The following is a 71,662-nucleotide window of genomic DNA, read 5'->3' as shown; positions in this document are numbered from 1 at the left end:
TCTACCTCCTATAGCTAACATGTCCAATAGTGAGGGATGATAGGAGCTATAGACCAAAACATCCAGAGGAACACAAGTTGGCAGTCCCAGCATTAAAGGCTACCCCACCTCCACCCCCCACCCCATAATTCAACCACTGACACTGGCCGCAGTCTACTTTGGGGGTGGGAGTGTTTATCTGAATATATCAGGACTAAGGTCACCACCATATTTTGCAGATACATTCTTGGCTTCTACTAAAGATCAACTCTACCAGCTTTGGCCTGGCATGTGGACTTCTACTATGAAGTGGTTCTGTAAGAAACCCCATGTGCTATCCACTTAGTGAATGCGAAAATGCCTTCACTTTATCTCACTGCAGAACAAAATCATAAGCTATCATGAGGCAAAGCAGGTAATGTGAAAATTTCTTAACCATTTTAATTCATGTCCCATTTTCAGAATCTTGTTGTAATGGGCACTTCTCTGGTTTATTATTGTTATGTGCTATCAAGCCATCTCCAACTTATGGCAACCCCATGAATGAGTACTCTCCAAGGTGTCCTGTCCTTGACAGCCCTGTTCAGCTCCTGTTAGATCATGGAAGATACTCTAAGAAAGTTGATTTCTCATTGAACAATTGAATCCATTATGCCCACATGTCTTTATACATATGGATGAACAGAAATAATAGAGCAACTTTCAGCATCAAGTACTTAAGAAACTTTATCAATCCTTGGTTTGCTTTTCAGAGGCTATAGTGAAGCCATTAAGGTGCATTGCTAACATGAAAAGGTCATTATAAAAGATTATGAATTGCTTAATTAGCACATTAAGATTAGCTGTTAAAAGCACACAACCAGTGATGGGAAAGCAGCGTTTGTTAAGCAAAATTGAAAACCACAGGGCTGAGGTGAACATAGTTGATGGGTACCATGGAAGGCATTTACAAAAAGAATATGCCTTCCAGGATTTGAAGTTTCAATGGACTGTCTTGATTTGTGGGGAACACAGAGCTCTCCTTAGGCAAGGAGATATTTCCCAAGTGTCTGCCCTCATTATACAAATGGCAAAGGAAATAGATCGGTATTTTTATTAAAAGGCAAAGACAAAAGCAGACGACCAGAGGCAAGAGGAGCAGCTGCACAAGCTGCATTGTCCTTGGGAGTAGGAGGGAGATGTTTGTCAAAACACTGCCCACAGGTTCTTTTAAAACTGGTGTTTATGACTTACTTTTCAATGCGGGCTGTCTAGCACACAACCACAGGCAGAGCTAGCACAGGGAGACCTCAAACCATCACCAGATGGGCTGCCTGCACTCCATGTCTGCACAAGTGCAAATGAGGATGCATGCAAGATGTTCCGAATGTCCCTTTTTAGCAGGGCTTGTCCCTGTTCTGTGTACCTGTTCATGAAAAAAGATATTCCTATTTGGAGAGACGTGAGGAATGTCTTATAACATTTTGTTGATTTGGCTTCATTGCTACTGCATAAAAGAGAAGGAACTCTGGTAGAACTATTCTGTCTAGGTTACTATTCTGGTTACTATTCTGTCTAGGGAATGAGAGGGTTTGAGCTCTGAGACAAGCCTCAAAGTAGCTGGTTTTTATTTAATTTTTATTTGAAATCTCCTTTTTGGGGGAGGGATTGCCTTGCTAATATGAAAAAAATCCAAAATTACATTAGGAAAATATCTTTCTTTATTCCTTCAATTCAAAAGTCACACAATGGGATGGAAGCTCAATACTAAAGTAAAGGCATGGGGAGGGGCCAGGACACCGAAGCTGTGTGTGCATTTGGTCACATTTCCAAGATGCAGTGCGAGAGGAGGTTGCTGGTGTGTGTGCACTTTCTGGTCAGCTTGAGGGGCATGCACGAGAACTTGCCCATTTTGGCTGGACTGCAGCCCAAAATCTGAGAATGAGATGTTCGTGCACAGGGGAGTTGTCCTGTCCCAGCAGGGCTGACAGCTCACTCTGACAACGAGATGATTGTTGAAACAGACCTAGTTCCAGCTGCAGTCCCAGGCCCTGGGTATCTGAGTGTGCCCGATAGGGAAGAGTTTAGTTCAAGGTCAGCTGAGGGGCCCAGTCCACCCATCCATGGCAATGAGGAAGAGCAACAACATCCCGAGGGAGGGAGCAGATTTAGAGATGGGGAGTCTATCAAAGGAGGAACTCCAGCCACCTGAGGAGGGGGACCCAATAGTCCGTTGTCACAGTTGTAGGGTGGGAGGAGTGAAAGCATGCCCGGTTCCACAGCGCTCCTCCCCCAGGGATGGGTGCAGAAGGATTCATAAGCAAAACTTTGGTGGAAGAAGGCCAGAAAGGGTTCAACCTTCCGCAATGTATATGCTCAGAGACTTACATGTAAAATAAAAACATTTGGCAAGAAGCACTGGTGAGACTGTTACTGCTGGGAGGGAGAGCTCAGCTCAAAACAGGTGCAGATATTCAAATTATGCTCTGTTAGGTGGTTTGTGGTTGTATAGAAGGTAGTTGGGTGACAAAACAAATAATGGAGTGACCCAGTCTTTTAAAATATAAAGTCCAACTGTTGCCCAGATCTGTCTCCATCTAAGGAGAACATGCATGTTCCTTTGGAAGTTATTTTATGCTTACCTGAAGCTGGGACTTAATTCTCTGAGAGTACATCCTCTCTAACTACTAGGTAAATCTATCCAATTTAGTGTCCATGTTTTTTCTTATAAGGGACGGCAGGTGGTGCAGCAGTTTAAACTGCTGTGCTGCTGGGCTGGTTGATTGAAAGGTTGCCGGTTCGAATCTGCACAACGGAGTGAGTTCCCGTTGCTCTGTCCCAGCTCCTGCCAACCTTGCAGTTCGAAAGCATGCAAATGCAAGTAGATAAAAAGGTACCACTTCGGTGGGCAGGTAACAGCATTCTGTGCACTTCAGTGTTTAGTCATGCGGCCACATGACCACGGAGACTGTCTGCGGACAAACACTGGCTCCCTCGACTAGGAAATGGAGATGAGCACCGCACCCTAGAGTCAGGCATGACTGGATGTAACGTCAAGGGGAAATCTTTACCTTTACCTTTTTTCTTATAAACTTAGAATATAATCTAAAATTATCTCCAACTTTGTCAATATAAAAACTGTCCACTTTCTGTTCCCCAACTACCAAAGAACTTGTGTGTTTCTACAGGCTGTGAGGGCTGCAAGTCTTGATGGCTATCTGTAAATACAGTATATACTCATTTTATACAGGTCTAATATTATGCCTTCACCCTACCCCCTCCTCTGTATATATATCTCCTAGGAATGTTTGCTGAGGTTCCTGAGAATCATTTTTAGGGATTTTTCCTAGTCCTCCCAGAACTTGGGATGGAAAAATTACTGTGAAACTGGTGGGTAGATATATCCCTTGTGTGATGTGAATCTAGAGGACACTGTTCCTGTCCAGCCAATTTGCATGAAGCTGACAAGTCCAAAGCCCAGCCCAAGGCAAAACCATCCATCCAACAATGCTCAGTACAACCCACAGCCAGAGTTTCCTCTACTATGGGATGGCTGCCCCAGGCAGAGGATGTTGAAGAACAGCCACAAAAGAGCTGAACAAGGTGAATAATCTAGCCTGTGTCCTCTATGAGGGTCTCTTGATTGCTCAACTGTCAGTCTGGCTTTCACTGAGAGCCCTGAAGGACCTGATTCCATCCCAGCATCACCAGGAAAAGCCTCTACCTGAAATTCTAGAGAACCACTGCCTGTCAGTGTTGACAATCCTGGGCTGGATCTATCACTGGTCTGACTCAGTATGGTGGCTTCCTAAGGTAGAGGGCGCCATCTTATCAGGCAGTCCCTGTTTGGCTTGGACCTTCATGAGACCAAAATAAAACAGAAGCAGAAAGGAAAAAATTCCTAGAATGCTGCTTACCAAAATAAACCTATTTGACTCAAGCAAGGGAGCCAAGACACACATGCCACAGGGATATAAATTAATAATGTAAAACCAGGATTTTAAATCTGATACAGCCATAAACACTGCTGCAGCACCAGTATGGGTCTTGTGCATAAGAGCCACCATAGGCTGTCTGTTTTGTTCTGTACCCAAGTAAGGGACTGAAAGCAGTTTAGGTGAGTTTGTCATGATAAGCCTGAAAATGATCCATGGTGGGCAGGGTGGTTCCCACATCGCTCCTGATAGGTGATCAGATGCCCTGGCATTCTTTTCCCTTACTCCTCATGCTCCCTCTGGGTATGGATCCCACGGGCCTTTGCAGCAAGACCTCAGCAGCCAATTCTACTGATGAGCAAAACTTACCGTATTTTTTCATCTATAAGACGCCTCCATGTATAGGACACCCCATACTTTTCTTACCGATCCCCAAGCGAGCAAGCCACCTCTCTGCGCCCGTGCCAGTTTCCCCACCCCCCCTGAGCGTGTCCATGGTTCTCCTCTTGGCCCCCCATGTATAAGACGCCTCTACATTTTAGGGAAATATTTTAAAGGAAAAGTATCGTCTTATACACGGAAAAACACGGTAATATTTTTTCTACCTTTGGGGAGATTTGCACATATTGAATGCCTGTCCCTTCACCTTTGGAGAGATAAGAAAAAAGTCATATAGGTACACATCTTCAAATGTAAAGATGCTTCACTGGAAGCCAAGATTATGCACATGATCATATTCCCAATGACAATGTATGGGTGTGAAAGCTGGACAGTGAAGGAAGATGTCAGGGAGAAATTGACGTGTTTTTTAAGCATGGTGCTGGAGGGGAGCTTTGTGAATACCCTGGACCTACAGAAAGACAAGCAGGTGGTGCATAGATCAAATCAAGCCAAAGCTTTCCCTAGAAGTAAAAATGGCAAAAATGAGGTTGTCATACTTTGGATGCATCATGAGAAGGCAAGACTCATCGAAGAAGAAAGTTACACCAGGGAAAGGCAGAAGAAAAGAACGATCAAATAAGAGATGGAATGACTGGATAAAGGAAGCCACAGCCTTGAATTTAGATCCACTAAGCAGGGATGTCATAGACAGGACATTTTAAAAACAAAGAAACAGAGCGAGTCATAAGGGACCTCCTGAGCCATCTAGTCTGACCCCCGGCTCCAGCCAGCTCCACTCAGGACATGCCTACCATGTGCATGTCCAGCCTATCCTTAACCAACCTCACTTATGAGGCTTCAACCGCTACCCATGGAAGCTCATTACATACCCTCGGGATGAAGGGTTTTCATTCATAGGGTCTCCATACGTCAGAGAGAACTTGATGGCACCTAACAAAAACAATGCACAAATCTCCCCAGACGTGAAAAAAAAATGAAAAATATACACAATATCATGAAGAGAAGTGTGCATAGGGAAGTTAAATGTGAGTTGATCAAACAATGAAAAAATGTTAAATTTGCACAGACTCCCCTGAAGATGGAGAAAAAATGGCATGTTGCTGCTTAGGGAAGTGACCAATTTGAGTACACTGACTACTGTCATTTCATAGAAAAGGGATGTGTTAGCAAGTTCCTGAGCACTGCCTGAATTTTTTGCTCCTCTTACCAGGCAGTTCTGTAGCCATTTCTGACACATATCCCAAGACAATATTGCCAGGTCTCCATGTCTTGACAAGACACCATGAATAACCCAACAAGTCACAAGTTGTCAGGGTGGTTTGTGTATGGTTAACAAAAGACATGGAGGAAACTATGCTGTTTCGATGTCACAACCAGTCACCCCTAAACAAGCCTACCATGGGCTGTTGTGTCATGTGATCCAGTTCACTGTAATGGCTTTCAAATATGAGGCGTGCTTTATCATAGGACCAGTTCATGCACACATGCTCATCTTTACTAAACTTTAGTAAAGATGAGCATGTATGCATAAACTGAACAATTGCTAAACACTTAATTTGTATCTTAATGTGAAAACTACCTCAGTGTAGAAATGTTGTTTCTAGTGTGATATGAAACCTTAGCCTGTGTTGGTTAGACTGTGATGATTCTTTGACAAATTCAAGCCATAACTCTACCTTCAGGTGACGATTGAGGTGACTTTACCAAATTAGGCAACTAGTGACTGGCTCAGTTTTGTCACTGTCTGTCTTTATCTTGTTCTTTAGACTAATGGATTCTGTCAGATACAAAACAGCTTGGATGGGAAATTAACATAATGCTGTTTCTCTCCTCCCCTCCTCCACTACTGCATGTACTTTCTGCTGTTTCTTACAGATGCTGGCCAAATTTGGCTCTCACGTAGAATGAAGTGGGACCGCCTTTCCAGTGGCTGTATTCCAGAAATGCTACATTGAAAGGAAGTTATTTTTAAAAGGCTAGCCAGATTCTTCAAATATTGTGCTGGATGGGGGGAGGGGGGCTGTCAGGAGGTAGGTTCTACTTTGAGGGATGACACTGGAATCAAAAGAGGGTGTTTTGCTTCTTTACTGGACATCTGTGTTTCGGTCTTCTAGTTCACATTTTTCCCACATGTGCTCAAAAGGGAGCCAATGGATCACACCCAACCAATACCTTGATTAAATATTTTGCACTTCCTTTTCTCTGCAAAAGCTTGCACATTATGTGTCCTTTAGAACATGGATAACTCCAGTGCCACATTAATCAAACCAAATGATGCAGAAGACAGTGAGCCTCCTGCGTCCCAGCATGGCCTGAAGAAAGATCCTTTTGATTCCAAGGATGTCAATTAGTCAAAACCTGAGCCTTGTCCTAAGAAAAATCTATCCTCCGAGCCTTCCTGGATGATTTTTTTCTGGAAAGCAAGTGCACAATTATAGTTCTGAAATCAACTATGCCACTAACCCTGATCTCAAAGCAACAGTTTGAAAACTGTGTGAACATTAAAAGGAGAAGAGAAGAAGAATGGAGCTTAATTCATCACTGCAGCTGATGCACATTGATATTGCTTTTTAAAAGGATGAAATTATATTTCCTTTAGGAATGAAAGCAAGTAGACCAGAAGAGATTGCTTGCAACCCAATTTAGTGTGTTTATCAGCCTACAGGCTAAATTCGATGCTCCACAAGTGAATATCTACTAGTTCAGTGAAGTTCAAATCCAACCAGTTCCCACTCAAGCACTCTATTTTAAAGAAAACTGACTTTCCTGATCTCTAAAATTAAATTTAAAGGGAAAATACATCATAGATTTTTTTGTGGAACAGCCAATTAACCTATCGTGGTAAATTACCACAATGGGTTGCCACTGGGAAAAAATAGAAATTTGGCAGCAAACCATAACTAGCTCATATTTAGCTTCTTCTATTTTATTTGTTTACCACTGCATAATGGTAAAATGACTGTTTCTCTTGCTACGACAACTGTTAGTGTGGCAGGGATTGTACCAGAAGGAGGAAGGGACTCATGGTCTGCCTAGTCTTGCATTATAAGCTTTGAAAAGCAGATTTGAAGATTACCATGGTGGTTTGGGATTTGGGCATACTAGATGGCTCTGTTCAAATCCTTTCCCTGAGAGGGGACTACCATATCAACTGGCTGGCTGTGACAATTAAAAGGATGTTGCTATTAGAAGGACTGAGCTCTTCACTGGTGGAGGCAGGTCTTTAGAGCAGGAGGACGGAATGTACCAGAAGCAAAATACAGGCTTATATAACTGAGTAATTCATCAACAGATAAATTGAGGAGGAAAGCAAAACATGCACCTAGGCAAAAAAATTGGAGCTCAGCCAATTAAAAAGCAAGCAAAATCATGACTTGATGTGTTGAAAATACTTTGAGGGATGTGCTGACACAGCAGTGGGTTTGGGATGGGCTGAGATGGCTAGCGAAGAAAAGGTTTAGTTGTAAGAGGAGTAAAAACATATATGAGCTGGAGGCCAAGTGTTAATCTAAATATATTTATAGCCAGCTGGGTCATGCATGAACAGTGATTCGTCTTGGGAAGGGCTAATCGAAGGCCTAATATCCAAGCCCTAGTGCAGGGGGAGACCACCCAGTGCCCTCCAGATTTTTTGGAGTGCATCTTCTATAAACCTTGACATACAAGCTGGGATTAATGGGAATTGGTACCAAGAACATTGGGTGGGGGGAAGGCAATGTCCTCGCTTAGTAAGGCCAGCACTAGAGTCGAGGAAAGCTGCTCTGCTTCCAGTCCCTCTGTTGGGAGAAGCAGGATTACTCTCTCATGCACTTTTGTAAATGTGTGTGATACTGTATTATATTTGGAGATATTTATTTTATTATTTATTTGTAAATTGTTTTGGTCCCCTCTTGAATGTACACCTTACTGTGGTGTGCGGCTTAAGAGCTTTAGAGAAACCAGGCGTAATGGCATCAGGAGGCCAGACTCATTAGGCTGGTCTCCTAGCAGGATGCTCAAAGCAGAGACACCTAACCAAGATGAGGCCACCCTCTTCAGGATTAACAGGCACTTCAGCAGAAGAGAATGGCTGCCTCTAATGGTGATGGTGCTAGGAAAAGTTGAAGGCAGAAGAAAAGGAAGCCAAATATGAGATGAAATGAGTCCATAAGGGGAGCCACAGACTTGAACTTAGAAGAGCTGAATGGGGCTTCCATGGAAGAGACATTTTGCAGGACTTTAATTCACGGGTCCACCTTAAGTCAGAGATAACCTGACAGCACACAACAGCAATGATGATGGGGATGGAGAAACTCCTGAAGGCAGCCACCTGGCAGAGTAGTAGTAGGAGGTAACACTGGTGAAGGACCTTTCACAGACTACAGAAGTGACACTCAAGCTAACTTGGGTTAGTACTGTCCAGAAACAGAAAGGGTAAACAACTTTAGAATCTTCTTACCTTGAAAACCAGTTGATGAAACAATCCAAATGAAACAAGAGTTAGTGCCTGAAGATGAGGCTTCAGGTCAAAAGGCATTCAACTAACTTGTGGGGAAGTGCAAACAAAATAGCACTGTTGCTAATGATGCAACTAGATCACAGCTGAAAGGATGTCTAGAGGCTGACACACAAGATAGATGAACGGAAAGTCCAATGCTGCACAATTCATAAAAGTGGAACATAAAACATGGGATGTATGAATCAAGGCAAACTGGAAACTGTAAATCAAATAATGGACTAGTTAAACATTGCAGTTTGTGGTACAAAAGACCTAAAGTGAACTGCAGTGAGTCACTTCCAATCAGATAAACACAACATGCTTGACTCTGTTTTACTCTGGCAACTGGTGTGGTGTAGTGGTGAGAATACTGGACTGAGGACCTGGGAGATTTGAGTTCTACTCCTGCCTCAGCCATGAAGCTACCTGGGTGACTTTGGGCCAGTCACTCACTGTCAGCCTAATCTACTTCACATGGCTGTGAAGAATGGCACAACTTTAAAGTCAACAGTGAAGAAACTGAAAGGCGTTGCTTACTTCAGCTCAGTCATCACTTCAAAAGGAGACTGCAGCCAAGGCATTAGAAGATGAATGAGACTTAGAAGGGCAGCAGTGAAGGAACTAGAAAAGACCAAGTGTAAAGATGTTTCACTGGAGACCTGGGTGTTTTTATCCCCAGTTATTCTGTATGGATGCGAAAGTTGGAATGTGAAGAAAGGTGGCAGAAAGAAGATTGATGTGTTTGAAACGTGATACTGGGAGAGAGCTTTGCAAATACCCTGGACTGAAAGCAAGAGCAAGAAGTGAGTCCTAAGTCAAATCAAGTCCTGAAGCAAAAATAGGAAAACTGAAACTGTCATACTGTGAGCATATCATGAGAAGGCAAGACTTAGTGGGGAAGACAATAATGGTAGGGGAAAAGTTAAAGGCAGAAGAGCCAGACCAGCTATGAGGGGGATGGGCTCCATAAAGGAAGTCACCAGCTTAGTTTATATGAGCTAAGTGGGTCTGTGAAGGATAAGGCATTGTGGAGGGCATTCATTCATGGGGTCACCATAAGTCAGAGCCGACATGATGGCATGTATCAACAACAAATTGTTCTGGCACCACTTTCAATTGTGTCATGAGGTACTCATCTAAGGATGCAGTCCTGCCCTAGCTGGGGCATTCAGGAAATACAAGACCTTTTCTGTCTCATTTAAGGTGTCTAGGATTGCACCTTAAACTCCCCAAACAGGATTCTGTGAATATTGCACAAAAATTATATAAAATGGAGCATTTATTAAGCTTACCCTCTTCCAAGTTCAAGGCCTGACTTCCTTTATGGATTCAATCCATCTCATATTTGGACTTCTCTTTCATCATCTGCCTTTGACTTTCCCTGAGAACATTGTCTTTTCCAGTGAATCTTGTCTTTCCAAGACATGACAGAAAAGACAGTTTTGTTGCTTTTTGCTTCTAAGGAAAGCTCTGGCTTGATTTGAATTAGGACCCCCTTGTTTGTATTTCTCTCACTCCAGAGTATTCACAAAGCTCTCCACCAACACCATGTTCCAAACAGATCAATTTTCTTCCTGTCATCTTGCTTCATGGTCCAGCTTTCACATTCATACATTGTGATCAGGAATACAATAGTTTGGATGATCTTGATCTTGGTCTCCAGTAAAAGATTCTCAATTATCTTTTCTAGTTCCTTCATTGCTGCCCTTCCAGGTCTCAGTCTTCTTTGAATGTCTTGACTGCAGTCTCCCTTTGAATTGATGACTCAGCTGAGATATGTGAGATCTTTCACAATTTCAATTTATTCATTATTAACAGTAAAGTTTTGTAATTCTGTGGCCATGATTTTTGTTTCCTTAATTTTCAGCTGCAGACCTGCTTTTGTGCTTTCTTCTTTCACTGTTATCAGGGGTTGTTTTATTTATTTATTTAGGATATTTCTAGCCATCCAGTCACTTTCGTCTCTGGACAGTCATCTTCATATCTTAAATTAGTAATGTTTCTTCTGCCAATTTGCATTCCTACTGATTCTTATCCAGCTTTCATTATGATATGTTCTGCATACAGATTGAACAGATAGGGAGACAAAATACATCCTTGTCTGACATCTTTGTCCAGGGTCAACCATTCTGTTTCTACATAGTCTATCCTAATTGTACCTTCTTGTCCATGATAGAACTTACACATCAGGGCAATCAAATGCTGAGGCACAGCCATTTCTTTCAGGACCATCCATATCATCTTGTGATCCACACAGTCAAAGGCTTTGCTCTGAAACATAGTCTCTGAAATGTAGACTGATATTTTTCTGAAATCGTTTGATGTGCTCCAATATCATATATTTGGATATGATCTCTAGTGCCTCTTCCTTTTTGGAAGCCAACTTAGAAATCTGGCATTTTTTGCTCAATGTAGGGTAGTATTCTTTGTTGCTTGCATGGGAGTGCAAAATTAATGCAATGGTTCTATGGTTGCTGCACTCTTTTGCCTCCACTTTCTTGGAAATTAAATGTTTTCAGTCTGTAGGCCATTATTTTGTTTTCCATATTTGTTGTCATATATTTATTAGGATTTGGAATAATTAATTTTTGCAGCCTGGAATAATTCTACTGGTATCCTATTTACTCCAGCTGCTTTATTCTTTGTAAGTGCTTTCAGAGCAGTTTTCACTTCATTTTCTCACATTGCAGGTTCTTCATAAGATTCCTCTTTAAATAAGTCTGTCATCCTTTCTGTACAGTTCTTCTGCATATTCTTTCCACCTTCTTATTTTTTTCCTGCTCAGATAGTATGTTCCCTTGTTTGTCTTTTAGCATTCCTAATCTAAGTTTGAATATCCCTTTGATATCTTGGATCTTCTATAGTTTGATTTCTATAGTTCTATATTCAGTCTACATGATACTTGCTGAAAAGTTGCATGCAGGATTCTGACCTTATTTCAGTCACCTTTTGCTTCCCACTTGTCTTTTGCAACTGTGAGATTTTTCTTCATTCATCCATCAAAGCTTTTTCTTTATTTTTGCTAGAGGAAATGTCTTTTGACATTGTTCTCTAATACTGTCTCTGGTTTCAGAACACAATTCTTCTGGTTCACAGTCAATTAAGTTGAACAATGCAAATCTGTTCTTTATCTGAACTTTAAATTCTTCAGGGATATTACTTAAGTTATATGATTCTGCTGATCTTTTTTAGCTTGATTCTGATTTTTGAAATTAAGAGATGATGGACACTACTGCAATCTGCTCTTGGACTAGTTTTGGCAGCAAGTATAGAGCTTCTCCAACTTCTCCTTCCAATTACATTATCAATTTGATTTCTGTATTGACCATCTGGTGAAGTCCCTGCATACAATCATCTGAGCAGTTGCTTGAAGTATGTGTTTACCATGTTTACAATAAACAAGTTGTTGGTTTCACAAAATTCTACAAGTCATTTTCCTGCTTCATTTCTTACCCCTAGGCCACATTTTCCTACAGCATTTGCTTCGTTTCCTCTTTATGCATTCCAGTCACCCAGTCTAAGACATGTATTTTTAAATGACAATATTTCACCCCTTAAATGGTCACCTGGTACCCAAATTAATTACAGTCCCTCGTGTGGTCTCTTCTGAAATACACACACTCACAGAGAGAGATTCAAGACTTTTTAAACAAATTGAAAATGCCTGCAATTCTTCAGGAAATTAGATTCCATAGTAGGGGGAAAAGAACAAGAGGTTATAAAATCTCTGAGTCCTGGGTAAAAATGACTTTCTGACAGGATGTTGGGAACTCTTTTAGCTTCTCCAGCTTTAGACTGCTAAAACATGTCTAAGGAAATAGGGAACATGGTCCATACAGGGTGGATTCTCCCTTACTTTCCTTCTCTTCCTCCTCAATCACAGCAGGCGCAATTGGGCAGCATGTGCAAACCTGCAGTTTCATTCACAACAGGCCTCAATTTTAAATATATATATGTGTACGTGTGTGTGTGTGTGTTTGTATGAGTATGTATGAGTTGTTGTGATGTGTGATCCAGGCCATAGAGGCAAATACCAATGAAATGCCAAAAATACAGAATGAAAATCTAATTAAAGCTTAAACTTTATACAACATAAAAAGTGTGACTATTCCTAATGCCAGGAAATGGTGATCATATACAGCCCACATATAACATTTGCATTTCATTGCCATCTGACTTTTCAGTTTACAACTGGGGGAGGGGGTTATACCTATTGAAATTAGTACTTCATGCATCTGAGGGTGGAATCTAGGCCACAAAACTGAATGCTGTAACAAATATATTAGTTTTTCTTATCTCTATAATTTTTTGTTATACTTGGAAAAGCCTCGCTGAGTACAGTGAGATTTACTCCTGAACACATATGCATAAGACTGAAATGTTAGTCCTTCTTTGGTTCAATGTGGCACGAAGCTAAATGTTGGCACTGGGATTACATAGGAAAGCCAACATTTCTGTTTTCCCTTCCTCTCATCAGGAATGCATGATCCTGCACTAGAAGGTAAGCAGACTTATACATTCATTTTATTGACAAGAGTGTACTTCCAGACTTTGCATAAATACCTTTTATATGCAAAAATGTACAGTGCAAACTAGGCACATTTAAATCAGCTGATTTCAAACAGTATATCAAAATTTGATCAAAACTTGTCCAAACTAATTCCAGCTGTTCTGGATTTCAGCTCTCAGATTTTCAGGCTACTGGCTATACCGGCAGAGAATTCTGGGAACTGAAGTCCAAACCATCTGGATTTACCTTCTGCCCACCTGTACTCCAAACCAACAACAGCCAACTGCATTCAATGGCACATCATTCAATTTATGAATTTATGGCACATCATTCAATTCTCCCTGCAGTAGGCTAAACTTCTTTTTATGGGGGAGCCAAGACATTAGTCTCCATAGTAAAGTTGGTGCCATCTATATAATCTTGAGCATTGACTACAAATACAGTGGTACCTTGGTTCATGAATTTAATTTATTCCACGATTCTGGTCATGACCCGAATTGGTTGCGAACCAAGTCAAATTCCCCCATAAGCTTCAATGTAAATAAGGTTAATCCATTCAGTAAATTTTCTTTTAATTACAAAAATCTGAAACAAAGTAGCAAAGAACAAATAACATAGTACAGTACAGTAGAGAATACTAACCTAGGAGGCGGGGAGGTTATTGTTTGGTGGGAGAGTCCCCCTCCATAAGGACATTGGGAAGATCTCCTTCAGGGGTTTCCTCTCTTGTCTCTTAGCTGCAGGGTCAATTTTGGCGAAAAATCTGCACGTTCTTTTTACCACCATGCTTGCTCTGCACTTTCTTTGGAACCATTATTCAATATTATTATTGAATAATACTTTACAGTACTGTATGTGCTAAAAAGCACACAAAAAAGCTTCACAGCAAGTGACCACAGGTTTTTCTGCGACAAGTAGGGAAGATGGGGGCGATCGCGATCGTGTTTGTGCAGGAAAGATGGCCAGGATCATGATCATGCTAATGCGGGAACATGGCCACGATTGTGGTTGTCACCAATGCGGAGTTCGCAAACAGAGGCAAAATTTTTCCAATTTTTTTCTTCATGAACCAATTTGGTCGTGAACTGAGATACCACTGTAATTATATTTTATCTTCTCATCTGAAGGACCTTCAGAGTGCCGTATTATTTTAAAATACTTTGAAACAAACAAAACAATATAATGCAAAGGCAGCAGCATAGTCAGCACATACAGCTTCAGGGTTAAAAAGACCTAAATGATGACACTACAAGACCTGGTTAAGTAAAAATATCTTCAGCTGGAACCATAAGATAGCATGGTCAGTGCCAGGCAACCCTCACTAGGGAAGATGCTGACAACCAGGGCACCATAACAAAAAGGCCCTTTCCTTGGGACTCATCCAAGTAATTTTGGAAGGCTGGAGAACTCGGAGAATGGGCTTCAAGGATGACACTGGTGTCTGCCAGGAGGCAAATAAAATAGACATGGGGAACATCTGCTAGCCTTTGCAAAGCATGCATTGTTGACAGTTGCTGAGAGCTGTTGTTCCAGGATAGGGTCACTAGGTAGCAATACAGTGTAACAGGAGTTCAACCCCATGAACAGTCCTAGATATTGCCCCCCACAACACACTTCTAAACCCCTGATGCTGTTATCTGAAAATAGAATGCAGGGTTACGAGGTTCTGACTTGTGAAAACCTATTAAAGAAGCGACTGAACAGCAGCTCCTGAGCCATTTGGGAACAGAGCTCCATTACAAAATTTAGAGGTGAAATTTGTGAGAAATCTTTTCTCACAAACCACAAATGCAGTGGCTGGAAAAGCACGTGGCCCTTCATTAGAGCTGCAATATATTTTGTTCCACCAATCAGAGCTTTTCACATTGGATGAGCAACATTTAAAGAGACCTAGAAGTCTTCCTCAGATTGGGGATCTGGGCTACTTTGAAGCAAGAGAAACATTTGTACTGGCTGAAAGTGAAGAGAGTGCTTGCTGTCTTTAAAAAATGGTGAAATAGCTGCCTGTTATCATTCTGTGGGAAGAGATAAACCAGCTGGGCTTTTTGTGTTGAATCTGGACTAAATATTCTTGCCTTGACCATGGAAGTGTCACCTGTTCTGTGATTGTGTTACCATTCCGTTACTCCAAATGCCTTCTGGAGTGAGGCGATGGTGGTTTAGAATTTTATTTAAAGTCTTTTTAAATGCATCATCAGAACAGAGCACAATAAATCTTCCACTGGAAACTCTTTACTAAATGTTCTCCTAGGAAGCTTAAATATTTGTTCTGTTCTGGACTGTGATGGAAAATTCTCTTCTAACCAAAGAGGCATGCTACTTGATCTTCACTAATGTTTAAGACTAAGATGCAAAGACTGGGGTATCCATTGACAGAGCTGGAATTTTCTTACCAAAAGTTCAAGGGCTGCTAGCTGGGCTTTCCTGAGTTTCACCAATTATCTAGATTTAATGTATGTTAAGGTGATGACTGCTACGTCAATTGGGGATTTGGAATTGGCAAAAAATCTGATTTTCCCATTTTAAAGCCAGATTTAACAGTGATGCCAGGGCAAAAGTGGAGTAGTTATTTTTCTGGAACATAGATCTAAGCAAGAAAGGGGCTGATTTATTTTCTTTTGGCTTCCTTCAACAAGCGTATATTGTGCCAGAAGGCCGTGGAGTTGAAGTTAGTCTTTCCAGGCTAACATGGAGTACCTCCCTGGTTAAGAAGAGAAGGTTAAATCTTAAGGCTTCATGCAATGAGATTTGCAAGCCAGTATTTGCTCTCATATATTTTTAATCACACATTCTAAAGAGCAAGGGAAAAAAGCAGTGCACAGCACTGAAAAACATCCAGTATCTCTATGGAAACACAGGACACACAGTTCTTCCCAAATGGGAGCTTTGCATCTTCTTGGATCATTTAGAAAGGTCTACTGAGATTCTCCTAGATCTTTAAAGATAACTTCTATAGCAGTGCTTAATTATTTCTTCCTTACGTTATACAGTTTATATTCGCACAAGTTTGGGCGCCAGCGCCTCTCCTGTCATAAACTCCTCTTCCAACTTAACTCCATTTCAAGAGCAGCTGGGCGTGTGGAATGGAGAACAGGCTAGGCAATTTTGGTGCACACACAGAAACAGTTCCGGCTGTTTGGGTCCTGGCTGATGTTTCTCAGCAACTACCTTACACGTGCATGCATGTTTTCACAGGGCGTTCTCTTCTCTGGAAGCATCCTAAAAATGAAGCTCTTGTTAGGGAATACATTTCAGTAAGAAATGTCTCATTTCTTTAATGATAATGGAATAAATAAGCAGCCAACACAACATAAGGCAAACCAAACTTTAAGAGGAGGACTGGTCCCATGGCTGTTATTGTCTTCCATACACCTTCACAGTTGTCTCAATGGCATTTTCAAACCTCACAGTTCACACAAAGCTTTGGCTGATAGTTCTCATGCCAGTCTCTCCAAATACAGCCTGGGATTGCTATTATAACTTTTTTGGAAAGACTTCATGCTTAATAAAATAAAATAAAATAAAATAAGTCATATTATGAAAAAGGAAGCCATGCAGATTCTCCAGTGCTTACATTATATGGAGCTCCTTAAAAAGGGGGGAAAAAGTAACACTCCTGTAAAAGTATCACTTAATTGCACATAAAGGGAGGAACTCCTAATGAATCTGCAATAGGTCAATTAACTCCTAAGCTGTAATTCAAGCGCATGCCTCTGGCTATGCCACTCACAAGATTATATTCAGCATATATGTGGACAGTCAAATGACCACATAACTGAGAGATGTTTTAAATTTTGTTCTGGTCAATGGTTGAAGTCTGTAATACAATATCTACTTTTCTGGGAGTAGGCCCCATTGAATTCATTGGAGATTACTTCTGAGTAGACACATAGAGGTTTGTGATGTGAGAGGCCAAGATAAGTGATCAAAAAGGCAGACACTTAGCTATATGGCTTTATACATTACCCATTAACAGGCAGGTAGCTTATTTATTTAACTGCAAGGACAAAGGGGTATAGCAAAACAATAAAATAACAACAAGCCTATACTATTATGTCCCATAGCTCCACCATGGTTTGCACTGAATAAGGATAAATGCTGGAAACAATATTCACCAAGGACTAATATTTTACATTATACGAAGTTTCCAGACCAACTTTGGTAGCTGTCAAAGTAACTCCTGCAGCGGTCAGCCACCCCAGACTCCCCACCTCCCCACGGCCCACTGGGCTGTAACTTCTGTCCAGAGACTCCCTGTTCCATTTCCAGAACAGACACTGGATTTAGCACATGCTGACCCAAGTGTTGGAGGGAAAGAATTTTTATTTAAAAGGTTAACAAAATAGGGGTGGAAGGCATAAAATCAATAGGACACATAAGACACAATCTTATGTGTAGCAGGAAAGAGGGGAATTGGAGAAGCTGCACAGGCACCATTGACAAACAGCCAAAGCCTCCCAAGACTCCAGGCCCTGTTGGCCCATCAGACACAAAACAACAAAACTTCCCAGGCCTAGCTCTAAACACAGAAACATAAAAACAGAGCGAGTCAGAAGGGGTCTCTGGGGCCATCTAGTCTGACCCCGGCTCCAGTCGGCTCCACTCACGACATACCCACCATGTGCATGTCCAGCCTATCTGAACACCTTCACTGATGGGGCCTCAACCACCTTCTGTGGAAGCCCATTCCACACCCTCGGGGTCCTAACTGTCAGGAAGTGCTTCCTGGCATCCAAATGGAACCTTGGTCCCCTGAGCTTTGCTCCCTTGGAATGCGTCCTGCCTTCCTCTGCAGGGGAGAACAGGTCTCATGTCCGTGTGACATCCCCTCACATACCTGTATGTCGCCAACATATCCCCTCTGAGTCTCCTCTTCTCCAGGCTGAAGAGACCCAGTTCCCTCAGTCTCACCTCATACGGCATCCCCTGCAAACTGGCCGCCAACCTTGCGACCCTATGCTGGTAACAGAATATGATATCAAATGTAGTCTTCCAATTTATTTATTTATAAAACATATAATGACAGCGCCAGGTGGACCTCTTTGGGGAGTACATTCCGTAGACGGGGCGCCACCGCAGAAAAGGCCCTTCTCCGGTATTCTGTCTCCTAATGTCTTTCACAGAGGGTTCCCGGAGGAGGGCCTCTGTTGCCTATCTCAGGGGGCGGGAGGGCAAATAGGGAAAAAGGTGTTACTTTAGGCATCCTGGTCCCAAGCCATATATATAAGGTGGCACAGTGTTCTTCAGCAGAGCCTCCAGCAGCAACAGGGAGCCTTTTCTTGAAGAGGAACCCTAAGCCTTCCTTGCTCCCCTTTTTTATCCCGCCTTTACTCATAGATGACTCCTGGGGTGACATTGCATGACACATTCCATGTGAGGACCATTTGCCCTTATTGCCCCTAATCTTCTCCTTTCTTGGGGAGAGTAAATGCCCCTGTCCTTGGTTATAATTTACAGTGTCTCTCCTTTGCATTCTCAAGCCCTGTCTGGCCCTCTCTTGGCCTTGGCGCCTGGGTCTCCTTGAACCAACACCTGGCAACTGTAGCCAGTTCCCTGGGGTGTCAGTTAACCCTTCCCCTAAAGGTTGAGGCTTAGGCCATTTTACATTCCACCTCCCAGCAGTTTAATGAATAGACTGATTTGACAGTATTGACAATTAACAGAATTATCTAAAATTCGTTATCGGAAAAGAGGTGATAGGGAATAAGCTTTATAATGTGGTTAGTCTTCAATTCTAACTTTTACTTGTGATCTGCATCACAAATACAAAAGATACATAATTCCAGGTTTTTGAGTATGTTCCCTTAAGGATCCTGTAGTTAAAAAACTCTGAGAATATCAGCTTAATAACATACAAAATTCTAAGAAAATTCTGAGGGTTATGGTCTTCCATGAACAGCTTGTACCACAGGGAGGAGATGGGAATCTGTTTACTTGTGTTGCAATATCCAAGCAATGAGATTAAGAATTTGGCAAGAAAAGAAGCCTCTCTTTAAAGAATCATCCCCTAAAAATCAATTACATTTATTTTACATTGTGAAGAGACACAAAGATGACACAATTTGGAGTAAGATTATTCTGATGCCCTGGCGTTCTTCACAGTTCTCCATTCTCTTTTCTAACTGTGGTGAAACTGTCTACTGGCACTTATTCTGCATAATGTAAATAAGTGGTTTGCTAACATACCCTAATGGCAAGGGGAGCTTCCTCAAACTCTGTTCTTAAAAGTCCTCAAGAACAATATGCTGCCAGTTGATTGGCAGCATTTTAAAAAAAAGTTAACTATTTTCAATACATGCATCTACAAAAACCACAGGTGCCAAGCAGAGAAGAGACATCCCTCCTTCTCACACACAGAAAATAATCCTTCCAAGATGGTACCTGGTGTGATTCATGCCTTCTTTACCTAAAAAGCAAGCTACATTCAGAATTATTTCTTCAGAACTATTCTCATTCATATGCAATTATACGCAGAGCTATCAATTAAATTGTAAGATTTAACTAAGATTACTGAAATCAGGTGATGACATTCTCAAGGACTCCTGTAAATTCAGATTTCTTTCCAAATCAGATTCACATAATACTGCACTGAGGATTTTAGCCTGCATATTTGAACAAACAGAATTACTATATTCCTCCCATGGTGCTATGAATCACAGAATTGCCTACAAGACTTGCAAAATGCACAGAGCTTTACCTGATGAAGAGAGTTCCAGAGAACTTGAAAGCTTGATCACCATTTTGTGGCATTTTAGCTGGTTCTAATAAAGGTGGATTTTTGATTTTTCTTAAGGACTAACATGGCTGTGTTCGCTTTTCATGAAGTCTTTGTGAACTTTCAGTTTAATTCCTTTCAGATGTTTACATGCCATGTTTTATAATTTTGGGAGGATAGCTTATACTGAAAGGAGGTTTAAATAAATTTATTAATATAATTACATATACAGTATAAGTAAGACTAGAGTGTTGTCTTACATACATACTTACCTGTGTTCAATGGACCTTTGTACTCCATTGAGTTTAATGGAGCTTTGAGTATGCATAGGGTTGAACTGCAAGAGTACACAGATGTACCATCAAACTAATCTATTTATCTCAGAAGTAGTATCCCAGGTGCTGTACAAGACATGTAAGTGACTTGTTTTCTATCCTGAAGACTTATGTACTAAGGCCACAAAGGCACTCTTATTAGTAATTATTTGAAATCCATGGGACTTAATTCCAATGTTAAGGGTTAAGAATCAAGGTGTAGGATAGTTCTCTAAATCACCAAACAGTTTCCCTTCTACCATGTGTAGCATGAGATTGTTATCTAAAAAGAAAGTGTAGCTTTTGGGACAAGTGATACAAAAACTAGTTTTTATTACTTAAACATCAGGAACACATTTTTCCAAGATTTTTTGATATGCATTGTAGAAGAATAAAATATTGAAGCACCTCTAGCTTTGACTTGTTAAGCAAACTAGAAAAGCTTGTCCATAATATAAAAATCCATGAAGCATTGCTCGATCACTTCCTGGTCTATTTATTTGCTCAGTATGCATATGCAGAGGAATCAAGATTCAGTTTCAACCCGCCTGGGTCATTCATTCTTGGAACAGCAAGGCCCCCTTCTGGACTGTAATCATAATATGTTCAAGGATTAGTCCAACAGAGCACTGAAATGTCTGTTGTAAATCTTGTCTTTGCATTTCCTTCTTCCAGTCTCTGCTATCTAAAATAACTACCTTAAAGACTTGTGGTATCTTAAAGACTACAAAATATATTATGGCATAAATTTATTGGATTGCTGCCCTCTTCATCAGATTACAAATTACAAATATATGCACACATATTTTAATATATGGGGAAGGAATGTAAACAGCAAAGCTAGTGGGGACTGAAATTCAGGCATTCTCCTGCTAGTTACCTTTCTTATTATAGGTTTCAAATTTTATAGTTTGATATCTACCAAATTATAGTAAGTCATTAATATTGGCCTTCTCTAATTGAGCACATGCAAGAAAGGGCATCAAAAAAGTAAAATCAGAACACAGCCTCAAAATATTTCAGTTACAAATGTGTTCAAGCAAAACTGACACCTGCTTGTGCAAAAAAGCTTCAATTATTTTATTGCTAAAAATGTGCACAGAAATAATCCCATTCATTAAAAAAATGAAAAGGACAGACCCAGATTTTCTAGGCAGTTTATATCACAAGTAAATAAATCACCATCATCATTGTGGCTATGTCCTGAATATACTGTATTTTTCACTCTATAAGACGCGCCTTACCAAAAGACGCACCTAGTTTTTAGAGGAGGAAAACAAGAAAAAAAATATTCTGAATCAAATGGACACATAATCACAGGCACATTCCCCATCACTTCCCCATGGGCTGCACATCTGACAGACTTACTGCACACACATATTCGCTCTATAAGACACACATACATTTCCCCTTACTTTTGAGGGGGGGAAAGTGCGTCTTACAGAGCAAAAAATACGGTAGTTGGAATTGTAGTATCAACTCTACCCAAAAAGGGCAACCATGATAAAATAGGTGCACTACGCTCATAAATCAAGGTTTCCCAGTTCAGTCATCATGCAAATCATAGGCTTCCTTAAGCACAATGCCTGCATTGAGATAGTGCAAGCAACAGGATTTCTGCTAGCTTGTCATCAACGAAATGGGAAAGTTTAAAATACGCATTATGGTGTGACCCAACATGTATAAGTTTATGCACATTATCTATCCACCTTGTCCTCAAGGGAAAGAGCCACAGCTCAAATAAGAGCACAGGTTTCTTACAGAAGGTCCTTATTTCAATCTCTGGGTAGCATGGTTTCCCAGTTGCAATGTATGGCTGTGAAAGCTGGACCATAAGGAAGGCTGAGCGCCAAAGGATTGAGGCCTTTGAATTGTGGTGCTGGAGGAGACTCCTGCGAGTCCCTTGGACCGCAAGGTGATCAAACCGGTCAGTCCTAGAGGAGATCAACCCTGACTGCTCTTTAGAAGGCCAGATCCTGAAGATGAAACTCAAATACTTTGGCCACCTAATGAGAAGGAAGGACTCCCTGGAGAAGAGCCTACTGCTGGGAACAATAGATGGCAAAAGAAGAAGGGGACGGCAAAGGCTGAGGTGGCTGGATGGGGTCACTGAAGCAGTTGGTGTGAGCTTGAGTGGACTCTGGGGGATGGTGGAGGACAGGGAGGCCTGGAGGAATGTTGTCCATGGGGTCGCGATGGGTCGGACACAACTTTGTGACTAATAACAACAACAAAGCAGGTGATGGGAAAGGTCTGTGCTGGAAAACCAGTGCCAAAGCGGACATTCAGCCCTGAATTGTCTGACTCAGTATAGACCAGGCTCATAAGGGCTGGTTCTCATGAAAACATCCAGTATACTCTCAGCTCACACCAACTCCAAGCTGTCAATACCATGTGGTTTTCCCTGTTCTGATGGTGGCAGCAGTTCTGTCCTAGTTGATGCAGCACCCAGACCTCAGAGCAGACTATTCTAAGTGTCAGCAACACCACAAAGAAAAGGACGGTCTAAGTAGTTTGCATTTACAGAATCCTGTGTGCACCACTGACCTAAGCTGCACCATTGTCAAGAAATCAGCATAAGCCAAACTGGCCAAAGCCTCTCATAATAATTGGTCCTCTTTCTAATCAAGATCAAAATTGATATGGCTACAACAGTTCAATCTGAACTATTACTGAAAGGGTACTTTCTCTTTCTATTTTCCTGCCCATCTCCACATATAAAATCCAGACATTTTTTAAAAGGCCATATTTGATTATGATATTAGTGTAATTTCTAAAAACACACAAATGATATATCACAACAACCTACAGAAGAAGAGGCACACTGTTCTTCGCCTCTAAGTACTAAATATCATAGACAAGGGAATGTAAGCACTGCCCACGTGTTTCAGTGTTCAGTATTCTTCTAACTTCAAGTTATTCTCCATCACAAAGAATCATTTACTGCATTCCTTTTTTCGAACTTTTGACTTCGGTGCTGCCATAAATAAAAAAAAAAAAACAATAATAGTTAATGACGTAAAAAAATGAAAAGAATTAGAAAGGTGGTGGTGGTGATGGTACTTACCATTTGGATTTTCTTGTTTGTAGAAGGTTTTCAACATTTCCACAGCTTCTTCAGATCGATAACCTGCTATGCACTGCAGAGATTAGAATATTTTGTTCAAAAAGGCACCACAAACAAAGACAAAGTGTCACCAGGATTCACCAGCTCCTGCCTCAAAATCAAAACTTGGAGTCTTTAATAGCTATGGGCCCCAATTGGATACTGAAAAAGTCCTGTAGCTCCTGGCATTTCCTGGTGACCACAGCTGGCTGGGGAATGCTGGGAGTTGTAGGATCTTCTTCTGACCAAACATGCATAGAATTGCACCCTACCAGGCATAAAAAAAGCTCAACAGATGCAGCTTCTGACATCACTGTGATTAAGTTTCAGACAGGTAAAAAATAAAAGTTAACTCCTTTTGTACCATGCTGTGTTTCAAAGCAGAGGAGTGCCTTTCTTTAACACTGGGCATGTAGTGGGAAGGAGGAAGATGGTATTTTCCCCGGTGGCAACTTTTTTGTCTAAGTTATAGACAATTGCTAGGGCATATTTCCAAATGACTGTGAGGCTTTCTACATAAGACATTTTTGTGCACTTGTGATTTCCTGTTCATAGTAGTTTGCAAGTGCTTTATGCGCTTCTAGAACAAGAAATGTCTGATACTATCTGTGAGCAGCAGCATGAAATTCTCTAATATTTGTGCAGTTCTGCTATACAACAGCACCATCTAGTAGCTGTGCAATAAAACATACAGAAAGGCAGAGAAAGAATTAAGAAAAGGCATTTGTAAAGGAGCCATTCTCAATCCCACAAGGAATCCAGAAGCCTGGACAGAGAAAAGCTCAACATTTGCACTGATTGGCATACATTCTTACAGAGCACAGCTCCTGCCACCAGATCATTTCCACTATAGGTAAATGGTCTCCCCTGACCCGCCCCCCCCCAAAAAAAGCTAGACAAGATGATATGGGCAGATGGGGTAGGGGTCAGCTTCCAGAGAAAACTGAACAACCAGCATTGGAAATAGGCTTGCTGGACTGGAAGCAAGTCATGTATGTATGCATTTCCTTCTCTTCTCTCTCTTTCATGCCTTGAGCCAGTATGTCTGAGATTTGTTAAACCAGAGCTGTCTGTGATAACCAAACAGGAAACAAAGATTTTTAAGAAATCCCTACAAATTAGGATACCAAACCATGAAACCAGGAAGCCTCGATTAAAGTCATTACAGCCATTCAATTAAAGTATGTGGGAGATGGGAAGAGGAAATGTGCATGCATACAACTTGCACCTGGCCAACCATGGCTAGTTGAGACTTGAACTGTTATGCCTGAATTTAGCATAAGAGTTTCTGTCAAGGAACTCATCTGCATGGATATGTCTTTTCCTACCCCACACACTGCAAAGGTTTCCCTGGCCCATCAGAAGTACTGAGCTATGATTCATCTTATTATACCCGTGCAAATAATTTGATCATAATATGTATTCCTTCAAATGCATGGATGAGCAACAGCACACAGATAAGGAGGATGCATGCAGTGAATTCACAATTCTAAAACACATACACCCACAAAAGGGATGCTTTCTCCAGTGCAATCAACTGCAATTGCTTGAGAACAGAAATCAAAATTCTTACATGCAAGATTTCTTCTCACACAGTTGCTATGATGTACAGCTGTGTCATTACTAGGATAAATAACAGGGTACATTTTCTTTTCTACAGAATATTCCATCTGGTTCTATTCCTACGATTGCTTCCAGATATTTTGTGTTTTATTTTCTTCATGCATACAACATATTATTATAGAATAAGTTTAGACATTTTTGAAAGGACACAGAATCATAGAACAGTAGGATTGGAATGGATCTAAAAGGCCATCAAGTCCAACTGCCCACTTAGTCAAGACTGCAAGTTAAAGCATCCCTGACGGATGGCTGTCCAACTGCTTCTTGAACGCCTGCAGCGGGAGAGAGCCCACAACCTTCCTAGGTCATTGTTTCCATTGCCATACTGCTCTAACAGTCAAGAAATGTTTCCTGATATATAGCTGGAATCTGGCTTCCTGCAACTTAAGCCTCTAACGTGTATCCTGCACTCTGGGATGACTGAGAAGAGATTCTGGCCTTCCTCTGTGTGAAAGCCTTTCAGGTATTTGAAAAGTGCTATTGTATCTCCTTTCAATCTTCTTTTCTTAATGCTAAACATGTCTAGCTTTTTCAATTTCTCCTAATAGGGCTTTATTTCCAGTCCCTTAATCATCTCTGTTGCCCTCCTTTTCCTGTCTGTACACAAATTTCCTTGGGATATTCCATCCATGCACTAATCATATCCACACCTACTTTACCTCATCAGTGCTACAAGGGTGGGTGTGCCCAGTCCATTCATCAAGCCCATTTGATTACTACCCATGCTACTATTCCCCTTATGCGTACATTTGCACCTTGCGATCTTGCAAAGAGCTGAGGAATGCAGAATAATAGAAGATGCTATATTAAGGAGGAAAACTCTAGTAAACAATTTCTCTCTAAATCCTGGATGTTCTAAATTATCTGCACTCTATATAAATGTGGATTCAATCACAAACTATCACTGGAGAAATTCTTAGACAACACAGTTAAGGATGAATTTTGGTGACAGTTTCAGAATTAAAGTACTAGCAACAACTCAGTTTTAGGCAAATCTGTCTCCTGATGCAGTCATACCATTACATAGCTTTAAGTTTTTAAAGGCAAAAGTATTTTACCTGAAATGGCTCCCCCGTGTCTGTTAAAGTAGCAGAAGAGATATTCAGAACTGAGCCACAGCCTCCAAATCGTTCATTTTGGCAGCCATATACAACCAGTGGAATTTATATAGAAAAATTAAGGTATTAACAAGATTAAGAAAAGACAAGGTAAAATTGGATAATTTTGGTTTAGGCAGTTGTCTACCTGTGTGGATGTGTGCATGCACCCTCAGTTTCATGCTTCTCTCTTTTTTTCAAAAAGAATTCCTCCTGTTCTTACACACATTAAGAAATAGTCAGACAAACCTTCTCTTACCCAGAACTACCCTTCCAAAATCCATAAACCAAAGTGAGAGGTGGCATAAGAGATTTAAGTACTAGAGGAAGAAAATACAAATGAAAGAGGTAAACATACTATAATACGATAAATCACTTAGGAATTTCTGCCCTTTAATGATAACAGCAAAATCTGCTGGCTAAGGCAAGCCATGTCACCCTGCCTAAGGGTAAGGTTGGCCAGACACAGCACTGATACCTTGGCTAGCCTCACCCAGACCAAGGCTTGCAGACCGAGGCTTATGCGAATGGGACTGCATACAAAAATTCCAAATAAACAAACAAACTAAAACCTCCTACATGCTTTTGAATCTCAGCTGCTGGAGAGCAGCAGCCAGAGAGAGCTATTCACTTCAGATTGTACCTATGGGCTTCCTACTGGTATCCAGTTGGGCCCTGTGGAAATAGGATTTTAGACTAAGTGGGCTTTTGGTCTGATCCAATGTATGCATATTTCTTATGTTTAGTGCTTCTGCTCGGTCCAGTCCCCACACAGCCCTTGTCAACAAGAGGCTGTCCTCTATGACCTTGTCTGAAAGCAAGAGAAGTGACGAAAGCAACATTCCACTGCATCGTTTGGAAAAGGATACTCATCACGCGCAGAGCAGCCGCACACATTATGCAGGGCTCTACTGTGACGTACAATGCTGTGTGTGAAAACACTTCCTCACAAGCCTTCTTGTGCTGATGACACCAGGTTATGACCTGATCAATCGCTACCATTTCTGCATGACGAGTTGCCTGCAAGAACACAGCAAAGTAACACCAGCATTTACAGCAAATCACAGCACGTTGATCTGAATGCAAAACATAATCAAACAGGAAATAAGTTCTGTGTGTAGTGGGAACTCAAGACGAAAAGGTCCCTGCACTGAGTGGTAGCTGGACTAGATTTCATTTCATTTATTACATTTCTATAGCATCTAGTAACCAAAGTTCTCTGGGTGGTTTATGAAGAATAAATCTTTTAAAATATATTACAAAAACACCTATGCAAACATATAAACATAGGACACACAGAGACATACCTATAACTAAAAACCATTTTAAACAGAAGCCCAGAAGACTCCCTCTCGTTCTGTGATTCTGTTACATGGATCCTAAAGTCTGAGTTCTATCAATCTACTAGTTCATAAATGAATTACAGGCAATTCCCGGTTTACGAACGAGATCCATTCCTGAGAAAACATATATTCATTTTTAAGTCAAATTTGTATGTAAATTGGATCACATATGGTTTGCCCTCCACATTCATAGGGTTCATGGGCACAGGACCTCCATGAAAGTGGAAAAACCATGAATATCTCTACCTCCCCCGACAACTCACCCGCTCCTCCTCTTTGCAGCAAGAAAATGCCAGAGAGATTTCCCTCTCCAGGTGGGTGGGACAGGAAGGCATGTTTTGGAGGCCTCCTTCTCTCCCCTTTTGCTTTCTCTCTTCCTATGGTAATGAGGATTTTCCTCAATAATTTTTGAAAATTAATAGGCTTCATGGCAGTTTGTAAGTATGGGTTTGCTTGTAACTCAGAGACTGCCTGTATGCTAAAATAGCTTACTTGAACACTGGCTTCCCATACAAGGGGTTTAAGTAGGTGATGACCAATCAGATCAAGAGACCATTGGAGAAACAGATTTGCTGGATTTAAGCCCAGCTTTGGTATTGAACCTGGTTTGGTTACATGGTGGTTTTAGTTTTGCCAGGTAAGAGATGGAAGAATCTGACCTGCTCGAGTCTCCTTGATCTCTCAGTAGCTTTCATAGTACAGTTTAGCAGTGGTTCAACTCATTCTTGGGTGGCTGTTTCCAGAATGCCAAGCTGGAAGATTTATGCTTTGTGATTCTAGCTTATTCCCCCATGCTGTTTAACAGCACATAAAATTGCTGAACAAGGACACCAGAGATTTAGAGGGTGGTCTCATCAATATGCCAATGATGTGCAGCTCACTCTGTTTCATTCAATCCAAGTGAAGCAGTGGAAGTACTTAAGGTGCCTAAGAGGTGGAGTGCAGGGAGGACACCACAGCAAAACCACACCACCCTTTTTCTGGGGACCTAATGGGAAACCATGGTTGATTATTCTGAAAATTGCTGAGAAATCTAGAAGAGCCCACTGGGCCATGCTTCCTTTATTGCCCAGCAATTTCTACCAGAGCAATCAAGATAATTTCTGTTTCAAAACTAGAATGAAATGGCTTCAGAATCTTGCAAAGAACAGAGGACAATCTCTTAACACTAGAATATTATGCCTGTTTTCAGATCTTATTCAAACTCTTCAAGTTGGGTCATAACTGTCATTCTAGCTGCAAGCTTTTCTAGGAAAGCTTCTGAGCCTTGGGAGTTTGGTGAAATACTGTCCAGTATGTGTTATTACACCTGCATAGATCCAGGTTTTGTGATGAGAACATAGTTTAATGACTCAACTATTTGCCCTGCAATGTCCTTGTTCTGTAATAGGCTCATGAATACAATTAGATTTTCATTGTCCTGACAACAGCTTTGGAAACATAAATGCCTGTACTGCAAATCTATACACAAGAATGAACTCCATGCAGATCTCCATCAGAAGGAGATCACAAAACAAAAAGTTGTGGAGTGGCACCAATCCTTCCTGCCCAAATGCAGATCATGACTAGGTTCATAAATGGGGGAAACATGGATGGAATGCACTTTTATGTATACTGGGGTGATGCCAGATCTTGGCTTGGGAAGGTGCCTGGGTACTTATAGTAGCTTGTTATTATCTATTTGTTTATTCATTATTTCATTTATATACTACCCATTAGGCAAAGCATGATGCTTTGGAGGACTAGCTAAAATTTACATAATGTTATCATGTATTATATTAGTTTACAGCTGATTGAATTAACCATCAATTACATATTTTTCATCTACCCAATCATTAATTTGCCTTTGTCTTCAATTTATATCTAACAAGCACAGAATAGTAAGTATGTAGAAATCAACAGGCTTCCATTTTCTTAAACCAAGCAATCTTAAATATCTGGTATGAATATAAAGGTGTCTTATCAGAACACTTTCCCTGTTTTATATTTAAATTGGCTAGTACCTGTTTTGAAGTTGTTTTTAGTCAAATCCACCACCGACCACCTGCCCAAGTAGTATTGCATTGGATAAATGCAATGTTTTGTACATAGGGCTGCCTGGGAAGACTGCCTGGGAAGACTGCCTGGAAGCTGCATCAACTACAGAGTGCAACACTGAGACTGCTGACTAAGACTGGGCATAGAGATTGTCTCTTGCCAGTCTTGAAACAGCTGCACAGATTCTGTCCCTTTCTGCGCACAGCTCTTCTAATGTCCTTGCTTTCATCTCCAAAGCCTTAAGCTGTTTGGGCCTGGGTATACCCTCAGGGCTGCCTTCTTCCACATCAATCTGTCCAAATAGGAAGAGAGCCCCTTTGCTGAACTCTTGGAGGTGAGGTCAGACATGGTGATTGCCCCTGCTCTGCAAGCTTTCCTTGGGGTTTTCCAGGGACTAAGACTGTTTTCTTTAGGCACGACATGAAGGCTGTTTATTTGCCTGTGCCTTTTAGTTCTTTGTTTTCGAGCCTCTTTTCTTGCTTGAGTTCTTTTTTTCCCGGGCTGCTTCTAGTCCTGTTGGTTGTTACAATTTGTAAGGATTTGTTCAAATAAGTTTTAATACAAACTCCTCTGAGGACCTGCTCACCTTGAGATAGGAGGGAAAATATCTATATCCTACAAGAAAGGAACAGAATAAAATAGAAAGTATAAGCTGTTATCAGGGAGAAAATACTGCCATTCCCTTCAGCTTAGGAACTTTTCCAAAGTTTCTAATTGGATATGACTGGAGATGTGCTCCATGAACTTGCCTAAAGCTCTTGAAACAGAGACAGCCCCCTATGCTCTCCTTCGAGCTCTTATGCCTAGCAGGTCTCATCTCTTTCCTCATGTTTATTCATAGGATCAGAAAATAGCAAATTGGAGCTTATCTGACAAGGGGGGGAAAGCATTTTGCCCTTAGCTCAGTGTTTCTTTTCCCAAATGGCCATTTCTTCTCTGACCTCTCCGTCCTTCCCTGAAAGGGAGTCTGTGCAATGCCTGCAACTGTTCTGCTGAGATGTTTAGTAATGGAAAAGCTGATTAAATTAGCATTTGTTAACAAAGGTTAAAGAGGAACAAGTGAATTTTTCCCCTTTTCTGTCAGATGTTGATAAGGAAGAAAGTTTTAATAAAGCATCAACAAAATAACAGGCTTTTCTGTTTTCCTGATCAAGTATTATTATTTTTGAATGAAATGTCTGTGGCTATTATAGTAATACTTCATAAGGCTTTGCTTACCTTTTGGAAACCCTACAGTGAAATGAAAGCACATGTCATAGTTTTCAAAATTCATAATAAAGATAATGTAGCATAATCACAAACCATCACAGAGATTTAAAAGAAGATTTACAACAGTATCAGTGCTACAAATATTTATAATTATTTATAATTATAAATAATTACCCTGTCCTGGAACTGTCACTGTTCTTGTGTATTTAAATGCCACAATGGAGTGAGAAATGCAGTTTTGCTAGTATGGCGATGTTTGCATGAATACTACCACACTGCAAACAAGTAGTAAGATCATGGTGGGCGTGTCATGAGCGGAGCCGGCTGGAGCCGGAGGTCAGGCTAGATGGCCAGGGAGCCCCTTCTGACTCGTTTTGTTTCTATGTTTCTATGCTTCTATGTTGGGTTTATTGTTATTTATTATACTGCAGTTTGTTTGTTTGTTTGTTTGTTTATTTAATATACCACAGCCTATTGACCAATTTAGGGAACTCTGGGCAGTGTACATTCCATTAAAAATCAACAATACAATAAAAAGACTCCATAAAATATAACAATATTACAATAAGTAAAGCAGTTTAAAATATCAGTTAAAATTCATAAAATATAGGCAATGTAAAACATAAATAATAACAATTAGTTATTAAAATATCTAGAAAACGAAACAGTCTTCGCCGGGCACCAAAACACTGGTAATGAGGGTGCCAGGCAAGCTTCTTTGGAGAGCCCATTTCAGAGGTGGGGTGCAACCACTGAAAAGGGCCTTCTATTTGTTATCCCCTCATTTATTTGGTGGATGGTCCTTTAAGAAGGGCCTCCAACTCAGATCTTATACCCTGCCTTTCTACCTCTTACAAGGAACCCAAGGTGGCTTACCAGGTTCTCTACTCTCCATTTTTATCCTCACAACAACCATGTGAGATAAATAAGGCTGAGAGTCAGCAACTGGCCCAAAGTCATCTAGCGAACTTCGGAGCCAAGTGGAAACTAGAAACTGTTCAACTGTACTACTGTACCAGCTCTCTCATTATCCCTCTTATTAGGAGGAATTCGAGGAGGCAGCAAGTTACAAGCTCACTACTTGCCCATGGTGTAACAAAGCATTTTCATGGGCTTTTACTATGATGGAAAGAATTTCATTCCATAGCAGCTTTACTGCTTTAGCTCCTTGTCTTAATCCAACCCAAGTCTGGAGTACTTCAATTTATTTACTTTTAAAATTTATTCCTCCCTATAACTTACAGCTTTTATTATACAACATGATAATAAATCAATTAAAATCAGTGGAAACAAAAGCAGATGTCAGAAGATATAAAAATATAAATAAAATAGCTTTAAAAATCTAGCATAGCAACACATATATAGAGGTTTGGAAGAGCTGAGAGAATAAGGTTTTTGCCTGGTGCCAAAAAAAAGTAACCAAAAAAGGCACTTTTGTTTTTTGCACCACCCACTGCTTGCATGAGGTTCCCAAGTGCTTCTTTAATGCCGAATTTGTCTTTCAGGCTCCAAGATGTTTTCAGCCTGTGTACTAACAGTACATTCATCCTGTCCTGACTGAGCTTCCATCTTTTGGCCCTCATTCAAGTATTGCTGTGGCCAGAGGCTAGGTAACAATGCTAGCAGACTTCTGTTCAACCCCATGGTAGTTACTCGGTTGTTGCCATAGGGTTTCATTCTGACCTGATGCTCAAACAATGTCTCTGGCAATCATCAGAGGATCTAGAGTGTGATATTATCAGTATGCTATCAACATTCAGTTATCTCATAACTTTATCTCATAAGTTTCATGGAAGATGTGGAATAACATAGATCAGTAACTAATTGGTGGGTGCTCTCTTGGATACTTGGTCATTTCTAGACCAGACCACTACCATAGGCTGTATGGAAGCCTGCCTTTGGGGAGCTCTGGGCAAAAACAAAGGTTCAGAGCCTCATGTTCCTAAATAGGGCTGGGACAGATTCCTGTTCGAAATACTGGACAACTGGGCAGCACTGAGCCAGATGGACCAATGGTCTGACCTTTGATACAAGTCAGTTTCCCATGACCTCAAGGTGGCACCTCGGCTACAGTGGGCCCAAAAAAACAAGACCCTAAAATAACACTGGCTTCCTATTTGTTTCTGGCCCCAATTCAAAACACTGATTTTACTCTTTGATGTTGGGACAGCTTATTGAAAATAATACTTCTTCCCATATATATTTTCCACAAATGCACTGAGATCAACTAATGAGATCTCTTTAGGAGTTTCCCTGCCATTTGCCATATGGATAACAAGTTTATTTCTGTATTTCAAACATTGGTTATGGGCCAAGTTATGGAACTCCCCATAGAAGGAAATTCACCTTGCATCCTCCCTCTTACTCTTCATGGGGCAAATGACGTTGGCTTTATTCCAGAAACCTTTTAATTAAGGATGCTTCTAGATGAGTCTTTTGTCATACCATCACTCTACCCATTCATGGAATGTTATGGAAACCCCGGACATCATCTTTCAGTCATACCCTCCCCTGTTGTCCAACCATACCTTATATCTGTCTTTTCTGAGGAAAAACCATTACGAAAGAAAAGATGGAGTAGCTGTGCGATGCCATATTATCACTAGGAGCCTCCATGCAAAGGCTCTCTTTAATTTAAAGAGACTGTTAATTTGGAAACTTGCTATTTCAATCCTTTCTAAATCTATTTCATTTAAGATACTGCCATACTGTTACTTTTGGCTGAACATGGTATTCAGTTGCACACTACTCAAGAGATTTTAATTATGCTTGTGATGCTATGTCACTGTAATACAGACACACTCCAGTGACCAAACAAGACTGGTTGCCAGAGCACGGACTAACAAAACACCTCCAAGGGCAAGCAGGTGGACTGGCAGGGTGAAGCTTACAATGCCAGGGCAATGTGACAGCTGAAAGGACCACATACATTATCCAAGCAGAAACAGGGAAGGGGAAAACAAAACAGGCAAGGATGCTGCACAGAAGGAAGGAAACACTGGCAGTTCTTGTTCACCTGCTGCCAGACAATTCAGACAGAAATGCTCAGAAAGGTATCTGTTGTGCTATGCTGGAAGAATGCCCCCTGGTGAACATAAAACAGATTGAGACAGGTACATTGTGGCTGAAGAACTGCAGCTCAGCATGTGATTCCACTCAGGACCACTTTTCACATTTTGCATGCAAGAATGGATGCCCGAGTAGAAAACAAAACAAACAAAACCCATGCATGCACTTTGTATCTGTTCTGAATAGAGCACTCATTTCAATTGCTGCTCTTTTTGGCAAATACTATAAAATTATAAAAATAAAATTAGGGTAAATAAAATACATCTCCTTTCAATCAGAAAATACTGGAGGCTGTTAACAAACTTATATGCAAAGAAATTAAAATACTCAATAAAAACAGTATACCATCTTTCTGCTTTTCAACATAAACCAAAATATTTATATGAGCAAATATTCAATGTCTACTGCATTAAGAATACTACTGGATAATGTGGTTTTGATGCCAATGCTGGGTTCAGTGCTGGAGAGCCAGTGTGGCGTGGTGGTTAGAGTACTGGACCAGGACCCTGGGAGATCCTGCTTCTAGTCCTCACTTGGCCATGAAGCTTCCTGGGTGACTGTGCACCAGTCACTTACTCTCAGTCTAACCTGCCTCACAAGAATGTTGTGAACTGTGTTGCCTTGGCTTCCTCATATGAGGAAAAAGGTGGGCTATAAATGCTACACAATAACAATAATTCACTGTTGCTTTTTTGTTGGATTTCTAGAAATATTTCAGCTAAAATGTGATTGAATTGATTGATATATTTAATTCTTTTGCTTTGGGTATATTCACATGGAAAATCCAGTAAACAAGAACAACAACACAGGAGGTAATCAAAACAGCAAAGAATTGAAAACCAAAGTTTCCTTTCTGTGTCATGCCAAGAAACGTCCCCATGGGACTTCCTTATCGCTTCCTGAAATCCTCTTTTTCCAAATCCACTCCAGAGTATATCCAACTCTCCAGTTGTGGAAGCAGCCAGGAGGAAAAAATCTGTCCATCCAGCAGCATCTGTTCCTCTGCCAGGTAAACTTAACAAGATCCACGCCAAAGCTCACAAGCATTCAAAGATCAGAGCTTAAGACATGCTCAATGTCTTGCAAAATGCCCAGGATCTTGCAAAATAGAAGCATGCAGTCGTGTTCAAGAACTGAGAAATAACTCCAGAGAACCGATTACTTTGCAATGATGAACACAAAATGTATAAACATTTCAAAAGAGGGCACTTAAGCACACGTGTGCCATTCAAAACTTAGAGTACATGCATGGTTTGGGATAGCAAAACTAAAGACAATTTCTAGTACCAACTTAAGGGATATTTTAAAAACATATTGATCTAGTGCAATAGCTTATCTTAGTTTGGTTAGACAACTTACATTTTTTGTTTCATTAACTTCATTCCTTCCCTTCCCTATGACCTCATTATTGTAGACCATGAGGCAACCAACTGGTACTTCGCCCTTTTCTAGTGCTTCCTTAGCCTAGCAGAGACATACAAAAAGAATCGGAAAGAGCGTCAGCTTTATCACATGTTGTGTACTCAAACCACTACCCCCAACACCCACCTTCAATATGTGCATTTAGTGAGTATGAAATATGCCCCAACCCCCAACTTCAATACAAGGAGTCACAGGATAAAGATGTGTCCATGGAAAGCCAAAAACCCTAAACAAAGGGGGCAGATCAGAAGCAAAACCTGACAAAGATACATTTTCTGTAACTGGCAGGCTTCTAGCATACAAATTCAAGTTTCTACTAGTCTGTTCTGCAGCACTTCACTTCCTGACATTGATTTTAATGCTGGGTGGAGTATATGTCACTTACCCACCTCTGATTTAAGTGCTGAATTTTCTTCACTTAAATGGGAACTATTATTTGTGGTTTCGGTTTGACACTAACTGATCAGTTACCTGCACTCAACAGTAAGTGCAGAAATTATCATGCTCCATACTTTTCATAAAGCTCAACCACAACCGGCTTTCAAGACAACTTAGATGTGAATTTAGGGCAGTGTTGGACTTCAGAGTAATCCACACAGTTGAGCTGCCTCCTCTGTTTACTTACATAGCTTTCCCTGAAGATGTCTCTTTCACTGAACAGAATTAATTCATCTCATCATTTATATATCATTTTCTTTCTTTAGTACACATAAATATAAGCACTTGGTTATGCATGTTTTTAAGAGTAGCTTCTTGTTAGCATCCTTTTCCACATTTAGATGAGAAAACCATGGCCCGTTTTTACATTCCTTTTGAAACATCTGTGACATTGAGGGGCCAAGGGGTATTTATGAGAAAAATACATAGTAAATGAAGTGTCCAAGAACTTACAAATAGATTTAACCCCTGAGAGGTAAATAAAAATATGCTAGACACCATGAGGCCCATGAGATGATTACAGGAGCACGAAGAAAAAAACAGTAAAGATTATGATGCCCAGCAGGATTACACAGTGAATTTTGTTAATTATTTCCATAGAGGAAATGCAAGTTCAACTCCTCCTTACCTATGAAATTTGGAAAAGTCATCACTTCCCTGCTTATGACAACTGACAGATTAGGATAAAGTGAAAAAAGGATATAACATAACCCAGGAAGGCAAATCTGGAGCCCTCCAAAAGTAACAGATAAATAAACAATTAAAATAGCAGGAAAAATAAAGCACAGAGTTGTCTGTGAGAAGAACTTGAGAAGAACCTAAGAAGAACCAGCTGAACTGTGTCTGTATTAGGAACTTCTTTTGCACTATCTGTATTAATGTTTAGAATTATTAGGCTGAGCCATGCAAAGAAACTGGTACGTAGCACAACACATATAACAGATATAAAAGAGAAGACAACAGCTAAAAGAAAGCTGATACCAGCAATGTGAAGGCTTAGGGAAATGGTTTTTTTCTGGTTTTTTACATTTTGGGGTTTTACTTTTTTGTTGTTTCTTACAAATTGAAAAATTTGAACAGTTATTAATTGTAAAATAGTTTCTTTCTGACTTACGAAAAAGGACACTCCGGGATTCTTTGGAGGACAGTGCTGCACCAGCTCAGACAGTGACCCTGAAGACTGTTTCCCAACTCTGGAGCACAGCTGGTGCTGAAAGTGTTTTTCAGAGGGCAGAGCTGGTATCCCAACCTATCCTATGCCCACCCCTGGACAATGCTGCAGTGTCCTAGGACTATGCCCTGAGACATTTAAGTCAAGCTATTCATAATTTGCTATCCACCCGTCTTCTCCTAAATGATGTCTAAAACTTACATGATATGAATACATTTATAGGAAGACAAAATTTCTAACATTTCCAGAAATTTGTAAATGGGGTGCAGGCAGATAATACTTTTAATAATCTCTGTAAGATTCCCACCACAGCTCTTTCTTCTGTTATTATTTCTTATGTGCACATCCCACCATTCCTCCAAGGAACCCAGGATAGCTTACAAGACTCTCCCCCCTCTCCATTTTATGCTCAGAACACCTCAGTGAGGTTAGGCTGAAAGCCAGTGACTGACCTAAAGTCACCCACTGAGCTTCATGGCTTTGTGGGGACTAGAACCCAAGTCTCTCAATTTCCATTTTAACCACTGTGCAAAATTAGTTTCCATTCCTAAGTAACATTCTTATTGTTATTGTCTGATGCAGATGTAGGGATGTCCCAAGTCATGCCGAGCTTCCCAATATGAAGGAAATGTGTATTCTTGACTGCCTGGGTTTTGTTCACACAGTCCTGTGTTTCTGAGCTTGATCTACTTAGATATGTAGCAGAAACCTACAGTGTGCTCATGTCTCTAGTGATTCTCTTATGCAAAGCAGTGGGTTCCACCAGCCTCACTGCATGAACAGATCTCACTATTGCCCAGTATGAACTATTTATGAAAGGTGATAAAATGTCACTCTTCAAATAATATGGTGAGATTGCTTAAAGGCTCTTAAATATGCTGGGTTGGTTACCATTCTTAAAAGGTAAGAGAGTCCTCCCCAGCTAAATAAACTTTCAATAGTTTTTCCATCAAATAAGATTTCCCTAAACTCCATCTCAACCAAACAGAAATTGGTGTGGTATTACTCATGCTCTGCTTCCCGTTCTTGTTTATTCTAGTTCTAGGATTCTGATGCATCAGACTATTCGCTGAATCTCTCTCTGGTCATACATAACATAGGAACTTAAAATGTATTATGTATAACTTGGCCAACTTATAAAATTATCTGGCTGAAATATTAAATTTAGAAGTATTGTTCATTTAGAGAATAATTACACATTGACTAACCAGATTTCTTTCAGTTTAATTATAATTTTATGAACAAAACAACTCATGCATAATACATTAAAGCTTCTTAAGAAACAAAACGACTTTATATATTTTAGAAGTACTTTGGAAGGAGTAGAAGGTCCTGAAAATCTGTAGAAAAAAAGATGGGATTTTAGTATACAAATGTTTGAGAAGTGGGTTAGTAGGCAATATCTTTGGATCAACCCCTTCTTTGCTTGCTTTTACATATTTTACTTGCTTCCTCTTGTCATGCCTCCAGCTACTGATCCCTGTATAGTCCTTATTTATGAAGCAGCTCAAGACCTGACACTGCTGGCTAAAGTTGATTCTTAGTTATTACTATCTATTTCAAAATTGAACAGAAGCATCCTGAATGACTTTGAAATATGCACATCTCTTTCCCCCAAATAAGTCATGAACCACCCTAAACCATATGCCAATGGAAAATGGGAATCTGTGAGATGTTCTGACACTGCACCTAGCCTGAAACTTGATTACTGAGAAAGGTGCTCAACTGTGAGGTGTTCAGGGCAACACATGAATAAAGTTTTGCATTGCAAAAGGAAGTTTGGACCACCCCGAATGAGACTAGAAGAATGCAACCATGAGATGTCCTGACACCATTCTTTTCATCACAAGTTTTTTAGTTTAATACAGTGTGGTCTCAGATGTGGTATCACCCACCCTGTTCTTTTGGTGGCACACATATGAAGGAGAAGTTGCACCCTGGAATATTCCTCAGAACAGCCCATATTCCATCACCACCACCTGGAGATTATACTGTATGGGAGACCCTACTGAAAAGTGTTGGGCTGATACTCAGTAGGGATTTACTGTACAGTTTTTATTACATCTATTCCATCTGCACTTCATGGGTTGCCAGCTGTCTTTCATTCTGTCATCTGCTCACTATCAGAACCAAATCTTGTTCAGGGATGTAGAAGAATTTTGTTCCATTTGTACCAGTGTGCATTAGTGCAATTCCCGCTACATCCACAAGTAAACATGACGGTTTGCAAGTCCTCAGTCTTGGGGGTGGAGGGGCAGCCCAGTCTGCTATGGAATCTGCAGGTCAGAATCCTAGAAATCCAAGCTTGCTTGAATCCATTGGAGATTTCTCCAACATCCCTAGCGATATTATGCAAAGGCATGATGGATTTCAAACATCCTTCCTCACGTTTAGCGACCCTCTCTTTCGGGCGGGTGCTGCTCCCACCTAGTTCTCACATGATTTTCAGGAAGCAATGCCCCGCCACCACTTCCGTATTCATGTATGTTAATACAACACGAGACAGAGCAGGGGTGTAAGATTTTCAATCGTTCATAGCTTGCTTAAAGATATAAAATCCAGTTTCTGCTTAATTCGTATCTGATTCAGTAATCTGTTGAGTCAATACCAATCTTCTCCAACCTGGAGCTCTCCAGATACGTTGGACCACAACTCCCAGCATCCCCCAGTTGAAGTCTTGGGAATTGTAGTCCAATAGATGTGGAGGGCACCAGCCTAGAAGAGTCTGGCTTATATAGCAATCATTCTATTTAGGATATTAAGATACGACAAGACTTCTTTGTTTTTACAACAGTCCCCCGGCCCTCCTCGAATCTTTCCTCCCTCCAACTCACCATGTTCACAGCTTGGTCCATCCAGGCCGCGCGCTCTCCAGGGGTCACCACCTGCCTCGACCCCGCTTCCATCGCTAAAGTGAAAAGGCGACGCCGCTGCAGCGCGGAACTAAGCGTAAAGGGCCACAGCTTCCGGAGGATCCGCATAAAGAACGAACTGCGGCGAGGTGGGGGAATAAAAAAGGGGAGGACGCTGCTCTCTTGGGCTGGCTGTCTTGCGTGATCGACGTCTGGGGCGCAGGGGGCGGGCGCTATCTTGCGGCTGCTGCGCTGCGGTGGCAGGCCTGGGACTTCGCCGGTACCGGGATGCTGCTGGCTGTGTGGGGCTTCCTTAAGCGTCACAAGAGGAAATGCTTCTTCTTGGGCGCTTTCCTGGGCGGTGAGTGATTCCACATCTGGGAAGAAACTTCGTTTGCTTGCATGTGCTTGCCCGGGCGCTGCACCGCACCTCCCACCGTCCTAGCGCACCCAGGAGCAGCCCCCAGCCACCTTTTTCTTATTAGCAGTTCCACCGCCACCCGCGCCTGCCCGGACTGCCCCGCAACCCCATAGCCCCCTGCATGGTGCCCCTCCTCCCAGTTCTCCAGACAGATCCCATTCTGTTGCCTTGCTCCTTGCTGCTGCCTGTCCATGTGTCCATTAGGCTTGTGTATAGGGAAGTGTGCATAGAAACTGCAGCTTTATATTTAATAACCTGCCCAAGCAATGATAATTCGTTCCTGGAGTTCATGTTCAAGGATAGGCTGGACATGCACATGGAAGGCATGTCATGAGTGGAACCAGGGGTCAGACTAGATGGCATGGGAGATCCCTTCTGACTCACTCTGTTTGTGTATTTCTATGTGGTTACACATACCTTGGTTACAGCACCAAGAACCCAATAAGGAGACTAGTATGAGCATTCCCATATTAAAGATTGGGCTGAGGCTGAGAGTTGATGGCTCTCCTGCTCATCTTTCTCTATGGCAACCACTCTTCTCTCCCAGACTGCTGTTCCTTCTTTGTTTCTTAACATATACACTGATTTCTAGCTTTTATTTCAGTAAGGCTTCACTTGCTTTTCTTGCCTTGAAAAGCTCCCTCCCCCACCAGCTTATTTAAGATGACAAGGATGGAAGGTTTTCAAGTTCAGGCCCATTCTTTTATTAATCTGCCTATATCAGATTATCTTCTCTGTTTGCTCATAGCTGCTTGCATAAACTCATCCTTCTCACCTACATGTTCATAGAAAAAAAATGAAGTACAAGAGTATACTATTGGAAAGTGCAGTTTCTTTCCTGGGGTTTCACTAGATGTACCTGACATGTTCCTCCTTGTACCTGACATGCAGCTCAGCTATTAAGAAGTTCATTAAAGAACGTGTGCAGAGGTACATTAAAAATAACTGCTTACATGGGTGGTACACAAAAGGGCAACCAATGATATTAGGTAAATCTGTGGAAGTATGCAGTAAGGCTGCACAATAGTCTCCCTTGCTATGGTTCCTAACCCTAACCCTAAACTGTTAAGAAGACATAGGAAACCTTTGACAAGCAGGCCAAACATGGCCTATAGTGGGACACCAAACTTCTTCCCCTCACTCTGTCCTTTTCCCCACTAAGAGAGGTGAGAAGGACTTATCTATGATCTGCAGCAGATCAGAGATACACCCTTTTTTGTGCCCCAGTGCTGAGAAAGACTGGGAACACACAAATGCCCCACTACTTAAATGCCTCCAGTGAAGAAGAACCTACCACCCGCTTAAATAATCGGTTCCACTGCTGAGCAGTTCTCACTGTCAGGAAGATTATTCTAACATTTAGCCAAAATCTGCGTCCTTTCAACTTCTATTCATTGGTTCTAGTACTGCCCTCAGGAGGACAGGAAAGCCTGGAGGAATGTTGTCCATGGGGTCGCGATGGGTCGGACGCAACTTCACAACTTACAACAACAACAACTGCCCTCAGGAACAACAGAGAACAAGTCTACTCTGTCTTCTGCTTGGGAGCCTTTCAGATATTTGAAGAGTGCCATCATGTCTTTTCTTAATCGTCTTATTCCAAAATTAAAGAAATGAGTTCTTCCCACGGTTCTTTATGAGACTTGACTTCTAGACTCCTCACCATCCTGGTATCTCTTCTCTGGATGTGTTCCAGCTTGCTAATTTCTTTCTTAGGATGGGCACCTAGAACTGGACAGATATGACCTGGCCAACACAAAATAAAGGTGAACCATTACTTCCCATGACCTGGGCACTAGGTTTTTGTGAATGAAGCCCAAGATTGCATTAGCCACATCACACTGCTTTCTCATATTTTGCTTGTGATCCTCAAAAACACCTAGGTTTTTTTCTGTTGCCAAGTCTCTGCTATCCTATACTTGTGTTTCAGATTTACATTTATTTCTGTTGAACCTCACCTTATTAGATTTGGTCCAGTGTTTGAGCCTGTCTAGATCCTTTTTAATCTCAAATCCTATCATCTCTAGCATTGATTAAGCTTCCTAGCTTTGTGTTCCTTAATGTTAATGCACAACCTCTTTCTGCCCAAGTTACTTATAAAAATATTGAACAACACAAGGCCTAGAACAGTATCCTGTGGCACTCCTGACATGCAGCACCTGACATCCTGACCAAGTGTTCAGCGTGAGAATGGCTTCCCCCATGCTTATTGCTATTAAGCATAATGGTTTTGCTTTGAGTTAGTTCTCAAAACATTGCTGCATTAATTACCTACAATATATGTGGAATGTTTGTAGAAACTGCAGCCTACATGGCTGGAAATTGTCTTCCTTTTAAACTGTATTGTACTCATTCTATAACTGTACATGGTTTAGGCTTCTTAAAACAAGCATTTATAATTTTGTAGCAAAGGGTTTCATATCTGCTTTACTTTTTTCATGTGAGGAAATTCTTGCTTGTGCTGAGTAGGACATTCAGTATTCTAAATTCTGCCATCACAATCGATTAGAGCTCATAATCTTCTTGCCCAAGAGGGGAAAAGCTGTGTGGGAATTTAGAAAGTATGGTTCTGGCAGGCTCCCAGTTTCTGTGGACCTGCACTGGGGTGTGGCCTTACTATTTCCAAAGAGAGCTTTTTGGAGTTAAAGGCCACATTCTATCAAATGACTGGAGGCCACATAACAGCAGTGGGCAGAGCCATCATCAAAATTCCTTCTTGATTCCCCTCTCTTCCATTTTCTTTTACATATCTTGATGCATTTACAACATCACACAAGCCCATCAGTTCATCCATAATCTGAAGGAAGTTAGCATCAAAGACACTCTTAAGCATATAAAATAGAGCATCTTTTTCCTGTCCTGTCATCCTTCCCTTCCTCCCTCCCTCCCTCTCTCTCATAGTATTTCCATCCATCCACATTCCTGCCTCACACAGTTACCTTTCATACAGCTTGCTTTCTCTTCTGGTTGGAGAGAAATCTTTCCATCCTTGGAAGGGAAATGGACCTCTTTTTCTCTCAGCCTAGCACTGAAGGAGAGGGCAAGGTGCTGATTCAAGTTCTTGATCAAAGTGAGTCAGGACATGGCAACCTGCTGTTGAGTTGGGGGAGCCAACGGTCATATGTAACCTGCAGGGCATGCATTGTCCACCTGTGACTTGTCCAAATTATGAAAACATTCTCTGGATAATTTGGTAATTTCTACAGTTGTAGTATAAATATCAAGAGATCTGTTTCAAAGGGGAGCAGAAGGAACAGAAAAGCCAATCTCACAGAACTGGTAAGCCCTTACCCCTCTTCTAAAACAACTTTTGCAGGTGTCTACGTACTTGGAAAATATGGGCAGAAAAAAATGAAAGAAATCCAAGAAAGAGAAGCAGCAGAATACATAGCACAAGCACGAAGGCAGTATCATTTTGAAAGTAACCAGAGGACCTGCAATATGACAGGTAAGGTAATCACTGTCTGTGCCTCAGTTTGGGCCATACCAGTTGACTGTACCTCAGGCAAGCCAAAATTGGTGCTGCGTGTCTGCTTTAGCTTTCAACTTTCCCACTTCAGTTTCTGTGCTGTAACACCCTCTGGAGGCTGAGCAGTGGCTTGAACTATAGATTGCCTATTCAGGCATCATACCGCTGCTCATACAACCATGTTTGTCAAAATTATGGTTTCTGATTCTTGTTCATCAGCTTGATCACAAGTCATAGTTTTGTCATGCCAAGTCACAGTTTAAGTTCAACCATGGTTTGTTGTGACATCGGAACTGAGTGGTCATCCTCAAACTGATTTTGACAGATGCACATGATACTTGCGATTCAAAGAACTCTGCATCTCCTCTTGTATTTCTGAAATACTTGTGTTTGGACAGCATCTCCTAATGGCAACCAACTTTTGAAATTAACAAAAGACTATCCCTGCCAAAATAAGGACTTTTAAAAGGGCAGAATCCTATGGCAAGTGGCCATAAACCTACACACTTGGAGACTTACAGTCATCCAGTGCAGAGTGGAAGGAGTGGTGGAGGTGACCTTTGCCTCCCTGTCATCCTGGCCTACATGTTGTCCTACCTGGTGTGTCTTGGCAAGGGAGGAAAGGAGGCTGGAGAAACATCAGGATGGCTCATAGCCTGGCCTCTCCAGTCTCTTCCTTTCCTTCCCCTTTTCACCCCTCTCTCAGATCACTTGAAGAGAAGCCATGTGGTTCCTTCCATGTTGGCTGCAAGGGAGAAGGTGGCTGAAGTTCTGATTTCCTCCTCTGAGATTGAAGCACTGTCTTGGACTTGAGATCTGGGAATCTGAACCCTATATAGCCCCTCAGATGCTGCTGGACGCCATAGAATGGCTCCATTAGTTGATTTTTCTTATTGATTTTCTGCACCACTCATGGACTATTCTTGTACTGTGCTTCTGTGTTAAGCCTCTTTTTTCATTATATCCATACTGAGCTTCCTTTACTGTAATGAGCTAAGATGTTTTTCTCTCTGATTATAAATAAGTTATCTAGTCTTGCAAGTGCTCTTTGTACCTGTTATTAAAAAGGGTAATCAAAACAACAAACAGTACTTTACAAAACTTCATCATGCACTCTTCTGCTCTTGTTCTCTCTGAAATGTTTAAGGTTTTTTAATCAGAAAAGGAAATCAAGTGGCTCTTATAGTTATTAAATAGCTATAGCCAAAGGCCCTATTCAATTAATGCTTTGACTAATGTAGTGTTAGAATTGTTACAATAGAGTTTTCTTTGAACTTTCTTTTTAGACTCTTACTCTTCACAGTAGTACATGCCTTAAATGCTTCTTATTTTCCGTTTGTTGATGAGACTCCATAGATGCTTATTACTTTCCTGATTGTTTGCTTTTCATTAATAGTACTGTCAATGCTTCCAACTCTAAGAGATGCTTTGATGTATCAGTTGAATTCCGAGAGTCTCACTTCACTGTTGAAAAACAAGTACGTACAGCCTGTTGGCGCATACTATACACAGATTTGCTTTGACTGCCTGTTCTCTAAATCTGAGTTATAAGTGGTATGTTCTTGCATAGTGATTGTGTGAGAGGCTTCTTCTCTGCAACCTATTTAGCAATTTCTCTGTTGCTGAAGCATTTAAACCCCTCATATCCTGATAAAGCCATGTAAGATTTACAATAAAGAGAAGTTAGACCTTCCACCCTGACATAAAGCAAATCCCAGGTATTGATCTAGTTGCTTGAAAAAATGTTTTTTACAAAGGCTGCCTAGGGCTATAGTTATACATTTCCTCACAGGTGCAGATTTGCTAGATACCTCTTCATGAACCACAGCATTTATTGAGTACTTTCCTGTCATCATTTCAAAAGTTGGGTCTGTTCTAATAGTTGAGATGTTAATGGAGACTGAAACTTGGTTTTCTTTCTGCCAACTTCATTAGTTCTGAATGTTTCTGTTCTTTTCTTTCCACAGACCAGTGAACAAGTTAGAAATATGGGAAGATTTGAAAATAATAAGTAAGTAATTAAATCATTAAAACTTCTAGTTTTAATTAAAATGGCAGTTCTTTGTCCCCCAATTCATTGGATCAGTTCCAGTGCACTTTGCAAATTGTTGTGAGCAAAGTGTGGTAACTCAGAAGTTCTATTCTGTTCATTGGTGCTTTCTCCTTGAAAAGTGTGCATAGAATTGTAACAATTACTTTCCATAAGTCTAAAGAACAATACAGATCTATGAGAATTAATAGCTACAATTCAATGGGAAGAAAAGGAAAATACATATTGAATTTCCCCTTGCAAAACTCTAGTGGATTGTATAGTATGGCTACAGCATGTTGTGTGTGCTTTGCTATCACCTTGTTGTAATTTTTTAACTTCTTTAAATATCCACATTTCAATATTGTGGATAATCTATGATTCTCAAGAATAGATCATTGAAGAAAAGAAGCATGACATGTGATTTGTGTCATTACTTTTCACTGCACTGCTTGCCATGTCTGGTGAAGTACATGGTGGGGAGCACCTGCAAAACCACCCCAGAATCCTAAAGTAAGCCGTGGGTTTGGGGGTAGTATGGAAACCACTGCCATCCTGCCACCAAGGTCATCAGGCAAATTGGCATGCAGTTGGCCAATGTAGGATGGAGGGAAAAAAGCCCCAGTGATTGTGTGAACCCAGCCGATATATTTCCTGTTATTGTAGTGCATGCTGCTTCTCCCTCTCCTTGAAGTGTATCATTTCTGTGTTATACTCGTAGGAGGCTTTCTTAGTTGTTATGAGAGTGTACCTGCTTATATACCAACACCTTGTTTAGTTGTAAGAACTACTAAAGCTTGAGCATAGGTTTTTGCAGAAAATTATTATCTTTGAAATCAATCAATAGTTGAAAGTTGTCAGCTGTTTTCATTCCAGCAGCTTCCTTCTCTGTCCTGTGTCTTGCTGCACTTTGAGGTATGTGTGTTATTACTTGGATCATTTTGAGCCCTTTCTTATCCAAAAAAGACAGAGTTTTGCCAAAAGGATCAAATGGAGATTTCCTTTCCAAATACGCTTTAGATACATAGCTTTGATTGCAGAAGAACAGCATATATACAATGTATATTACATTTGATACCAATTTCAATATCTTAGAGTAATAAATGCCTGTTCCTTTTAATTTAGCTTCTAAACAATTGTATTTCTGTCTTATTAAAGGTTTTACAAGAAGCATTGTTGCCGTATATAGCACATGTATGCTTGTAGTTCTTTTGCGAGTGCAGTTAAATATCATTGGTGGATACATCTACCTGGATAATGCAGCAATTTGCAAAAATGGCACAGTAAGTACATGGAGTGAAGCATCTAACTTTTGAGGACTGAAAATTCAGTAAGAACGGCAGTCATTTGTTGAATCCAGCACACAGTTATACTAGCTTAAGTCCCCTAACACTATGCAAGACAGAATGATGTTAAGTAGTACAGATGATGCTCTCATTCTCGTAATGTAAAAGATATTTTCATGTGTGATCTATTTTCCATTTCTGTAGCATTGAACAGGCTGCTGCCCAAGTTTTTGCACAATGTGGAAATGTGTGCTTGTGCTGGAGCTTCCAAGGATAGCTCTTAATCATAATTGAAAACTGAAGGTTTTAAAATATATTTGGATAGTTCTGTTCTCTATTCTATATTCAAAGATGGCTGAGGCCATTAAAAACTGGGTTATCTTGAGAGTGCGAACAACAACAGGAAAGTGAAAACATCTGCTTCCTAAAGTAACAGAAACATTTTTCCTTCAAGACACTTCTAGCTCCCCCTGAAGTCCAACAGCAATATTTATCCAGCATTCAACATCTTCTTGGAGATGGTATGATATCAGTGAAACTATTATTTATGTACTATCACTTTCTGCCAAATTTGAACAAGTTGCAATTAGTCTTCAATAACTTCTTTTCCTTTCTGCACTAGGCTTGACTGAATTGATTACTGTGATTAAAAGAGCTGTGCAGGATGTATTTGGGAGGTAAAAACAGCTGGCTTCTTTCTTTTTCAGCTATTTGTTAAGTTTTATTTTGTATTCAGAGTGACTGAAATTTATGCCACTGATGTGATAAATAACTGTTTAAAACTTCTTGCAGCATTTCTCTCAAACATGCACTTTCCCTCTTGGATTTGGACCAGAAGCTAAAAGAAATTAGGAGAGCAATAGAACAACCAGGAGAAACATCACCTGAAGAATTTGGATCCCAGTTTCTGCTGTGTCATTACATGATGCCTGATGAGGAAAATCCTTTAGCTTCCCAGGTATCTGCTATAGCACTGATAACAAGGAATGAAACAAGAATCTGAGCATGCTGGGTTTGGAACTTTATTTGGACATTTCTTCTTACTGATACAGAACTGAAGCCTGAACTTAAAATCTTTTAATTGGTATCAACCAGAATGAGAATCAAACCAAACCAAACAGCTGAAAATAGATACAATAATCAAGGGTATCCATTGTAGTACTATCTAAGTTGCTTTTATGCTTTGTCTTTCTAGGCCAATGGACTTACAGAAAAAGATGTTGCTACTATTAAATTACTTAATGAAACAAGAGATATGTTGGAAAGGTATGCAGCAAATTTTGAGAACTTTTGTTATGGCTAAACATCTTAGCCTAACTAAACTGAAATCTTAAGCAAGCTTATTAGAAAGTAACACCCATTGGACAAGAGGCACTTGTTTCTGTAAGCATACATAACATGCACAGTTAAATAAGAAAAATATGAAACTGACATTGACAGAAAGTAATTTGTAGAACATTCTGTTATAACTAAAAATGAGCACTTACGAACAGCATGAAGGACCCATGTGAATAACTAAGAGCTTGTAGGTTGGTTAGATATAAGATCATTGACCTTTCACACAATGGATATCCAGGCTCGATCCTGCATTGTCTCCCCCTCATGTGCTTTGTTTTCTCCTCTGGCTTCCTCATTTGAGTAAACTGTGGTTTGCCATTAGAAGTGAATTGGAGCAAATACAGATTGCTGCCAAACTGGGGACTGAACCCCATTTCAGTTCCCAGTGTGAAAGAAAACCTTAGAAGGTCAATGAAGAAGAAATTAGGGCATGAGAGTGAAGAAAGGAGCATGCAAATGCATAGAAAATTCCTCCATAACTTGGAAGAACAGGAACAGAGAATGACCCTATGTGTTGGTTCCTTTAAAACAAACATTGGCTGGCTATTTCCATATAGGTATCTATTTTCACTGGTTGTCTATCATGTGGAACCTTAAATTTTTCATTATGGCAGCACCTTTTGCTTACGTATTTATTAGAATGTGGCAAGGTGAAATTAAAAGTTCTGCCAAGCAAACCAGTATACATGAAAAACGATGTGGCATATGTGGGGAATCTTTTTCCTATGAAAAGGTTGACAATCAGAAGAGTGAACTGAGGGACTTCGGCCTGTGCTGGGCAAAGATAGCCAAAAGGAGGTGGAATTTCTGCATTGCATAATCTCTGTGCTGCCTTGTCTCTTTCCTGCCCTTTCCTATGCATGGACATACACAGCAGGAAAAAAGTGATTGGCAAAAGGATGATACAGAGATCAAGGAGTTGTCTGTACCAGCTGGAGAGTCAGATGATACTGAGGGTCACATGAAATTAAATTTGGCATTGTGTGCCCCTTCCTCCACTATATGGTGTGCCCCCCTACAGGTCACACAGCAGCTCAGTAGTGTGGTTTGGCTGTTCTTGTCACTCAGCAAGCATTGTGAGTTGCCAGGTGCTTAACAAGCCTCAAGTTTGTGTAGCCCTGGGCAGGAAGTAAATAGAGTATACTGAGATCAGATTAGTAGGTTGGATCTTGGCAAGTCTGCTCTACAAGTATAAGAAAAGTAATGTTTGAGCAAATGTGAGTTTGGGCAAATGTGAGTTCTGTGCTACTGTAGCAGACTATTCTCCATTAGAGCTCTTTCTTGTCTGTGTACCTAAAATTTCATTAACTATAACTTTACAGTGCAGGAACAGGGCAGCACTTCCGATGCCTCTTTTTTCCCAAATATGTCTTATTAAGTTCTTGTGATATCTCCTTGGCCAGATTTCTTGCAGTTAAAAATGTGTTAAGTGCATGACTACAAAGTGAGAGTTTATTATATGAAAGTACCATATTCAGGAGCAGTCTGCTTTTCCTCCATACTGCTTTATCATTTCTGTCTCCCCAGCAGGAGAACATCAAGCCTGGTTAACAATATAGGGATTGATTTTGGTTTTATTTATTGATTCCAGTCCAGATTTTAATAGAGTTTTGAGTTCGTGCTTAAATAGAGGATTCAGTCGATTATTGGACAATATGGCAGAATTCTTCAGACCCACTGAACAGGACATATGTCGTAATGGTTCTATGAACAGGTCAGTATCGAAAAGCAAGCTTATTTTCATGTAAAAGGAGTTTGAGTAGAGTCAGAGTTACATGTATTGGTGTTCCTACCAAATATAAAGAAAGGAACTGGCTGAGATTTCACCCTGCTCACACAACACACTGGAGATAGACATCATATATTTCTGCTCTTTGATCTAGAGCAAGCTCTTTTGATACTATCAGCTACAGTAGTCTTCTGAGGCTTCTCTCTGAGATGGCACCGGAAGGTGCTGTTATACAGTGGCTCCAGTCCTTTCTGCAGGGACAATCTTAGGAGGATTCTTGCTCAACACCTTGTGATCCCCTTCAGGGTACCATCTTATTTCCCATGCTTTTTAACATTGCTGGGAAAGGGTGCTTGTGGTTTGCGAGTTCGGTGCTCATGACCTATTGCTCTTTCTCTCTTTCCCATCTTAAATCCAAAGAAGCTGTTCTGGTTCCGAATCAGTGCCTAAATCAGATGGACTGGATGAGGGTGAACAAATGGGCACTTAATATAGACAAGGCTGAAGAGCATTTGTTCAGTTGAACTTAGGTCAGGGAATAGGGATTCAACCTCTGCTGGTTGGGTTCACATTCTCCCTGAAGACACAGGCTCACAGTTAGGCATACTCTTAGCTCTTGCCCTGTACCTGGATTTCCAGGTGTAGACTTAGAGTGTTTACACAGCTGAGAATATCCCAGCTATGCCTGTTCCTAGAGATGCCTGATAAGGCCATGGCCACACATGACAAAAACTTGCATTTGGACTATTGTGACTAAGGCTGCCTTCAGAGACTCTTCAGAAACATTAATTGGGAATTTACTTCACAGGTAGCAATAGTTGGACCAGCACAGCAGTTGAAAAATAGCCAGCTTTTCCAGGCCAGTCTGTGTAATGAGCAAGCTACAAATGAATGTCTTGCCCGAAGGGATAGCTTAGGTGCTTCAACACTAATGCAGAAAGATTTTGAAGGAACTAGGGTGCATAGGTATGGCTGGTGATGTGTTCATTTTCCACAGTGTCAACAAGCATTGGGTCAAGATGATACCAGGGCTCTCAGATTATTAACTTCTTTCAAATGTTACTGAGCAGCTGTGCTGCAGTGGCTTCAGCTTCTGGTAATGTGTAAATTGGTCATACAGATCACATACTTGGCTTTTGTGGTCATCAAGCACATACTTGTTGGTGCAAGAATCTTCAAAGAACCCCAACTGGCTACTTAACAGTAATACAGAACTGCCATTTATATACATTTTTTTTTAAATTATGTGCTGTCATGTCATCTCTGAGTTAAGGCAACCCAATAAAGCCCTCCAAAGTCTTGTTCTTGACAGCCCAGCTGAACTCTTGTGAACTCAGGACTGTGACTTCCTTTATGAAGTCAGTCCATATTTTATTTTCCTTTTTTCTGCCTTCAGTTTTCCTAGTGATATTTGGGCTTTCTCATAATGTGCCCAAAGTATGATAGCTTCAGTTTTGTCATTTTTGCTTCTACAGAAAATTCTGGTTTGATAGGATATAGAACCCACTTGTTTGTTTCAGTCCAGGATATTCACAAAGCTCTCCAACACTATGTTTCGAATGTATCGGCTTTCTTCACTGCCCAGCTTTTACACCTACACACAGTGAACCTAAACGTTTAGCACATAAAATTAGAGAAATGCTGAGTATATAGACATAAAAGTTTTATTTGATTTCTCATGTGCTGATCACAGAACTGTGGTGTTTAGGGGCTAATAGCTATGGGAGTACAAATCATCATATTTGGGAAGAGTATCTGTTAACTTGTACTCCTAGTCCGTATTTGCTATCTTTCTGGAGTTGGCTGTAGGATCCGTATGCTGCAGACATATCTAATCAGATAGAACTTTAGGCTGTGTATGGAAACATCTCAGTGGGGTTTTTTTTTTTTCCTGCTCTAGTCTTTCCAGTGTCAGTCTTCCTTTAGCCAAGATAATTCCAATAATAAATGGGCAGATCCATTCAGTCTGCTGTGAAACACCCAGTCATTTTGTTCAGGTAAGGATTTTTTTTTTTTTTTTGGCTTGTTGTCTTAAGGAGCAATCTTATACATGTTTAGGCAAAATCTTTTTTGCCTTTAATCTATTATTTTAAGAAATGCATACCAAGCTTTCTACACATGCATTTATACAGTCTTAAAACAGTCCAGATAGGGGAAAAAATAATAATTAGATAATTTCACATCTAAAATCAGGTGGAAATTAAGACTTTTTATTATTAAGCATTCTATCAGCCAATTTTGTCTTGTTTGTTTCACACAAGTGTATATTATAAACGCTATAGGAAGAATAAAACAGACATACTGTTGTTACAATGGTTTGCAATACTCCTGTTTAAATCAAGGAAAAAGAGGCAATGTGCAAAACTTATTTTGTCTACTCTTTAAAGTCTACTCTTTAAAAGCTATTAGCATGAGTCAGGAATCATAGAAACAGTGGTGGAAGAGCAGCCTTGGGCTTCTTTTGATGCATGAAGCACTCAGGGTTGGCGTCGGACATCACACAGGTGGTGAGGGAGCAGAAAAGTATGCATCTTGTGCATCATGTATTCCCACATCTCATGTGATTGTTCCCAGTCACGATGATGCTGAGTGCTGGCACTGGTGCAGTCCTCCTCCCGAGTGAGGTAACGTGTTTCATGATGACATGCTAGTGCAGCAAGTGACAAATATCATCACTGCTTGTTGGTACTATGCATTTGCTTATGTAGAAATAATGCAATAAAACAATATTCTTTCCAGGACCTGTTAATGATGGAACAAGTGAAAGACTTTGCTGCTAACGTTTATGAAGCTTTCAGCACCCCTCAGCAACTAGAGAAATGAAATCCTTAGCAAGATGTGCAACCTACAGCATTCTTTGTGTTCAGTCATTGTGAATACTTCATTTAATAAGGAACCTCATTATCAGAATGGTGTAGGATTATTCCCCCTGCAAAAAGAATGCATTTTAAAGGAGCTTTTATACTGAGATAGTGATTGCAACACCTGACCAAAATAAAATTTAGTCAGAAAAGAAACTGCTGAAGCTTTTGCACTGAGGCAGTCTCTGTTACGAGTAACTTGTTTACAAAGAGACGGTGAAAATCTAGCATCAGCACTAAGGGTTGGAAAATGGATATCTGGCTATGTAATTGTGCAGACAGCAACAAAAGTAGTAAGATGGCAAGGTCAGGCTTCCAATTCCCAAGACTGGAGGGAAGGATGACATTCCCAGCCTTTCTGAATTTAGGGACAGTTCTCAGTCTACGAAATTAATTGCTGATTTGTGAATGGAAGTTCTTAAGAATCATAGTAGGACTGTCAGGAAGGGGAGTGAATGACTCTGTGTCCCAGCTCTGTATTCAGCAGCGCTTCCAGATGACTATTAGGAGTGGCTTCTGGGTGAAGCACCAGGAAGGTAAGACAGGAGTTGGCCTATGTGCCCTCCCAACCCCTTTCAAGCTTGAGAAGCTCTGATCAGTAGCTCATCTTCATGCTTTCTACTATGGGAAAGGGGTTTGCGGGGATTACAGGGATGCCTCCTTCTCTCCTAGCTATCTCAGCACCTTCAGGCCTCCAGTCCCCAAAGAATGTGAGTGCAGCACTATCACTTTTTGTGCTTTAGGTTTGGGCTACTGATAGTAAGTAAATGCATGTAATGAGGATATGTTGTTCTCCAAACAGTATAATGGGGAATATGTTTGCTAATGCTCTGGAGTTGGAATAGATTGTTTCTAGTAAATATTATGTTTACACTGTTTATAAACAGCTACTGCTGTACACAGTCATTTTGTAAATATTTTTAATTTGTATTAATTGGAGCCCTATGAAATAGCCAAATCACAATAAACTATTTTAACAAAGATTATGTACAATAATTTTAAACATCCACAACAATGTCCTGCCCTGGGAAGTTTTCAATTTGGTTTTCATGCGGGTTGGCACATGAAGGAGGCAGCATGGTGTTGTATGCTGGTGTTAGTATTACATCTGAACCCCAACATCAAGTTTAGATGCAATGCTAAGCAAGCCAGGGATAATAGCATTCCTGGTTGTTCAGTTGCATGCACTTGCAGCAGGATCAGCTATGACAGCCCACAACCTAAACACACAGATCTTACTGTTGCTGCTGCTATACACCAGCTTAAGTCACTAACACAGAGAAGCAAAGATGTATTTGTAAGGGTGGAAAGCAACAATAACTATAATCCAGCGTTCAGTTGCCCTTTTGCTTTAGCCATTTTAAACAAAACATTACCAGAGAAGTGCTCTATATAAAATTGCCACTATTATCAACATTTAGATATTTTTAAAGAAAATATGCCTCATTTTTTACATATGCAAACTAATTGAGCCATTTGGAAAAACATCTTAATCATACCATTTTTTCCTCAAGCTCTAGTAATTAGCACCCTTAATTAAACTGGGTCTCAACAAAAAGGTTCCAGTAAGCCAGACAATAAACATGACACCTTTTGAGCATTCATGATGTACCCAGTGAGCTCTACATTCCTGCAAAATGTCAGAGTGATCCAATAAAAATTGCTACAGGTACAGCAAGTTAAAGATGGACACATTTGTACTTCTTGCTCCAATCTGCAGTTCAGCATATTGTATTTTTTCTATTTTGGTGAAAGTTACTAATGTACTTTATTCACAATTGCAAGAAGATGGGCTTTTCATTGGTTTGTTAAGTTCTGAGCAGTGGTTCAAAAGTTACTAAGACTTTCACGGGGCAGAAACACCTATGGAAGCGATCGCTACTGCATTAAGTTGAGCAAGTTCAGATTTACTCTGGAACTAGAATGCTGCCAGAGTTTTCAGGGGAATTCCAGAGTTTTCTTCATTCTGATAGTGAGGAGGGGGTAACAGGGAACAGCTCAGATAAAAGGTCATTTTGAAGGCTGGAGGATTCACTCACAGTGTGACTGCTGATGGTGAGAGGATGGTATGGGTATGTTGGATCCTGTGCTGGCTTACTCAGAAGTCTTTCTGAACATACAGAGCCATATCTATTCATCTGCACACAATGATTTAATTATAACTAAGTTTTTATTGTTCAGAGTTTGGAGGGGTTGCAGGGGGGTGAGTTGGCAGGGTTAAGAAGACTGCAACAATGAATTTCCTTTGTAGAAAGTTGTGGGATTAAGCCCAGAGCTATTTCATGTCAGCTCAAGCTCCACCAAACCACGAAATTGGAAGCTAAGGCTGATGGCTTTAGCAGGCATGCCTTGTCCCTATGACCAGTAATGCTGTTGTGCAAGGTCACCACTCATTGCTTGCATGCAACCAACCATGTGTATGGACTCATAGAAAGTCTTCTATCATTATAGCAAGGCTTGTATTTTTCATAAGGCAATTACAGGACCAGGACAATGTGAGTCTCCTTTCCCACCCCTGGCATTCCATCTTTCCCATCTGGATTTGGGCACGAAAGACTCAAAAGTGTGGGTTCAAGGAAGCTAAGTTGAAAGCAGGCACAATCTGCAACACTGCTCCCATTTTCCTGGATTTATGAAGCTTGATCCAACATGAGATAGCCATAAATTGGTAGGGTATCAGGCCTGAATTAAATAGTTCAGCTGCCCCTTCCACAAACCCAAACAGCCATAAACTGGTAGGGTTTGTTTGGGTATAAGTATTTATACATAAAATATAAGACATTTTATAAAATAGGCCATTTCTAACTACCCTTGTAGGCTCCAAATACACAACTTCATATATGGTATTAGAACCGTTCAAGAGGAATGAGGAGAAAGTGAGGTAGGTAATAAGACTGAGTAAACCTTATGGCCCCAATCCAGCTAAAGTCAGTTATAAATAAATCCAATCACAACTAATGGGAAAAGTTAAGTTTGGCATAATTAAGTCTCATTGCTTTCAGCAGAACTAAAGCTGCAATCCTAAACACCTTTTGCTGGGAACAAGCACCACTGACCTCAGTAAGACTTTTATATAGACAGGGATGGGATTGTACTATTAGTCATGCCTAACTTTGGCTGGATCAGGGCTTTGATTTTAATAAAGACACCACCACAATGAGACTACAAATCCATTTCAGACAAAATTCAGTATACAGTGTTTGCTTTAAGATATGGGAAGGAAGAAACTGTACCCAAACACTTTTCTGTCCATAAAGTTCTCCTAAGATGTAATCCAACATTTATGTTTGTAGACATTAAGTTTTCTGTTTAGTCTGCCTTTTGTAAACCATTACATTTTATTTATATTTCCTGTGTACTCTTGATAAGTATTATATATTTTCATATGACCTCATTTCAAAAGGTGCTAGAATAAAGAAAGTTGAATAAGGAAAAAGATCAATGTATGAAATCATTCCTATGACCAATATCCCATTCTGGGCTCACACATACACTAAGTAACCCCATATTGACTAAGCTCCAATTATCCACAAAAATTATGATGGGAATTTGAAAGAAAATGGTTGTCACTAATACACATTTGTCAGCTGTAGAGTCCAACCCCACTGATACGGAGGTTTATATGGCAACTGAGGTGTCTCCACCCACATTCCTTTTTCTCCCAAAGAAATCCATGGCAAGGGTTCTTTGTATCCTATCAGCGTCACCTGAAAAAGAAAGTCTGTTAAGTGGAGAAGAGTAGTTCAAAGAGACATTGGCACTGACAAATAAGAGGATTTTTATGTCATTCTACTAAAAACACTGCCCCACACAAGCACACCCATCTTCTAACTAACCATGGCTAATTAATTTCCCTGAGCACAGTTTAAGAGTAAGAAGAAATGCATCTGATTAATTCTAGCTTCCTGATTCAGCTGTAGTCATGCCCTGAAGATGCACCAAACTAATTCCTTAAGTTTAATGTGGACTTGGTCAGTATTGTCTAAATATGATGGCAAATCCACCGCAATTGTGCGTGCTAATTTACTTGGCAGGTTAGGACAGAATTAAAATGAAAGACCCAAGATGCAGGGAAGGCTGTTGTATGTGTGCAGTGTTTTCTTAAAAAACACAAATCCAAAAAAACCTGTTTTTCTCCTTGTCATTCTGAAGAAGATAAACACATTTAAAGAAAAGTCACACATTTAGTGGCGATGTTGCATGGCCATGAAAACTCAAGAACAAATTGACAGAGGCTCAGCGGTCAGAAATGTTTGAAAATAGAGGCTTTATTTTGCTTATGGGGGAGCAACTCCTAGTGAATATCCAAAATGCTGGGCCTAAGAAACCCACAAGTATTCAATAAACACTTGGAAATGAACCAGTATGTGCAAATCATCCAATAATTAATAGTTTAACATCCACTAATGTAGCTTCACAATGTGCATTTGTAGCACTCTTACAGCAAATGTCACTTACCATTGTCTTCCCACTAATTCCTTTTGGTTCACCAAGCACAAGGGTCCCTGAAGATGGCCAATTAAGAAAAATGGCATACAAAATCTCTTCTTTTGGTTTGAATGTATACCTAGTGAAAATTAGTAAGTGATTTCATATTACAGATATTTAAGTCCAGCCTTCCAGGATACAAATCCTTCTAATGAGAATTACAGTTAACATCAAAATATATTAATAAAATTATGAGCAGTACTAACATATGCAAGTCATCCAATTTATTCCCATAGAGCAACTTGTGGTAGTTCTCCTCCTCATTATTACATTGTGATTATTCCCCACCATTTTTCCTCTATGTAGCTTACATAGCTCCATTTTATCCTCATAGCAAGAACCCTATGAAGCAGGTTGGGCTGTGAGTTTGTGACTGGCCCAAAGGGAGACTAGAACCTGGATTTCCCAGGTTCCCAGTTCAACACTCTAACCACCACACCACACATGGCCCTGTGCGGTGAGAATGAGGAGTTGCCTCTAGGACTATTCTTGCTTATCTCTCTCTCCCATGCAATCCTTCCCATAGGGCACCTGACATTCTGGAAACCTGTGGCAGCATGGGAAGGACCATGAAGTTCTCTCTTCACAAACAACAATCACTAAAGAACAAGACGTACAGCATCCATAGTACAGTATGGCATGGACTTACCATACTCCTGGCGTAACACTATCATTCTGGGCTCTCCAAGGCTTGGTGCTGAAAATGGCTTCCCCATTCACTGCCAGCCATGCCCCCATTTGCTTCAGGCGCTCCTCAAAAATAACAGGAATGCGGCCATCATGTGTGGGCCCAACATTCATCAAGAGGTTTCCTCCACATGAAACAGTTTCTACTAGTTGCTGAAATTATTCATAGAGAAGAAAAGCATTATACCATAGCGCAATCTGACTGTCAACACTTTTGTCCAAAGTTTGGAGCATTTTAAAGATTTGCATAGAAAACATGTTTCTGTTTCTGAAAACACTGCACAGAAAACATGTTTCTGTTACATGACCAGTATCTCATCGTATATTCAAGCAGGATAGAGCTTTTCAACTAGTAATGTGGATTCTGAGAACCATCACAGACCTTTTAGTTTTGCCATCGCCAATTTCTTCCTTTGTACTTTTAGTGTAACCCTTTGCACTATGCATGGCACTGGTTCTATTACCTTTCCCTTGAAACCAAGCTTTCTTCATTCTTGTACTTCCCTGTGGCTTGTGTTTGTTTCTTTAACTGAAAGGCTTTGACCGAGAGCCTGGGGGATGTACAAGCCAATTTTTTTCCAGTGCTTGTTTCTCAGGACCTCTACAGAGCCCCAGTCCCTATCCTACAAACTCCTGATTTTATAAAGCACTTTGATGAATTTAAAGTTCTAGCAACTATTGTATCTTAGAAAGCATTTCCAAACTACTTCCCCTGCACTGAAAGCCAGTCTCAATAATACATCATATAAAATGGAAACACATTCAAGATTTTTAAAAGTACAAATGATACCCAATATACAGAAGCTAAATTGCTGAAGCTCCTCCTAAAAAAGTCAAAGCTGTTCCATAAGCCGAGATCCCTGCTTTTTTATTTTAAGGTGAGGTACTGCTAAATTACCTTCACTGTGAAGAGGCATATGTAAGCAGAGGAGTCTTGGAGTTATATAGGTCAAGACCATGTGATTACATCAATTGAAATCAGAATCTTGAATTGGCCTGCAACTTGCCTCTCTGCTAGCAAACAGGCCACAGCATTCTGCACTAAAACTACAACAGGGAGTCAGTGATCTGTCTACTCTGCCAGCTCTGGCATCTCCCCTTTAAGATGTTTCAACATCCCCCCACCCCCAATATATTCCAAGTAAATAATTGAAAAAACAAAACGAAACGTAGACAGACTCATAGCAAGGGGAAAGATTGAGAAGAACTGATGTATGAACTGATGAACGGGGCATTTGAATGGGGAAGGGGTGCCTGAGTTTGTACTGTAGCTTTCTCTAACCAGAAAACCTTCAGATATTTTGGACCAAATCCCAATATTCCTGGTCTTCAGCCATGCCTGGCTGGAGCTGATGGGAATTGAAATGCAAGGCACTGGTAGATTTTTGAAAAATCCATCTCTGGCTATTTTCTGAAAAACTGAAGAACTGACAGCTCCACTCAGTTATCAGGTTGTGTGTTTGTCTTGTTTTACCTGCACAAGCTCTTCAATTGTGAGGTAATCACTCAACTGTGCATTCCTTCGGTATCCCCATGATTGTTTGTCAATCGTCATGCAGTTTTCCCATTTATGGAACAAAAGATGTCCTGGATTATATCGATCAGCACAAGTGTAATACCCTCCATGTTTACAAATACAGCCAGCTCCCCAGCGATCATTTGTTACGACTACATCACGAACAGGGCTGAAAAGTTCAAAGAAATGACTGATATTTAAGAGACATCACATCACTGGATACCAGAAGAGAGGCATTTTCAGCAGTGCCCACACATTTGTCAAATTTTCTTCCCTGCCACACACAAAGATCCTGGGGTATGCCAACTTTATGATTTTTTAACTTTAAATATTTGTATATTTCAATAGGCACGTTATTAATATTTTTCAGTGGCATCTTCTAGGTTTTAATGCTGTTTGTTTTCGAGGTCTGTGGATTTATTTTAGGAATGATGATTTAACATTTACATTATTGTATTATGTTCCATTATTGTTTGTGCACTGCCTTGAAATGGGTTGAAATCCTGAAAGGAAGTTTAGAAATAAAATATAGAAAATGTAAGATACATGAAATATGGTGCCCAAAACCCAGAGTCAAACGCCTGCAGGGATCTCTTGATACCCACTATCAGAAATAGAGATCAACATGCCTCTTTCCTTTCTTGTAGCTGCTGGCTACAGAGCCCTGTTGCAATAGAGCAGTTTGGCTATATCACTGACAGTGTTTGTTTTTAACTATATTGCTGGTTTATAATATTTTATGTTATCAGGGTCTATTGGTTATTCTTGGTAACAAGCCGAGAGTAAGCAACAAGTTATTTCAAAGAGGAAAGGCACTTTTCTGGCAGAAAGGCAGGGTATAACTGCTTTAAATATTTTTATTTTCCCATTATTTTAAATGTTATTAGTGTTTTTAAGATTGGATTTTATCTACTATTATCTGGATGCTGTATCTTATTTATTTTATTGTATTACTGCCCTGAGTCATTGTGAAGATATAAAAGCTTTAAATAAACCAACATTCTAAACCCACAAAAAGTAGTATAAAATACCCCCCTCACATGCACAAAATTTTATTCTAGATGACTAAATTAGAATTTGCTTTATCAAATGCTTAACAAACTGTGCAGTTCTATACACAACTCAGCAGTAAATCCCACTGAATTCAATGAGACTTACACCCAATGAGTACAAATAGGTCACCTAAAGCAACAAAGTACACATAAAATGTTATGAAAAGCAATTTAACGATACGATAATGTGTATATTTCGCTGAGAGAAGGTGATGTACCTGTCATTATAAAGCCAAGCAAGGAAGCCAGTACTATTCCAATAAGTGTCCGGGGCCGCTGCATCTCCATCTGACCAGAGAATCTCTGGATGGTACCTTTTCACAATCTCGTACAGCTCTGGGAGTGACTTGGCATTGGGAAATTGTTTTTTACTGAAGACACTGGCAGCATCATCAAGGAAGAGAGGATTGAACCATTCAAACAATGAGTGATACAGTCCAAAATGCAAGCCAGTTCTCTTTCGAATGGATGATGCCAGCTCAGCCACAATATCCCGTTTTGGCCCAATGTCAACAGCATTCCAAGCCCAAGAATATTTCGATCCCCAGAGAGTAAAACCTTAGAAAATGAAATAAGATCATCATCAGAAGCATTTTAGATATGTTGTGCACATCTGTTTTGCTTTCCTGTTTATTAGAGTACACTTTAAGGTAAAGTGCCCATTCAAAAGTACATCAAAATGCATCTGTTCCCTAAATTGAGGGAGAAAACAAATATGATCAAGGAACCATTATGATGCAGTGGATAGAGTGTTTTGAATCTCAGTGCAGCCACTAAATACTATTGGGCCAGCTACTCTCAGCCTAAACTATCTCACAGGTTCTTATGAGGATAAAATGGAATACTCCTCTCTGCAGCATCCTCCTCAAAGAATGGGACACAAATGTTACTACAGGCTGTCTCCAGGTTACATTCCTGAGAATGTTGTGAAGGTGAATTTGTATGTAAGGTGGATCACGTACGTATGGGTCATATTTAGCATCAGTAAGCCAAATGTTTGTCTTAGTATACATTTCTATTTTAGCTTTTGAGGTATATAAAACAGTAAAGAAACAGCTCCATATGATCAGTCCTTCATATTCACGGGGCTAGGGGCACAGGACCCCTGTGAACGTGGAAAAAACATGAGTATCTCTAGCTCGCTCCACAAACCTTAACCCTTAATACTGCTGACCATGTGTGTACTGGATTGCTTCTCCCTCAGTCTCTCAGACCTTGGTCTGATCCAGCAGGGTCCCCTTCATTTATTATATTCTTATGTTTTTATTCCCCACCCTCCCTTTCAATCCTCATTGTCTCCTCTTTGCACCAAGGACATGCCATCTCTCCAGATGGGCAGAGCAAGAAGGCATGCTTTGAGGCCCTCCCTTTCTTTCTGTTCACGTCCTCTCTATGGTGATGACAATTTTCTACAGTACCCTAGTTTGCGTTCAGTACTATGAACTGTTTGTCTTTAACTCAAATTTTTACATTAATAGGCTTCATGGCAGTTTGTTCGTTAAGTACAGATGTTGGTAACTCAAGATGTTCATAACCCAAGGACTGCCTGTAATCATCATCTCCTACTTCTGTGTAAGGTTTGTAATACAGAAATGTTTCTGTTCTAAGTGGATGGATCTGGGAGCCTGAGCAATGCATTTCATCTTCTAAAATAAAAATCCAAACTACTGAGATCTGAACAAATCCACTCCACCTCCACTCAGTTTACCTTCATGGTGCTTTGATGTCAACACAACATATCTGGCCCCTGAAGCGTTCAAAATGTCTGCCCACTGGTCGGCATCAAAAAACTCAGCTGTAAATAAAGGGCCAAAATCCTCATAACTGAATCCAGGAGGGTAGTTTGTCTTCATAAATGTAACATAGGGTTCCTTCTTCTCTTTCTGCCAGTACCACCTGCAAAGGAAAAAACACCTTATAGTGCCTGCACAAAGGCAGTAATAGTTCCCAAACAACAGGCACACATTCTTAGAAGTGTTTTGAAGAAGCAGCATTTACTATGTGAGCAGGATTATGGAATCTGAAACATGATGTGGGGGTGTCCATGCTGCCTGCACACAATCAAGACTCAGTAGATAGAGCTAGTGGCTCCTCTCACAACAGGAAAGAAACACTTATTTCTGGAAAAAGGCAGGGAGCAGAATGTGGCAAAAGGCAGCACTGCTGATTTTTCCCTTTCTGAAAAAAGTGTATCTAAGGTTGCTTGCAGAAGCAACAGTTCCTGTCCTGATAGTTGTAGGTCCTGGATGCACAAGAGAACTAGAAGAGATACAATGGCAACACTGGATACTGCCCTATGCATTCAGTGCACTCACAGACAGAAAATAGTATCCAAGGCTCAACACTTTTCAGGAATTTCACACTGCCCTCTCAACAAAAAGATTTCTAGCCCTTGTAGTCCAAACAAATTTGGACATGGCTGCATGTGTTTAAGATTCAAGAACCAAACTGAATTTGGGCAGGATGTTAGGACAGGGTAAGGATTCAATACCCTGAAAAGCTCTTTTCTGTCTTTCCCACTAAAACTACTTATTTTCTATTATTCCTGTCCTTAAAAAATGAATAAAAATGCTTTGTAAACCTTAATAATGATGACATTGTTCTGCAAAGGGAATTTATGCAAATACAGGTATATGTCTATGCCCATCTTCCCTAACCTGGTGCTCCCAGATGGTATTGCACAACAACTGGGAATTACCGACATTGTAGTCTGAAGAGAATCAGGATGGGAAAGGGTGATCTGTGTCTTCAAACATAGGTCATTTACTGCAAACATTAGCATTTCGCTTCTATATGCTCAGCACTGCCAACTTGGTTTACTCTTCATGGAGGTAGCATTGGGGTCAATAGAAATCTTATGGATTTTATTGCTTAAAGGTGCAATCCTATGCTGGCTGGAGTATGCTGGGAGTTGTAGGTCTTTTTCCCTGTCAGAACATGCATAGGATCGCACCCTTACTGAGAGTCAAGAGCATGATGGTGGTTCAGTGCTATTCATGTGAGACAATACCTACAGTTTAAAAACAAATTAGCATGAGGCCCTTTCTTCTGGCGCAAGTAACTCTTTGCAAATTAAGAAGTACAAACAAATATAAAGAAAGGAATTAGTCCGACTAATTTAACATGAGTCACCTCACTGCACAGAATGTGTCTGAAAATAAGTTTTTAAAAATTGGCAGGACAATCCAATATACTCAGAATCAAGCCCTACTGAGTTTAATAGCTGACTCAAAGGAAAGCGTACAGGATTTTACCCTTAATCAGAATCTTGAAGCCAGTAAAAATAGGACGTATGATCGGGCGTAGAATTTGTGCATTACAAATTCTGCTCTGGGTTCAGGTTTCAGGTGATCAGTAGCTTAACTTCGAATGTAATTCTTGGTTCTTAACAGTTTTCAAATCCCGGGAATACAACCAATTGTATTGTTTTTTTAATTGAGCTCAGCTTCCGGAACAGTATTAATCACCAATACAAGGTGAGATAGTTCATAAACGGGGCCTTGTCTCCTACAGAGAGGGCAATGGCCCCTCCAAGGCAGGAAGACCTCTAAAAAAGGCTTTTTGTTCAGCAGCAATAGTCTTGAGAGCTCTTTGAGAGCTTTGTTCACTGGCTTGGACTCCTGGCTTGACCCTTACCATTAACCCTCTAAAACAATCCCAGGAGTCACTGACCCAGCCTGCATCAGTAACCAGCCATATCTAATGGACTAGGTGACCTGTGCCTATCATTCCAGCAGTGAAATTGGAAAGTGGGCATTGGGGCAATCAACACCTTGCTCAAAAGCACCCTTAGGGCCAAACTAGGCTTCAGTTTAAACCTGCATCTAGAAACTGCCTCCCTGTGTTTCCCTGCTGCAATTTTTACTCTACAGTAGATGCAGAGGGCCCATGCCTAACCCACCTCCCTTTCCCCATGCTAAGGTCCTGGACTTACGGTAAGAATGGGGGAAAAGGACAAATATTAAAGGTACATGTCTTTCTCAGCTCTCGGTAAATTGTAAACTCTTAATCTAGTTCCAGACTGGGGCACTTATGTTGTTAGTGGGGGCTGCAAAATACCCAAGAGTAAACCCTCTCCACGTATATACACACTCTCACACATACGTTTTAGGGGCTCCAGCTAGGTTTCAATCCGGTCGTTTAATACAGAAACATAAACTGCCTATAGAAGACAGGGTATCTTGAGGAAATAAGCGTCTGTTAACCATGAATGTTAAGCGGAAATGAAACTGTGCCGGCTATTTCTATTTTGCAGAGCGAGAGCAGTCCTGATCAGCCCAGCGTGGTGGAGCGGGTGCCAGGGGGCGCTTTTGAGGTCCCAATCAGGGCCCCTGAGCCTACTCGCGTCAAAAAGGGAACGGAAAGAAAAAGGATGCCCTTGCCAAGCTACGCACTGATTACTGGTGCCCATTTTGACCTTTACACCTATTTCTTCCAGTTTTCGTGGGAGCAAGAAGCGGGAGGCTTGCGGGGAAGAGGCGAGAAGGCCCGCCAAGCAGAGCTCGTGTGCACTCGGGGCGCGGGAGGGGACCTCACCAAAACCACTCGCTGCCGAAGCTGGGCACCGAGAACACGCCCCAGTGGATGAAAACGCCAAACTTGGCTTCATCGAACCAGCCGGGCAGCGGCCTGGTATCCAGCGACTGCCAGGTGGGGTCGTAGCGTACGGCACCTCCCTGCGTGGGGAGGAGCTGGCCGACGAAGAGCAGCACCAGCAGCGCCCAGCGCCACCGAAGGAACGGAATAAGAGCGGCCCCCGGCTCCGCCGCCGCCTCTGCCGCCCGCTGGGACATGAGGGCACCCCTGTCTTCGCCCGCCGCTCTTCGCGCTTCCTTGCCGCGGCAGTCAGGTGACCGAGCGGCAGCAGAAGCGCGGCCGGGCTGCTTCCGCCAGTGCCGCTTTGCTTTCTGATTTGCCTCGGGGCCAAACTAGCCGCTTGTGGCCGCCTCTCTGAGCCGGCACGCAGCGGCGGGCCATTCCCCATTCCCCGGTGCGGTGCTCCAGATGTTTCAGACGGAGTTTCCCCACCTTTCTAAAGGCCAGTGGCCACGCTGGCTGGGGCTGATGGGAGTTTAAGTCCAAAACCTCTGCAGGGCACCAGATTCGGGGAGGCTGCCGTTTTTGCGGAGGAGTGTGCGACTTTCAGACTGCCCATCCGCAGTATGGGTCTCAGCTTGGCGCTACAATCACTGGGGTCTGTGTCGACGTAAAATGCCTCCGTCTGTGTGTCAGCCTCAAATGGTTTGGATGGAACCATCAAAGGAAGGATTTCGCCTACTCCTGCAAAAACACTTGGGCTCCAATTGTGTACACTCTTATCTGACAGTAAGCCCCATTAACTCGGTAGGACTTAATATAGATTGAGTGCTATTACTTTTGCAGATGCTTGCACTACAAACTTGCTTGCTTCTAGAAGAAACCTCTCTAGTGCAATCGCACTGCTTCCTTCTTGGGATTTTACGGTGAGTTTCGGAATAGGCATCTTCAGTCTGTAGCCCTCCTGTGTTTTCCAACCATTTCTGCCACCTTTTTGCTTACCAGGGGAAAAAAAAACCAGTTAAGGAAGAAAAAACAGTAAGGCATACAAAGCCTTTTGACTGTGAGCAGCAGGAGCCTTCTGTCTGGAAGCGCCAGTTTGTAAAGAATGCTAATCAATGCTTTCAGATGGACAGCTTCTGTCAGTCACATACAAGAGCCATTATGTAACTATTTCCTCTTTTCCCTTAGGTTTGTGTAGGTAAGGAAAAAAACCCAGAGGAAATACATGGAAAGGTTAGTAGTGAAAGATGACCATGTCTTTAACCTTCCACCTGTAAAATTTTGCGAATGAACAAGGACAAGTATTCAATGAAAGCCTCATCTCAAAGCAGCCACTGTGGACTGAACTTGCATTTAAATAGTGGTAGTTCAATGGCACTTTTACCTCTTTGGGACTACCTTCACCTGTAATCCTCCGCACACTATAACAATCTTGTACTCACCTGAATTCAGTGGGGCTTAGTCTTGAGGGTGTGGACAAGGTGCTTGGACAGGTTTGTGCAAACACCTCAATACTGAGTCCTTGTCCCTCCTAGCTCATAAAAGCCTGCAAGGAAGGAGTAGCTGGCTAGGCCAGGGAGCTCATCAGTGCCTCTGTGAGAGAAAGTGATCCCACTTCCCAAGAAATCCTCACTTGATCTAGGAAATTTACACAACTACAGTAGCAAATATAGGTACTCTCCAGGTTATGGACAAGTTCCATTCTTGATAAAATCCTTAAGCTGTATTTGTACATAAGTCGGATCACATGAATAAGCCAAATGTTTGTCTTATTATATTATATATATATATATATATATATATATAACTTTTCTATATACATAAAACACTTAAGCAAAACTTCCATATTCCCTAAAACATCTTAAACACAGCACAGCATTGCAAAAATACAGTAATAATAATCACTAGTGCTGAAGAGAGAGAAAGTGTGTGTGTGTGTGTGTGAATAGATTTATATGAATAAATTTATTTATTTATTTATTAGACTTGTATTCCACACTAAGAGTTCCATAGGACACTCTAGTGGCAGTGTAGGTATACAGTATTATAAAAAAAACAAAAGAAACAGTTATTGAAGCAGTTTAGAACATTCTTGAGTTAACAGTAAGCTTAACATTAACTGATGCAGATGAAGCTGAATCTGGTGCTGCAGAGTCAGGGTTTGGTTGTGCTGCTGAGGATGAGGGTTACCACAGAAGTCCAGGTCTGGATGCCATGGAATGAAAAGCTGTGAGTACTGTACACCTCACCAAATGTTGTGTTGTTTACTTGAGATATTCATGGCTTTTCATTAGAGATATTCATACAAGGTTTATGGCAGTCCATGTGTTCATAAGTGCGGATTGTTCATAACCTGGATGTTCATAAGCTGGGGACTACATGTATTCCTTTCCTGGGCAAGGTTCTAGAGAGGGTGCTTGCCAATCGACTCCAGGCACCCTTAGATGAAACTGATTATCTGAATTCATTTCAACTGAGGTTCAGACCTGGTTTTGGAATGGAAACAGCCCTGGTTGCACTGTATGATGATCTGTGCTGGGAGTGAGATGGGGACTGTGACCCTGTCGATACTGCTGGACCTCTTGGCAGTTTTTAATACCATCAATGATGGTATCTTTCTGGAGTGGCTGGCCAAGATGAGAGTAGGGGCACTGCATTGCAGTGTTCCACTCCTACTTGGAGGGCTGTCTCCAGAAGGTGGTACCTGGGGAATATTGTTCAGCGCCATGGATTCGCCAGCATGGAGTTCCACAGGGGGTTGTTCTGTCTCCCATGCTATTTACTATTTGCATGAAACCACTGAGTGGGCTCATCCCATCCAGAGTTTTGTAGTGCATTGCCATCAATATGCTGGCGACATGCAGCTATATTTCTCCTTTTTGTTGTCAGCAGGTGAGCCTGTGATGTACTAAACTGGTATCTGGTTATGATAATTGACAGGATGAGGGCAAGCAAACTGGAACTCAGACAAGACTAAGTTGCTATTGGTGAATGATTCCTTTTACTGTTGGGGGCTGGGGGAGTGTTCAACCTGTTCTATATGGGGTCACACTCCACCTGAAGGAACAGGTTTGTAGATTGTCTGTCACTTGAGGCTGAGGTGGCATCAGTGGTTCAGTGTTTCTTCTACCAGGTTTGGCTGGTGGCCCAGTGCACCCCTACCTGGACAGGTGTAGCCTGGCTTCAGTAATCTATGCTCCAGTAATCTCTAGATTGGATCACTGCAACACACTTTACAGGAGGCAGCCCTTGAAGACAGTTCGGAATCTGCAGCTGGTGCAGAATGCAGCAACCAGATTAATAACTGGGATCAGGTGGTCCAAACATGTAAAATCAGTACATGCCCACCAGTACTGGCTGCCTGTATGCTTTCAGTCCCAATTCAAGGGGCTGCTCTTCACCTACAAAGTCCTAAATGGCTTGGGACCACAATACCTGTTGGAATGCTTCTCCCGATGCCTCTGAGCTCCCTAGATACTACACTCAACCACTGCAGCCTTCCTTTGGGTGCCAACCCCTGAGAGACTTGGAGGGTGGTGACTGGGGAGGTAACCTCCCTGCTGCAGCTTGCCTGGTGCCAAATTTGCCATCTTTTTTGGTGCCAAGTTAAAACAGCGCTTTTTGTGGAGGCCTTTAAAGATCTCCCTGGTCATCCAGGAGCCTTTTTTTCTTTCTTCTTGGTTGGGTCTTTTTATTGTATTTTATTGCATTTTAATGTGTTTTAATGCTATTTTAATTATGTTAAAATGTTTGAAGTGCTGCTTTATGTATTGCATTTTATCATTTGTATATCCTGTTGTGAACTACCCAGAGAACTTTGGTTACAGGCTGTACAGAAATATCATAAATAATATTAATAGTCTGGAATAGCCATGCTAATTTACACTCTTTTTATATTGTCCTCTAATATTGTGGTGGTTTAATGTTTGTTTTTATTACATTTTGTATGGAATTCATTCTTGTAAATGAGCATGGCAGCCTGTTTGAGGGAAGGATATACATTAATAGAATAAAATATTTTAACACACACACATACAATTTTGATAGGAAGTACATTATATAGATAGGACGCACATTATATTTCATATTTTGGAAGCAAGGTGGGTCTGGCAAGATATAATTGTCAAGCTGAATGTTTGAAAAGCCTCATTTCCAATGTCTTGTTAATCAGTTTTGCATGTGAAAATAAACAAGGAAGTTGTGATCAGTTTTGAAAAAAATACTGTTTTGAATGTGCATATTTTGATATCTGAAATGTTAAGGGAAAGGTTGCCTTTTCTTAACTTTGATATCTTTCATGACTCTCTTTAAAGCTGGTATGCAAATGTGTTTACAAACAGAATATTGATGTTTTGCCTCCTGAATGTGTGTACTAAATTGCATTCTGATACATCATGCTTCATAGACTGAATCACATGACAGTCTTACAGATGGAACGTTGAATAGATGAGTTAAACCAAAGATTTCATTTTGTCAACTGATTTATTGCATCTAAATACAAGGCCAACTGTGCTCTCTGGACTGCAGGGAAGCACGTACTGACGTTAATATTTCAAAACATCTTGGTGGATTATCCAGCCAGGTCTCATGGTAGCTGGCAAGCTCTGATACCACAGCATGAGCTCATCACCACAAAATGTACTTGCCTTTCTTTCAAATGTTGCATGTATGCGACTAGCTCCTATATTCACACTTGTTAAGAATAACTTCATTTCATGAACAGTGGGACCCAAGTAACACATTATAAACTACTTTTGAAAAACTCATCTCCAAAGGAACTTCTATTTAGCATAGGGGGTCCTTTTTTGAGAAACACCCATTTAAAACCTCCTTAAGTATTTAACACAGGGTTGTGCACTTCTTTGGATGCCACTCCTTGAGTTTACTGTGCAAATAATAAGTTGTAATGTACAAAAAAAACTCAGTTTGGAATGCAAGAGAATTGGCTATTTCTGCTAGATCTGAAAGGCTGACAGATTTGTGGAATTTTACTATATGACTTTCCTCTGCCGTTAGGTCTACATGTACCTCTTCAAAGCCTGCTACTCTTGCAGACTTGCACAGTTTGAGTAGACCTCTAATGTTCTACTCTTGATGCATTTTGTTTGGTGTTTCTCCACTTCTCAAAACAATCTGCAAGTACCAACAACTTAATTTATTGTTGGCTGGCTGAAGGAAAGGAATTGACAACAAAATTCCTCTCTGGAGGGTTGCATGTCTATTTTTCTGTAGTAGGGTAATTTTTGTATAGCATTATCATTCATGTCTAATATGTATGCTACTGGACACATTTACTATTATGTTAAGTTACCGACTTTAAGGAAAGTGGACCCCATTCTGTATTGCCATACTCCCTCCTATACCAATTTGCATATATAACTAACAGCCAACTTGACAGAGGATATCTGCAAACTGTCCAGAGACTATTGTTGTGCCACAGCTATTAGCTACTAATTACTGAGAAATTTTAGCAGTTGGGGAGGGGGGTGGAATTCTAAAGAAAGTGACAACTCTCTCTCACAACTGTTGCATTTCTTACAGTGGTCATAACTGGTGATCAGATTGTATTTTATATAAATGCTGCGTATCTAAATGTAGAAACAACCTGTCTTGAATATATGCATTAAATGCAAACTCAAAAAATAAAATAAAATTTAAACTTAACCTTTTGAAAACTCTACAAATGCTGCCAAAGATACAAATGCTGCCAAAACTCGCCTGAAGTAGCTGGCTTGCTTTGCTCACTCACTTGCCCATTCAATTATCTTTGAATGATGAGTGCTCATGTTTAATGCAGCATAAATGTACCTTTTGTCATCCATCAAAAGCTGAAATGCATGTGCATTTACTGGTCCAGAGATAGTTTTCTTGTTCAGTACTCGAGGCACTTTTGGCAGGTCCCCACACACTGAAAGGAAGAGTGCTTCCATAATGGACTGCATTACCGTATTAACCTTATTTGGCATTGACTCTTATTTGATTATGTAGTATCAAGAGGGCAACCTGACCCAGTGAGTAATGCACCATAATTTCAGTGGCAATTGTCCAAATAATGATAGAATGATCTATAAAATATTTTATGAACACCAGTAGGCAGAGTGTTCAACCAATGAAACAATGTATGCCTTCCCTTATTGTGATAACTGGAATATATTTCATTTTTTATGTACAGTCTAGTCCAGTTGAATTCCCAAAGGAAATAACATCAGTAAAAAGTTACAAATTAAAATTTAAAAAATAATACAGTGAAAGATGATAATAACTGATCCTAAAGCAGGAGGGACAATATACCACTTCCTCTGGAAAGGTGCACCATCTCTGTTAGATTTGCAGTTGCTGTCCTGAACTTGGTTGTGTGTGTTCAGGGAACTGGGGGGCCCTTCCTGTTCAAATTTATCTGTGGCAAATTGCTGATAGTGGCTTGGACATGTAAGAGTTAAAAAAGGCAGCACTGGGGCAAAGATTAAACATTATTTCGAGGAAGAGAGCCCAGCACCTGTGTTTCAGGATTTTCATTCTTCTTTTGTGTCTTTAGAGGCATTCCATGTTCATAGGCTGAAGAAAAATAT

The 71,662-nt window shown here is 40.8% G+C and overlaps 3 protein-coding genes across 4 annotated transcripts; 1 reads left to right on the top strand and 2 right to left on the bottom strand.

The window, feature by feature from the left end:
• Positions 1–22,516: 22,516 nt before the first annotated feature.
• On the bottom strand, positions 22,517–39,907 carry ADAT2 (adenosine deaminase tRNA specific 2). Of its 2 annotated transcripts, XM_044423398.1 has the most exons (6): positions 39,661–39,807; positions 35,155–35,259; positions 27,007–27,157; positions 26,099–26,205; positions 23,379–23,451; positions 22,517–23,288 (listed from the first exon to the last, which is right to left on the bottom strand). In XM_044423398.1, the coding sequence occupies exons 1-6, from the start codon at positions 39,805–39,807 to the stop codon at positions 23,248–23,250; spliced, it is 624 nt and encodes a 207-aa protein (XP_044279333.1). In that variant the 3' UTR covers positions 22,517–23,247. The 2 variants fall into 2 exon arrangements, with proteins under 2 accessions (XP_044279333.1, XP_044279323.1); XM_044423388.1 differs by lacking the exon at positions 22,517–23,288 and having other exon boundaries at positions 23,381–23,441; positions 39,661–39,907.
• A 23-nt stretch (positions 39,908–39,930) lies between these two features.
• PEX3 (peroxisomal biogenesis factor 3) lies at positions 39,931–53,792 on the top strand. Its single transcript, XM_044423375.1, has 12 exons — positions 39,931–40,039; positions 43,416–43,547; positions 44,965–45,046; positions 45,536–45,579; positions 46,756–46,880; positions 47,338–47,404; positions 47,506–47,560; positions 47,676–47,841; positions 48,079–48,149; positions 49,813–49,935; positions 51,851–51,947; positions 52,690–53,792. The coding sequence occupies exons 1-12, from the start codon at positions 39,967–39,969 to the stop codon at positions 52,771–52,773; spliced, it is 1,119 nt and encodes a 372-aa protein (XP_044279310.1). The 5' UTR covers positions 39,931–39,966; the 3' UTR covers positions 52,774–53,792.
• A 2,338-nt stretch (positions 53,793–56,130) lies between these two features.
• FUCA2 (alpha-L-fucosidase 2) lies at positions 56,131–65,369 on the bottom strand. Its single transcript, XM_044423362.1, has 7 exons — positions 65,091–65,369; positions 62,263–62,450; positions 60,773–61,112; positions 59,461–59,671; positions 57,949–58,139; positions 57,270–57,378; positions 56,131–56,518 (listed from the first exon to the last, which is right to left on the bottom strand). The coding sequence occupies exons 1-7, from the start codon at positions 65,345–65,347 to the stop codon at positions 56,381–56,383; spliced, it is 1,434 nt and encodes a 477-aa protein (XP_044279297.1). The 5' UTR covers positions 65,348–65,369; the 3' UTR covers positions 56,131–56,380.
• Between the last annotated feature and the right edge of the window lie 6,293 nt (positions 65,370–71,662).

Source organism: Varanus komodoensis, unplaced genomic scaffold (assembly GCF_004798865.1).
Source record: "Varanus komodoensis strain SLA01 unplaced genomic scaffold, ASM479886v1 scaffold1, whole genome shotgun sequence".
Taxonomy (NCBI): Eukaryota; Metazoa; Chordata; class Lepidosauria; order Squamata; family Varanidae; genus Varanus; species Varanus komodoensis.
Note: the sequence above shows the minus strand (reverse complement) of the source record. Positions and strands in the feature narration are given on the sequence as shown.

What these genes read in the sequence shown, in the direction of transcription:
- ADAT2 (XM_044423398.1), bottom strand. Translation starts at nt 39,807, where the DNA reads ATGCGGATCCTCCGGAAGCTGTGGCCCTTTACGCTTAGTTCCGCGCTG. An exon ending in AAGTTAATGAAACAAAAAAT is followed by an intron (nt 27,158 to 35,154) that starts GTAAGTTGTCTA and finishes GTGTTCTTGCAG; the next exon opens with GCAACTCGTCATGCAGAAAT. An exon ending in CAAACAAGAAAATCCAAATG is followed by an intron (nt 23,289 to 23,378) that starts GTAAGTACCATC and finishes TATTTATGGCAG; the next exon opens with CACCGAAGTCAAAAGTTCGA.
- PEX3 (XM_044423375.1), top strand. Translation starts at nt 39,967, where the DNA reads ATGCTGCTGGCTGTGTGGGGCTTCCTTAAGCGTCACAAGAGGAAATGC. An exon ending in GTGCAGGATGTATTTGGGAG is followed by an intron (nt 47,561 to 47,675) that starts GTAAAAACAGCT and finishes AACTTCTTGCAG; the next exon opens with CATTTCTCTCAAACATGCAC. An exon ending in CGTAATGGTTCTATGAACAG is followed by an intron (nt 49,936 to 51,850) that starts GTCAGTATCGAA and finishes TTCCTGCTCTAG; the next exon opens with TCTTTCCAGTGTCAGTCTTC.
- FUCA2 (XM_044423362.1), bottom strand. Translation starts at nt 65,347, where the DNA reads ATGTCCCAGCGGGCGGCAGAGGCGGCGGCGGAGCCGGGGGCCGCTCTT. An exon ending in GCTTGGCTTTATAATGACAG is followed by an intron (nt 59,672 to 60,772) that starts GTACATCACCTT and finishes TGAACTTTTCAG; the next exon opens with CCCTGTTCGTGATGTAGTCG. An exon ending in AGTGTTACGCCAGGAGTATG is followed by an intron (nt 57,379 to 57,948) that starts GTAAGTCCATGC and finishes AATTTTCACTAG; the next exon opens with GTATACATTCAAACCAAAAG.